This window comes from Mustela erminea, chromosome 14 (genome assembly GCF_009829155.1).
Source record: "Mustela erminea isolate mMusErm1 chromosome 14, mMusErm1.Pri, whole genome shotgun sequence".
NCBI lineage: Eukaryota > Metazoa > Chordata > Mammalia > Carnivora > Mustelidae > Mustela > Mustela erminea.
This window is the reverse complement of record NC_045627.1, coordinates 491406-563494: the sequence shown is the minus strand read 5'-3', so window position 1 is coordinate 563494 and position 72089 is coordinate 491406. Positions and strand designations below refer to the sequence as shown.

Here is a 72089-nt window from a genome sequence, read left to right as displayed (position 1 = left end):
CCCAAAAGATCTGATTGGTCTTTTGGATACTGTTCTTTTCACCCATCAGCCCACCTGGGATGACGGTCAGCAGCTCTTACAGGTTCTCTTTACCACTGAGGAAAGAGAGCGAATCCAGGTGGAAGCCCGGAAGTCCATCTTGGGTGAAGACAGACAGCCAACCCAGAACCCCAGCCTCATAAATGTAGCCTTCCCCTTGTCTCGCCCAGCCTGGGACTACAACTTGGCAGAAGGTAAGGAGAGGGTCTGGGTCTACTGCCAGACTCTAATGGCAGGTCTCAAGGCTGCAGCACGCAAGCCCACCAGTCTGGCCAAGGTATATGATGCAAGACAGGGTAAAGATGAAGAGTCCGGCAGCATTCCTAGAAAGGATCATACAGGCGTTCAGACAGTACACCCCTATGAATCCAGAGGCCCCAGAAACCAGAGATGCCATTGTTATGGCTTTTGTTAACCAAGCTGCTCTGGACATTAAAAGGAAATTTCAGAGCGTAGAAAGCCTAGGAGAAAAGAACCTCCAGGATCTGATACTGGTGGCAGAATGAGTCTACAATAACAGAGAGCCTGGAGGAACAACAGGCTAAGATAAGTGACCGTCAGACCCGGAACCTGGCTAAGATCCTACTGGCCACGACCACGGATGACCCACGTGAAAAACAGAGACGTCTCAAGAAGTTGGCTTCAGGAGCAGGTAAGGAGGACAGCCCCCATCGAGAACGCCCCAAAATGAATAAAAACCAGTGGGTGTATTGCAAGGAAGAAGACCACTGGGTAAAAGATTACCCCAAGAAAAAAAAACAGAGGTCTCCGCTACTATCCTGGAGGTTGAAGATTTAAATGAATGGGGGGTCGGGGGTCGGCACCCCTCCCCGAGCCCAGGGTAACCTTTAAAGTGGAAGGGCAACCGATTAAATTCCTAGTAGACACCGGGGCACAGCACTCTGTCTTGCTACAACCTCAAGGGGAGTTGACAAATAGGACCTCATGGGTACAGGGGGCAAAGGCACTCAACCATATTTATGGACTACCCAAAGAACAGTGGATCTCGGCGTGGGCCGGGTACCCCACTCCTTCATGGTCATCCCTGAGTGCCCCTACCCCTTGTTAGGCCGGGACCTACTCACCAAGATGGGAGCCCAAATTAGTTTCCACCCTAAAGGGGCAAAGGTTCTGGATAAAGAGGGGCACCCGATCCAGGTGCTTGTCATGAACCTTGAGGATGAATATTGTCTTCACCAGATGCCCCCAGCACCAATGACCAACATTGACCACTGGTTGCAGGAGTTTCCCTAAGCGTGGGCAGAAACTGGGGGAATGGGACTGGCCCAACATTGGCCAGCGAAATACATTGAACTAAAGCCAGGAGCAGAGCAGATCCAGTCAGGGTCCGCCAATACCCCATGCCTCTCACAGCATGGACAGGGATCACCCCACACATCTGGAGACCGCTAGACTCGGGCATACTGTGGCCTTGTCAGTCGGCATGGAACACTCCCCTGTTGCCGATGCGAAAGCCAAACTCCAATGACTGTAGACCAGCCCAGGACTTGAGGGAAGTTAACTGACGGGTGATGGACATGCACCCTACGGTCCCAAACCCCTACACTCTCCTCTACACCTTGCCCTCAGACAAGACTTGGTACACAGTGCTAGACCTAAAGAATGGCTTTTTCAGCTTGCCCTTGGCCCCAAAGAGCCAAGACCTCTTTGCTTTTGAATGGGCGGACCCGGAGAAGGGCATCAATGGCCAACTCACCTGGACTCCACTTCCGCAAGGATTCAAGAATTTGCCCACCATCTTTGACAAGGCACTACACGAGTACTTAGGTGAATTCCGTTCCAAGCACCCTAATCTGACTCTATTACAATAAGTAGATGATATCCTGTTGGCAGCAGAAGACCAGGAAACATGCCTACAAGGCACCAAGGATTTGCTCCAAACGCTAGCAATTCTGGGATACGGGGCTTCAGCTAAGAAGGCCCAGATCTGCAGAACAGAGGTGAGCTACCTGGGTACAAACTGAGAGATGGACAAAGGTGGTTAATGGATGCACTGAAGGAGACCATCATGAGGATTCTGCAGCCTCGAAACATCTGCCAGGTGCGTGAATTCTTGGGGTCAGCTGGGTTCTGCCGGTTGTGGATTCCTGGTTTCACTGACATAGCCAGGCCCCTCTATGAGGCCACAAAGCAAAGACAGGACTTTGTGTGGACTGAGGCCATGAACAAAACCTTCAATGACCTTAAGCAAACCTTGCTTTCAGCCCCGGCACTCGGGCTGCCGAAGTAATCTGACTAGGCCCTTCCACCTATACATGGATGAAAAGGAAGGGGTGGCGAAGGGAGTCCTAATTCAGTATATAGACCCCTGGAAGAGGCCGGTGGCCTACCTCTCAAAGAAATTAGAAGCATGGATGGCCTCCATGCTTAAAAATTATTGCTCCCGTGGCCACCATGGTTAAAGATGCAGATAAGCTGGCTGTGGGGCAGGAGCTATACGTCACTACCCCATATGCCATTGAAGGGGTGCTCAGACAACCCCCAGACGGATGGATCAGCAATGCCCACTTGACCCATCATCAGGGCTTGCTTTTGAACCCTACCAGAATTTTGTTCCAGGAGCCAACAGCCCTAAACCCAGCAACACTGCTCCCTAACCCTGACTGGGAACCCTCCCTACATGACTGTCAAGAAATCCTGGCTCAGGTGCACGGAGTCAGAGCCGATCTCCAGGACCGACCACTGCTGAATGCAGATGACTCCTGGTAAACAGATGGCAGCAGCTTTGTCCGGGAAGGAGTCAGGTATGCAGGAGCAGCTGTGGCCACAGAGACAGAAACTGTCTGGGTGGAACCTTTAGTGGCTGGGACATCTGCCCAATGTGCAGAACTGATTGTGCTAACCAAGGCGCTAACCATGGGAGCAGGAAAGTGGATAAACATCTATACTAATAGCAGGTACGCCTTTGCCATGGCCCACATCCACGGAGCCATTTATAGAGAAAGAAAGCTCTTAACAGCAGAAGGAAAGACTATTAAAAACAAGGCAGAAATCCTCGAGCTCCTAAGGGCCCTCTGGCTAACTAAGTCACTGGCCATTATCCATTGTCTGGGACACCAAAAACCAGACACGCCAGGGGCCAGGGGAAACAGGCTGGCGGACTTAAAGGCAAAAGAAGCAGCTTTTTCGGTGAACCATGTCTTAGTGATCACACTCCTGATCTGGGAGCACCGAACTTGCCAGACAACCCCAATGACACTGACACAGACTTACAATGGATTAGCCATCTGCCTGGGACACAATGCTTACATGGCTGTGAAGAGCTTCAGATTGCAGCATAATCCTACCAGAGGAACTGGGACGACAACTCCTATCCAAAATGCACAGGAGTACCCACATGGGAACAAAAAAAATGGAAGACTTGGTGCAACATGCAAAGATTACCATCAAAGACTCCCAATCAAAGATTGAACAAATTGTGGCAAGCTGCCATGCATGCCAATTAAGTAATGCCATCGCCCATGGATCTAACCCAGGCACCCAGCTCCGGGGGGACCGCCCAGGAGCCTATTGGGAAGTAGACTTCACTGAGGTAAAACCTGGAAAATATGGGTACAGATATTTACTAGTGTTTGTAGATACTTTTCTAAGATGGACAGACGCATTTCCCACCAAACATGAAACAGCACAGACCATGACCAAGAAACTGCTGGAAGGCATCTTACCGAGGCATGGTTTTCCTGTTAAGATTGGATCAGACAATGGACCAGGATTTGTCTCTAAGGTAACACAGCACTAGTACTTGGGGCAGATTGGAAATTACGTTGTGCATATAGGCCCCAAAGCTCAGGACAGGTAGAGAGGATGAACAGAACATTAAAGGAGACCTTAACTAAATTAGCCCTGGAGACTGGCGGGGATTGGGTGACTCTCCTCCCCTTCGCCCTATATAGGGTACGAAGCTCCCCATATAAGATGGGACCTAACCCCTACGAGATCATGCTCGGTAGTCCCCCACCTATTATTCCCAATTTAAAACCTGAGGTGCTTGCTGAGTTTGATGATCACCGACTCCTTTTCTCCCTCCAAATGTTACAACGAACCCATGAACAGGTGTGGCCTAAGCTGAAGGCCCTCTATGAGACTGGGCCACCCCCGTACCCCCCTCGATATCAACCAGGTGACTGGGTGTACATCCGGAGACACCAACACCAGACACTCCAACCGCACTGGAAGGGACCCTACATCGTGATCCTGACCACTCCCACCACTTTCAGGGTCGACGGGATTACTCCCTGGGTCCACTACACCCACGTCCGGCCAGCTGACCCACACGCTGTTCTCAAGGACTTTGTTCCAGAATGGAAATGTCAGCCCGACAAGGACAATCCCTTAAAGCTAAGACTGCACTTTTCTCACTTACCCCACTAGTGTTGCTTATACTATGTCCCCCTCATGCCAGGGCCAATCCCCACCAATCAATTAACCTAACATGGCAGGTAATAAGGGTTTCTACTACAGAGGTTGTATATTCCCTCTCAAAAATTGCCCCACAATGTGCTTGGTTCCCTGACCTTACTTTATTTATTTATTTATTTATTTAACAGACAGAGATCACAAGTAGGCAGAGAGGCAGGCAGAGAGAGAGGGGGAAGCAGGCTCCCTGCCCAGCAGAGAGCCTGACATGGGGCTCGATCCCAGGACCCTGGGATCATGACCTGAGCGGAAGGCAGAGGCTCAACACACTGAGCCATCCAGGCGCCCCCCTGACCTTACTCTTGATCTAACAAAACTACATGGGGACACCCATCTCCATGGATTAAGAAGCCAACTATACAAATGACATTTTTATGTTTGCCCAGGACACCTTATAGGAAAACGCGCAAGACAGTGTGGGGGTCCCTCCCACTTTTACTGTGCCAGCTGGAGCTGTGTCTCCACTGGCGAAATTTGGTGGACGGCCCCCTACAAAGATGATTTAATTACTCTTAAAAGAAATCACACATCACAGAGATCTGAAATCAGTAATCTGATCACCCTGAAATTCACAGAGGCCGGCAAACTAGATACACGATGGCAGGTAGGACTTACTTGGGGCTTAAGAATCTATGACATAGTTAGACTCGGCTACCAGGACCCAGGTACACTATTCACCTTGAGACTCTCGGCCCAGAATAATCAGGTTAACCTAGGCCCAAACCCTGCACTAGCACCTCCTCCGCCCAAACCTCAGACAACCCCTATTTCCCCACCCCCCTCGCCTGTACCTACCATGTTATCTGCATCCAATAACACCCCCGATGCAGACACAATCACTCCGGTCCCGGCCTCCTTCCCACAAGATCCTCCCTTCTTCAGCCCCTGCTCAGCACGAAGAAGTTACAGAAGATGAGGCCTTCCACCGCCAACTACCTTAAAGATTTAAGAGTCAAAATTGTTCAGGGGGGAATGATGAGGGAGCAGGAGGCTGGCTGAGGACAAAGCAAAAGCTGGCACCTTGCACCCCCTCTCCACCTGCCCCCCTCAGTAATATGTGTGACATTCATCCACTCCTGGCTGCCCTGAAAGGAAAACAAATAGTTAACTTGCAGAGATCACAATCCTTGCAAGACAGGAGTCTCCTTCGGTCTACAAATGTCCTAGTGATTTACAACGAAGAAGCTCTCTTATCAATAGCCCAACTTCCAGAGACAAGTTACTCAGTTCCTAATGTTGCCCTCCCCTCCAGTGCAATCTCTCTCAGGAAGGAGACTGAGGCAGAAGGAAATGTAAATAAAGTTAAATTTCTTCTAAACCTAAAACTCACGGACAAGGATGTTTGATATGTGACATTCCACCAGGAAACTCCCAATTGTCTTCATGTGTCTCATTAGAGGGAAAAACAGCCTTGGCTTGACACCTACCAGGCCTCCAATATCCTGACAGTCTTCTTTACCGTGACAGCCCTTCTGAACGTCCCCTTTGTCCTCACCTACCCAACTCAGTTACCCCTGCCTCCGGGAAGGCTGACCGAAGGTTTTGAAAACAACACGCTGTACCAAAGACCAATTGGGAATAGGATAGCTTAACATTGTAATAAATTGTGTCAGAAGAAACAGGAATATAGATAGGGCCAGCAGTCGTAGCCCAATTACCTACTGCCAAGTCCACCCCTACTCTGCCTTTAAAAACTCTGACTGTAGGGGCGCCTGGGTGGCTCAGTGGGTTAAGCTGCTGCCTTCGGCTCAGGTCATGATCTCAGGGTCCTGGGATCGAGTCCCACATGGGGCTCTCTGCTCAGCAGGGGGCCTGCTTCCCTTCCTCTCTCTGTGATCTCTTCCCTTCCTCTCTCCTACTGTGATCTCTCTCTGTCAAATAAATAAATAAAATCTTTAAAAAAAACAAAAAAAAAACAAAAAAACTCTGACTGTAATCCAGTTCGGGGTCCAAGTCCCGATTCTGCTGTGACGGGTATACTTGGGCTTGTCGAATAAACCCTTGTGTGATTGCATCGGTGTTGGCTCCTTGGTGGTCTCTCAAACACAAAAACTAGGGCACAACAAAACACACTTGAAATAAACATTCAAAGTAGAAATTATTGGGCCCCTGGGTGGCTCAGTTGGTTAAGCGTCTGCCTTCGGCTCAGGTCATGATCCTGGGGTGCTGGGATTGAGTCCCACATCAGGCTCCGTGTTCAGCAGGGAATCTGCTTCTCTTCCCCTCCCCTGGCTCAGGTGCATTCTCTCTCTCTCTCTTACCCACTCAAGTAAATAAGTAAAATGTTTAAAAAACATAGATAAGAAAGTAAAGTAGAAATTATCAGTAAAGAAATAGGTGGTAGAAGAACCAAATGGAAATATTGGAACTGAAAAGTACGTAACTAAAATTTTTAAAAGCTCATTGAATAGGCTTAGTAGATGACAAGAGAGGACAAGAGAAAGACCTAAATCAATACAAATCATCCAATTTGAACAACAAAGAAAAATTCCAGGGTCACATCCCAGGAGTCGCGGAATGAGAAGAGAAAGCATGATGCTGCAAAACGTCGCAGAAATGATGGCTGACAATCCCAGGGAAGCTGAGCCTCAACCCAAAGAAATCCAAGCCCAGATACAACATAAACTGTTGAAAACTTAAAGACATCTTGAAAGCAGCCAGAGAAAATGAAACATTCCCTAGAGGGGATAATTCAAATGGCTGTCCATTTCCTTGGCAGAAACTGTGGAGGCCAGAAAAAGTGACACGTTCCTTAAAGTGCTTGAAAACAATTGTCAGCTCAGAATTCTGTCTCCAGTGCAATCTCTCTCAGGAATGAAGGGAAAATAACGACATTCTCTCATGAAGGAAAGCCAAGCGAACTGAGAGCTGGCAGACCGGCTTTAAAGGAAGAGTCAAAAGGTATACTTCAGACCCAAGAGGGAACTTGGAACGTTGGAGGCAAAGTAAGCAACAGTGATAATACTTGGTCTTCTGTCCTTGGTCCCTGAAACAGCTCAGAGCCTTAAAGGTGAAGGGTGTGCCCTGTTCTTCTAGACAAAGCCCTTCCAGCCACACCTGACTGGGTGTTAATGAAGTGACTTTGGGAAAGGCCCCAAGGGTGGGGGTGGTGCCGAAGGACTGCTGCGATTGCAGGGTTAGGAACTTCCAGTCCCCACCCTGACCTCTGGGGAGGGGACAGTGCTAGAGATCAAGAACCAAGATCGAACCAATGGTGCCTGTATAAGGAAGCGTTCATAACTCAAAAGGACAGGGTTTGGTGCACTTCTGGGTTGGTAAACACATGGCGATGTGGGGGAAGTGCTGTCCCTAGAGAGCATGGGAACTCCCACATACCTTGCCCTATGCCTCTCTCGCATCTGGCTCTTCCTGAGTTACAGCCTCTTATAATAAACCAGTACTCTAGTAGGTAAACTGCTTTCCTGATCTCTGGGAGCCACCCAAGGAACTTATTTTACTATTTAAAACATTTTTTAAAAGATTTTATTTGTTTATTTGACAGAGAGAGACACAGTGAGAGAGAAGGAACACAAGCAGAGGAAGTGAGAGTGGGAGAAGCAGGCTCCCCGCTGAGAAGGGAGCCTGATGCAGGGCTTGATCCCAGGACTCTGGGATCATGCACTGAGCTGAAGGCAGACGCTTAACGACTGAGCCATCCAGGCTCCCCTTAAAACATTTTTTAAAAACATGTCATCTTTATTTTCCCTCTGGATAACAGTGTTTACATCCTGAAGTCTGTATGTTGCTGCAACTCTTTTGCTGATTTTGAAGTGAACTTCATTCTTACGGTGTTAGAATCAGAATGTTAGGGCTTAGAGATCACACTATCGTATCATATTGATCATAATATGATAATAATATATGGTCCTAATAGCATATCATATTAGAGATATATATTATCCAACCTCCTCATTTAAAAAGAGTACAGTGAGCTCAGAGAGGACAGTGACTTGCCTGGACACAGCCTCCATTGTAAAATGGAACCCCCTGTTCTCAAACACCAGGCCCAGCTCTGAGAGGGCACAAGTCCTCCTTTCCCTGCTCAGCTGCCACCTCTGTCTTCCATGGTCTAGATAGTGCCTGGTGCTTAGCAGACACTGTATTTGCCGTTCTTCCTTTCTTAAGCTTTTTAAAATTTTAATTCCAGTGCAGTTAACAATATTATATTAGTTTCAGGTATGTAAGGCAGTGATTCAACAATTCTGTACTATTCCGTGACTCAGTGCTCATCAAGGTAAGTATACTACAAGGTAAGTGTACTACTACCCACCTCCCCTCTGGTGACTACCAGTGTTCCTTTCTTCTCTTGCTCTCTTTTCTCGTGCTTGGTTGCTTTCTTTAGTGGTCCTTGGATTCCTTTCTCTTTATTTTTTGCATATCTATGACTGGTTTTTGTTTGGTGGTTACCTCTAGGTTTGTATGTAATATCTTCAGCATATAGAGTTTATATTAAATTGATGACGCATTCTTTACTCCTCTCATCCCTACATTTTGGGAATATGGTATCATACTTTATATCCTTTTATTTTGTGAGTTCCTTGACTGATTTTTACAGATATACTTATTTTTACTGCTTTTGTGCTTCCTACTTTCCTTACTCTTGCTTATGGTTTTTCCTTTCCACTCAAAGAGTCCCCTTTAATGTTTCTCATAGGGCTGGGTTGGTGGTCATGAATTCCTTTAACTTTTGTCTGTCTGGGAAGCTCTTTATCTCGCCTTGTATTCTGAATGATGGCCTTGATGGGTAGATTATTCTTAGCTGCACATTTTTTTCCTTTCAGCACTTTGAATATATCATGCCACTCTCTCCTGCTCTGCAAAGTTTCTGCTGAAAAATCAGCCGATAGCCTTGTGGGGTTTCCCTTGCATGTAACTGTCTTCTTTTGCTACTTTATTTTTTTATTTTTTTTTTTAAGATTTTATTTATTTAACAGACAGAGATCACAAGTAGCTGGAGAGGCAGACAGAGAGAGAGAGGAGGAAGCAGGCTCCCCGCTGAGCAAAGAGCCCAATGTGGGGCTTGATCCCAGGACCCTGGGATCATGACCTGAGCCGAAGGCAGAGGCTTTAACCCACTGAGCCACCCAGGTGCCCCTTCTTTTGCTACTTTAAAAGATTTTATTTACTTATTTATTTTAGAGGGAGAGAGAGAGAGAGAGAGAGAGAGCAAGAACAGGAGGAGGGGCAGTGGGAGAAGGGCAGAATCTCAAGCAGACTCTGTGCTGAGTGCAGAGCCCAACACAGGGCTCAGTCCCATGGCCCTGAGATCATGACCTGAGCTGAAATCAAGAGTCGGACACTTAACCAACTGAGCCACCCAGGTGCTTTTTTCTCTTGCTGCTTTTAGAATTCCATCTTTATAACCTCCTTTTGCCATCTTAATTTCTATGTCTTTGTGTGGACCTCTTTGGGTTGATTTTGTTGGAAGATCTCTGTGCCTCCTGGATCTAAGTTTCTATTTTTTCCCCCAGATTTGAGAAGTTTTCAGCTATTCTTTAAAAAAGTTTTCTGCCCACTTTTCTTTCTCTTCTCCTGGGATCCCTATAATGGGAATGTCATTATGCTTGAATTCCCTAAGTCTGTTCTCATTTTGCATAATTTTTTTCTCTCTCACCTGATCAGCTTTACTACTTTCCATTACTCTGTCTTTCAGGTCACTTCTACCATCTAGTAAACTATGTATTCCATCTAGTGTATATTTAATTTCATTTATTGTGTTGTCTCTGATTGGTTCTTTTTTTTATCTCATTGCGAAGGGTCTCACTGAGGTCCTCCACTCTTTTCTCAAGTCCAGTGAGTATCTTTATGATCATTACTTTAAATTCTTTATCAGATGGGACGCCTGGGTGGCTCAGTGGATTAAGCCACTGCCCTCGGCTCAGGTCATGATCTCAGGGTCCTGGCATCGAGCCGCACATTGGGCTCTCTGCTCAGTGGGAAGCCTGCTTCCCCCTCTCTCTCTGCCTGACTCTCTGCCTTGTGAGTCTCTCTCTTGTGAGAGAGAGATCTCTCTCTTTGTCAAATAAATAAATAATTAAAAAACAAATAAATTCTTTATCAGACATTATCTCCATTTTGCTAAAGTCTCTTGTGATGATTTTGTCCTGTTTTTGTTATTGTTGTTGTTTTTCACATTTTGGACATATTCTCTGTCTCCTCATTTTATCTAATTCCCTGTGTCTGTTTCTGTGTGTTAGGGAAGATAGCTGCATGCCCTGCACTTGAAAGTAACAGCCTTATGAAGAGGTCCTGTAGTGTCCTGCCGTGCAGTGTCCCCTACTCACCAGAACCTGTTGCTTCAGGGGTGTCTTCTATGGATGTTGAGTGCACCCTGCTGTTGTGGCTGAACCACTTTTTCCGTCAGTCCAGTAATCTGCAATGGCTCTCTTTGCCTGTTGTGGGCAGTGTTTGGTCCCTCTAGTGGTCATGGACTAGTCTGGGGACACCCTGGGCTTGAGTTGAGTCAGACCAAGCATTTGCCAGAGATGCAGTAGCACCAAACTGTGGGGCACTTCCCCTGTGTAGCTTTGGTTGGTGAGCAGAGCTTGAAGTCAGACCAGTTACCTGCTTCCAGTCCACTGCAGGAGCCAGACTAGTTTGCGTGATTATCTTTCCCTTTTTCTGGGGCAGGAATTATTGTGGAGCTGTGCTGGCCAATGTAGGGGCTGCTTGCTCTTTTCCAGGTCTGTGCACTGCCCTAATGGGCTCTAGTCAAGAGCCTACTGGAGAGGGCAGAGCCACCAGCATATAGCATGGGGGTGTTGGGGTAGGGGTGTGAGGTTAGCAAGCTTTGACTTCTTGCTGTGCCTGGATTGGGGTGGGCTCTCCAGAAGGGTGAATGAGCAGAATAGTGTGTGTTTGCTCGGGCGGGGGGGGGGGGGCTGTTTATGGGATATGGAGGAGCTAGCAAGTTAGTGAGTCCCCCGGGGTAGCTGTGTGTTTATACTGCATGGGAGGAGGGGAATGGTGCCTGCCAGGTCCTTTGTTCCTGCAGGAGTTCCCCAGTGATTTCTGTCTCTCCTGACGGGGACTGTGCTCTGAGATTAGTAAATAACTCTCCCTCCCATATGCCCCAGGCATTTTTCAAGCTGCTGCAGTATCCACGTGGGCTGTTTGTGGTGCTGTTTTTTTTTTAAGGGCGGGAACTCAGTTTCCTTTCGCCCACATGCTCTCCAGACCTGAGCCTGCTGATTTCTTTGGCCCCTCGGGTTTTCAAAGCCAAATGTCATGGGGATTCATCTTCCCTGTGCGGGCTCCGTGGTGTGAGGGTCTGTTTCTCTCCCCTCTGCGTGACCGTGGCATCCTTCCCTCCCACAAACAGCTCCTGAGTCTCTGCACTTCCTACCCTCCTTGACTGGCCTCTTCTCTACCTTTAGTTGTAGAGTTTCAGCCTTCAGACTGTTTTTCTGGGTTGTTTACACTGAGGTGAGTGTTACCGAGTTGTATCCATGCGATGAGGTGGGCCTGGAGTCCCCCTACTCTGCCATCTTCCCTGGAAGTCTCTTTTCTTCTAACCCAAAGTACAGTTGATGCACATAACATTAGTTTCAGGTGTGCAACATAGTTATTCAACAAGTCTGCACGTTATGTGGTGCTCACACGTGTAGCTACCATCTGTCACCATACACGACCATTACATATCATTGACTCTGTTCCCTGTGTTGCACCTTTAATTCCTGTGACTTACTCATCCTGCAGCTGGAAGGCTGTGTCCTCCCATCCCCTTCACCCGGGTTGCTCACCCTCCCACCCTTTCTCCTCTGACAATCACCAGCCTGTTCTCTGTATTTATGGGACTGTTCTGCTTTTTGTTTGTTTTGTTGGGTGTTAAATTATACCTATAAGTAAAATAATATGGTATTTGTCTTTCTCTGACTTATTTCACTTAGTGAAATACCCAATGGGTTCAATGGCAAGATCTCTTTTTTATGGCTGAATACTATTCCATTGTGTATATACACCACATCTTTATTTGTTCAGCTATTGAGGGAAACTTGGGTTGCTTCCACATCTTGGCTATTGTAAGGAATGCCACAATAAACATAAAGGTGCATATAGGTTTTTGAATTAGTGTTCTCATGTCTTTTGTGTAAATACCCAGAACTGGAATTACTGGATCATAAGGAACCTCCATACTGTTTGTTTTCCACAGTGGTTGCACCAATTTACATGTCCACCTACAGTGTATGAGTGTTTCTTTTTCTCCACATCCTCACCAACACTTGTTATTTCTTGTGTTTTTGATATGGCCATTCCAGCAGGTGTAAGATGATATCTCATTGTGGTTTTGAGTTATATTTCCATGATGATAGTGTTGTTGACCCTCTAGGAATCTAATAGACCCAAGGAGGGTCATGGAACCTCCAGTTTATAACTGGTCAGACAGAAGTACGGGTAATAATCTGGGCTTGTGATTGGCATCTGATGTGGGGAAGGAGGGCAGTCTTGTAGGAATGAGTTTTCAACCTGTGGGGTCTCATACTATATCCAGGTAGATACTGTCAGAATTGAATTAAGTTGTAGGATACCTGTTGGTGTCACAGAATTGCTTGATGTGTGAGAAACCCACAAATCTGGTGTCAGAAGTGGAGTAGTGCTCTAGTATTGAGAGCAGAGGAGACACAGAGGAGAAGTGAGTTTTCCCTTAGATCCTAACAACAGTGCTATAGGATATATGAGCTTCTGTCCTAATAATGCTGTCATGAACATGGTGAGTGTTCCTAAAGCTTGGTGAACTTCTAGAAGCATGGCAAGGATCATCCCTACAAAATCACAACATGCAAGAAGAGCAAGGATTCTCTGTATGCCCAGGGAATGCAGGGCTGTGACAGGAAACAGAGGAGCTCGGGTGGGCAGACTAAGTTGACCTGTCAGAAAAGGCTAAAATTGCAAAGAAAATCATGCTTAGGCAAAATATATGCAGGAAAATCTGACGATTGGAAGGAAAATTAGACAAATTTACAATTACAGTTGGAGACACTATCAGTAATAAAACTAGGAGACAGAAAATCAATGAAGATATAGAAGAGCTAAGGAATGCCACAATAAACATAAAGGTGCATATAGGTGCAATATTATTAATTGAAGAACTGGCATTTATAGAACACTTTACCCAACAACAGAAAAACATATTTGTCAAGTGCACATGGAATATCCATCAAGGTAGACCATATCCTGTTTATAAAATAAACATTAACAAATGCAAAATAATTGAAATTATACAAAGTATATTTCTGATTATAATGGAATTAAACTGGAAATCAGTAACAAGAAAGATAACAGGAAAATCTCAAATCAGTTGGAAATCAAACAATATACTCATAAGAATCTCCCAAGGAAGCCTCAAGAACAATTAAAAATATTTTAAATGGAAGAAAAATGAAATTACAACCTATTAGAATTTGTGGGCACAGCTAACAGTGCTTAGAAGGAAATTTATAGCTTTGAGTGTTAATATTAGGAAAGAAGTTCTTGATCAATAACCTAAGCTCCCATCTTAAGAAACTGGAGAAGAATGAGGAAAATAAACCCACATCTAGTAGAAGAAAAGAAAGTAAAAGGATAGGAATCAATGAATTTGAAAACAAAAATGAAACAAATAGCTCGTTCTTCAAAAAGAACAAAACCGATAAATGTGTAGCAAGACAGAAAAAAAAGAAAAAGTCATATATTACCAATATCAGGAATAAAATGTGGTTATCTCAATTTACATTTTACTTGGTAATGGAGGTTCACATCTTTTTCATGTCTGTTAATCATCTATTTCTTTGTGTGCTTTCTTCTTTGTGTGCTTTGCCAATCTTTTAAAAATATTTTGGAAAAATTAGAAAAACACATTTTTTTTAAGTACATTCCTGTCTGTCTAGCTTGTTAGGATCTCTATACATTGGTGTCAATCTTCTGTTACTGTGTTGCAAATGTGTTGTCCTAGCCGATGCCAAACTTCATGTGTTCCATTATCTTATAGAAAATATTAATATGCAGAGTCAAACCTTAAACCTTTACTCTACAGCTGGGGGATTTTGTGTCACTTTTAGAAAGATTCGCCCTTTGATCATTAAAAAAATTCTGTATGTTCTCCCAATGCCTTAAAAAAAAAAACAAACCCTTGCCTATTGTTTTCAGTTTTTTATTCCAACTGGAATTAATTTTTTGGTGAATATGAAGTAGAAATTGAACTTTTTCCCTCCCAATTAAATGAGTAGTCAATAAACTTAACACTATCCAGTGAAGAGCCCTTAGATATAAGATGTCACATCATATGTTTTCGTGAATTGCCATAGATTGAAGAGTAGGTTTCTAGAGGTCGCTCTTGTAGGTCTGTGAGGTAAAGACAGGTTGATCTAGAGAAGAGCATACTGGCCATACCAGATACTGAATTTTCTAAATTATTCTTGCCTATATAAAAAAGGGGTTAAACTAGAAGTAATGCTATTACTTTTTCCAAGAAATGAGGGAAGGAGAATGTAGGTAAAGACTGAGAAGTTAACAGTGCTCTCATTTAGTAAATATTTTGGAAAAATTTCAAAAGAACCAGAGAATTGGAAATGACCCAATTGTTTACCAGTCAGGAGCTGGTTAGAGAAAACATGGTCAGAAGCAACACTATGTAGCCTTCAGTGAGAAGATTAAGCTCTCGGTGTACTGAGATACGCAAGAGCTCCAAGATACAGTAGAGATGGAAAGTGGATAGTATGTAAGATGTTCCCTTTTGTTTAGGGGAAGAGTAATAAAAACTATCTGTGTCCAAATCAAGAAGCTGGAGGGGAGTACACAAAGGACAAGAGGTTTCGTACAGAGTTGAGGGAAGAATGGGGGGTGGGGACACTCCACAGTGTGTCTTTCATTCTGCTTTGATTTTTGACAAAGAGTGTATTAGATATTCAAGAAAAAAATCCTAGAGAAAACACAAACTAAATATCCCTCTTCAAAGGTATGTCTGCCTCCTGAAGATTCTTTTGTCTTTATTCAATTCTAGCTTTTCCATAAATACTGTAGTAGTCATGAAGAAAGTAGTTTTACTCCGCTAAGAGCAGTCTCCGGCTACTGCTATGAGGTATACGCTGAGCTTTGTGAACAGTAAGATATAAATCCCGAATTTTCACTAAAAAGACTAACCTTTTCTAGGCTAATAAAGAGAAAGTATAAAACTTATGGTTTGGAGTTAAAAAAAAATTTTTTTTTTAAAGATTTTATTTATTTGACAAAGAGAGAGAGATCACAAGTAGGCAGAGAGACAGGCATAGAGAGAGGGGTAAGCAGGCTCCCCACCAAGCAGAGAGCACGACGCAGGGCTCCATCCCAGGACCCTGAGATCATGACCTGAACTGAACCATCCTCTGATCTAGGTAAGAGTAACTACGTGTGTGCATTGGCTTTACTGTTCCTTTATCTGTCATTGTTTTTATGGCCTAGGTGTTGACTAACAGCTGTGATGACATCGGTTTTCTCTTTCCACGTTCTTACGGCTTTAGGATTTCAGAACTTTGAGTTCCTTCATCTCCATGCTGCTTTCAGCCAAATGCTTGCTTCCTGCCCAGAGCCCCCTCGAATAGCTCACCTGGCTCAGCTGGTCACCTCTGTCTCGGGCAGGGCTCTGCACCCTGGCTTAGCTCCAGGTCCTTTGTCCCGTGCTCACTTGGGGATGACCCCCAACACTCAGCCCTTCTGTTTGCTTTCTATACTTTCTACAACATCCGTTGAACTTCTACTTTGCCCCCAGCGGAGTCCCGTGCTGTATGGCGTCACCCAGTAACAGGACAGACCTGACCTGCAGGGAAAACACGACGTCAACCCTATGAACAAACACCTGACTTGGCCTAAAGTTGAGGCCACTACACAGGGCCCAAAAGGTAAACTCTATTTGGTAAAAGTCGGAAGCAACAGGTTAGCATTTTATTAGCACAAAGCCAAAATTATTGCTGGAAACGAATAGGAGAAAAGAATGCCACAGTAGAATAATCTGATAGTTAGAGATTAAGTTAAGAAAAATCCTGAGTAAATAAAGCAATTTTTCTTTTACTCTCGCTCAAGGACTAACTTAAAGAAATGGAGATGAGAAGCAGCACAGGCCAGGGCTAGCCTGGGTCAACAGGAATGTGGTCTCGGCAAATTACATGCAATGTTGCGGTGAAGGCTGCAAACCTCACCATGTAAGGGGAGGATAATCTCCCCACGAGGGGGGTGACGGCCATCAGTACAGGCTCCCCCCGGCACATTCTTACCTTTCCCTTACTATTTAACTCACCTACAACTTCAGTTCTGGACAGCTTTAAAAGCCACCGACGAGAAGATGGTGGCAAGCATTCTGAAAACCAGTAAGCGTGCCTTTTCAGCCATGCACTTTTAACTTGTAGTATTTTCAACCATCTGAAGGCAGGCACAAAAGTCAAGTTACCCAAATTGCAAGGTGTTTTTTTTTTTTTTAATTAAAAAAAATTTTTTTTTAAAAGATTTTATTTGACAGAGAGAGAGATCACAAGTAGGCAGAGAGGCAGGCAGAGAGAGAGGGGGGAAGCAGGCTTCCCGCTGAGCAGAGAGCCTGATGCGGGGCTCGATCCCAGGACTCTGGGATCATGACCTGAGCTAAAGGCAGAGGCTTAACCCACTGAGTCACCCAAGTGCCCCAATTTTTTTTTTTTAAATCAAAAGCTGATTTTACAGTGATGAAATCAACATATTCCCCCCCAATAATTTAGCACCAAAGATTATTTTTAAAGTAAATACCACTCTCACTAGTTAAACTAAGAACCGTTTATAGAGTTTTAAGAATTCCAACAAATGGATGTTTGAAATTTTCATAGTAGATTTTAAGGCAAGAAAGGATTCCAGCCACTAGAAATCCCAGTGCCTTGTCTGGCTGCCGAGCGGTGGGGTCCATAGCGGGCACCCAGTGCCTTTTGCTCACTTCCTAGGGGCGGTCTGCGGCTACGCCCCGTATTTTGGGCCCTCAGTTGTGAGATGGGGGAAGATCTGCTCCATACTACTGCGAAGGGCTGTTCTGAAAGTTGAATCAGGTGTTAAATGTAAGAATACTTTTAAGCTGTAAAATATGCAAAACCCTTGGAAAAAAGGTTTTATTATTACAGAAATTTTAACCGATAGTATTAGAAATGAGCTTGTTAAACGAAAAGTTTTTAGTACTTTCACTAATAAACTTTTTTGGTTTTTGTTTTTTAAGAAATCATTGGTTTCCCCCCACCCAACCCCACTCTCCAGCTGGCAGCTATCTCTGGTTTGAGTCACCTGTGGTCAACTCTGGTCCATAATTATTAAATGTAAGATTTCAGAAATAAATGATTTGCCAACTTTAAATTGCATGCTCTTCTCAGCTGCATCATGACATCTTACGCGAACCTGCTGTGTCCCACCCAAGAGGTGAAGCCTCCCCTTCTCTGACATATCCACGTTGTGCGAACTCCCCCCGTCCCCCCACAAGGAGTCATGGGGCCCACTTAGCTCTCAGTGTGGCTGTGGTGGTATTGCGGTAGTGTTCAGGGAACCCCGATTTTACTGTCTGAGGGTCCCAAAGCACAAAGCTGGTGATACTAACAATATGGATGTTCTCTTACTGTGCCTAATCTACAAATTAAACCTATCATAGCTATATATATATATATATATATATATATATATATATATATATACACACACACACACACACACACATATATATATATAAGAAAAGAACATGGTGTGTGTGTGTGTGTGTGTGTGTGTGTGTATATATATATATAGTGGTCAGTAGGATCTACAGTTTCAGGCATCTGCTGGGGTCTTGGAATGGGTACCCCGGGCTGTACTTGGATCAGAGACCCAGGGAGCCACCATTTGCTGAGCCACTCAGCAAATGGATTTCTCTAAGTGCTGAACTATAGTTCTCATAGCTCAGACAGGGTGAAAGTTTGAAAAATCAGGTAAAAACTGGTCTAATCAACTTAAATAGATACAAAGTTCAAGTTTCAGGTGAAATCATTTAATCTTAACATTAGAGTAGGAAAACTATTTGCCATTCCTCTCCCCCTTTGAAAAGGCAGCAGGGTCCAAGTTTTCAAGATCTGATTAGGGCTCTGGCTTCTCCAACACGGGGACTTGTCAAGTGTAACAAAGTATGTAATGAACAAAATGGAGAGATTTGACACATTCTGCCCCCAAGCATTTATGACCCGTCATACAATATTTAGCAAGCTGAGCATGCCTAGGTCTAAAACAGAGACATCAATAATCATATCCTCAACTGCTTCTCACAGCTCTCAAGCCTAAAGCTTGGTCATGAAAATGGAGAGGACAGGCTGAGTACCTGCTTTCCCACAGGCTGCACCGTGAGGTACCAGGAGGTCAACCAAGAGTACAGACAGAATTCCTAAGATATACTCATCCAAAGAAAAACCCCCGCTGCCTAAATGTCAAAGCTCTTACCCCTAGAATGTAAAGTAATTGGATAACTCTGTTACCCAAATTTCGGAAAGGGAATAGGACATATGATTTTAGACACTTTTATTATAATGTGTCCTGGAGAAGATAGTTTTGGACTGAAATTTTGGTTGACTCTTCAACTTCAATAACTTGGATGTCCAAATGACTCCCCTGATTTGGGGAGTTCTCAGCCTCTACTTAAAAAAAAATTTTTTTTAAACATTTTATTTCAGAGAGAGACACACACACAGAGCATAAGCATGAGGTGGGGGCAGAGGGAGAAGCAGGCTCCCCACTGAGCAGGGAGCTTGATCCCAGGACCCCAAGGTCACTACCTGAACCCAAACCAGCCACTTAACTGACTGAGCCACTAGGTGCCCCCGCCAAAAGTGTTTTCTCCCTTCTCTTTCAGGGACTCCAAAGCCATGGGTAGGCTTTTTTGTTGTTGTTTTTAATTTTTAAAATTAAAAAAAATTTTTTTTAAAGATTTTATTAATTTTTCAGAGAGAGAGAGCATGAGGGAGAGCACAAGCAGACGCAGAGGGAGAAGCAGACTCCCCACGGAGCAGGGAGCCAGATGAGGGACTCAATCCCCAGACCATGGAATCATGACCTGAGCCGAAGGCAGCCACTTAACTGACTGAGCCACCCAGGCGTACCAGGTGGGTTGCTTCTTAATGGTGCTCTGTAAGTCCTGTAAGGCTTTCTTCATTCCTTCATTCTTTCTTTGCTTCTCTGGGTAATTTCATACCATCTGCCCTTAAGCTCATGGATTCTTCCGTCCGGTCTGCTGTTGAAGCTCTCCACTGAATTCTGCATTTTAATAGTTGTATTCTTCAGCTCCAAAATGTGTTTGGTTCTTTTTTATGTTTTCGGTCTCTCTTTGTTGAACTCATTTTGTTCTTGTGGTTTTTCTGAGTTTGTTAAACTGTTTTGTGTTTTCTTGTAATTCTCTGAGCACCTTCCAGAACAACTATTTTGAATTCTTCATTAGGCAATTCATGTCTCTCCATTCCTTTGGGGGTCAGCTTCTGGACGTTTCTGGCACTGCTCTTGCGTTCCCCAGTTCTTTGTGATCTGTCACCTTGCGAAGGTGTATGTGCATTTGGAGAAGCAGTCATCTCCTTGACTGCATGGACTGGCTTCAGGGAGGAAAGCCTGCCGCTGCGAACGGGGGCTGCTGGGGCGTGCTGTGTCACCAGGACTTGTCACGCAGGGTGCCGAGTGCCGGAGGGTGTGGTGGCTCCAGGTCAGATGCTGCATTAGTTCAGGCCAGTGAGGTCCACGGCATCAACTGGGTGACCCTTGGCAAGCACTGGTGTGCGAGGATCTGCGGCGGCTTCAAGGGCTGTTGGGATCCTCGGTGATGTTTCCTGTCCAGTAGCTCGGGACCAGGGCAGGCAGCAGTGGTGGCCAGGCTGGTGGTGTGCGCATACTTGGCTGCGGAAGGCAGCCACAGGTGTCGGAGTAGTGGCAGAGGCCAGAGCCAGCAACAAGGATTTGGGCCAACTGCAGGCCCACAAGCAAGCAGCTGGAGGACCCTGGCTGTGGGTGTGCACTTCTCCGGCTGCAGTATTGACCAGCGGTTAGAGTCAGGCTGGTGGCCTGCGAGTACCCAGCTGTAGGGGCTGGGGTGAATGTGCACGTGGCACTGGGGGGTCAGCCCTGGCACGGCGGAGGGGAAGTCCAGGCTGGCATCTTGCACTCATGTAGCTGCAGACCCCGGGCTCTGGCGGGGGCACTGGGAGGGAGCAAGGAGGGACTCGGGCACCTGGCACAGGGGCAAAACAAACAAACAAAATGAAATCTGCAGCGGTGAAAGCTGCGGGGTCCTCTGCAGAGGTCACTGGCGATCACGGCTGCTCCTGCAGAGTGGCTGCGACCGAGAGCCCTTGGCCCTTTTCCTTGCTCTTGGCCATCTCTGTAGGTCTCAGTGTTGCAGGACGCTGGCTGGGGTAAAACTGAAGTGGGTCCTCTGTGTGGTGCCCCAAGAGGCTCGGGAGATTGGTCATTCCCTCCACTCTCCCTTGCCTGGTGGGGAGAACTCTTCCGAGGGGCTGTTCTCACGGTGCCGAGCCGTGCCGGCCTCAGGATGCGAGAACACAGGCAAAATGAAGCTTTTCTTTTTCCCCCTTTTTGAGGTTATTCTCAGGTTTTTTGTCCCACTGTGTTGAAGTTAAGTGGATTCCTGAGCTCTCCTGGAGCTGATTTCGTGGAAATGTGTCCAATGTTGTCCAGGTTGATCTTTGCGGGGGGAGAGGCTGGGCTCCTCTACTTCACTGTCTCGGTGATGTCATCTGCAAGGGGGCTCTAGGAGTTATGAAACTCCCTCCTGGACAGAAAGGGATTTAGCAGGATCATATGAGCACCTTTCGGGGATTTTGCAAAAGAGGGATCTTGCCGTGGATAGATGGGACATCCGAGTACTTTAGAAAGCCGTGGGGACAGAATTGACGATCATCTGTCCTTCCCACAAGCCCTCCTATGTGTGCCGCATGGGTCACACAAAAGGCAGCCCCATTCTGGGGAGGTCTTAGCCCAGGAGAGAAGACAAGTAAGAATAACATATAGATAAAAGCGATCAAAATCAAAAGAAAGGTTAGGATAGAAAATGACAAGAGCAGAGTGTGCTGCTGTCCGGGGCAGGAAGGGGCTTAGAGGAGGCTCCCAGCAAAGCAGTTCCACAGCATCCCCTCCAGGACAACAGGCTGAGCCCGACAGACTTGCAGAGGCGGTGGGGGTGCATTTCAAGTGAAGAAAACACACGGTCCATGCAAAGGCACAATGGGAAAGCAGGGGGCATTCAGAGAAATGTGCGTGTCCTATAAAAGCACCAGTATCCCCTGGAAACGGGCATAATATGTACTGTGGGTATGTGATGTATATTTATGGCCATGGAAACGAATACAATGACTGTTCTGGAAAAGGGAATAATGGGGGAGATTTGCTCTGAATTACTCATATTACAAAAAAGAAATTCCATATAAAATGACTTGAGGGCCGCCCCCCAAACACAGAGAAATCAGTATTTTACTGATGCTGTGCTGGCCACCCCAGTGCTCCTGCTGCAGGAACAAGGGCCCCCGGGGCCAGGGACTGCACTGCTGTGAGTTAGCCACATGCTCTGAAAACACTGTACATAAGATTTGCATCTTGCTTTTTCCATAAATGCCAGAAAACTTTATATAATTGCAAGACAAGAAAAAACAACCATTCTTGGCTTTGTATCAGTATCTTTTAAGAAGTTCTTAATGGCAGGGCGCCTGGGTGGCTCAGTGGGTTAAAGCCTCTGCCTTCAGATCAGGTAATGATCCCAGGGTCCTTGGATCAATCCCCGCATCGGGCTCTCTGCTCAGCAGGGAGCCTGCTTCCTCCTCTCTCTCTGCCTACTTGTGATCTCTATCTGTAAAATAAATAAATAAGATCTTAAAAAAAATGAGGAAAAAAACCAAAGAAGTTCTTAATGGCACGGTGATTATGTAAAATTAAAAACATTCTTTTCGGAGATGCATACTGAACTAGTGTGGGTGCAGTGGCAGATGCCTTGGATGTTTGCAACATTACAGCATGAAAAATGGGTCAGAGGTAGAGCAGGCAGAGACACACACAGAATCACACCATTGTCTTCTCATAGTACGCAGTATTTTCTAACCTGGGAGGGTGATGGCCGACACTTAGCCACGGGTCTTCCTGAATCTGCTGGGTGTTTTCAGAGAAATCCCTCTAAAAGTCTGAAACAACTCCTCCAAGAATTTAATACAATTGGCAAGTAACTAAGCCACAACTGGGATAAACTCTGATTATACGTATATGAACAGGTGGAATGATTAGGAAAGAGAGTCACTTTACAACTGGCACATTAAAAAAGATTAAAAATTCATAGGTGTTTTGAAGTCCCTCTAAATATCCCCTCAAAAAAAAAAAAAGGATAAATTTGACAGAAAATGAAGAACCACCAATGGTGTTACAGTATGATTTGCTAATGATTTAAATTTCTAATTTTTTTTTCTTTAAAGATTTTATTTATTTGACAGAGACAGAGAGAGAGAGAGAGAGCACAAGCAGGGAGAGCGACAGGCGAGGCAGACTGAGAAGCAGACTTCCGCTGAGCGGGAAGCCCGACGTGGGGCTCAGTCCCAGGACCCTGGGATCAGGACCGGAGCCAAAGGCAGACACTTAACCGACTGAGCTACCCAGGTGCCCCGAATTTCTAATTATAACATCAGATTTTTCATCACTCTGAATAATACTGATCTGCTATGAAATCCTTAAGTCACAATAAAACAGGTTTTTAATAAAACCATTAGATTTCCAAACTGTGACATTCTTATTTTCACTAAATGCCGGACTTGTAAAAGAACAAACAATTCCAAGTCTAAATGGAGTTCAGAATATTTTTCTACAAAGACTGAAAAAATACTTTTCTAGAAATGTGAATTAAGAGTATCCTGGAAAGCCGTAAGTTGTGGAAAATGTATACATAACATTTACTAGACTAGAATATAATAACATATATTTGTTTTTTTGTTTGTTTGTTTGTTTTTATTATGTTTTATATTTGTTTTTTGTTCCCGATTCCTGGCACGGCGCTCCTAAAACCCCTGACACGGCGCTCCTAAAACCCCTGACACTTCCTGTGATGGGCTGTGTTCTGTTAGTCACAAAGCGTCCTGCTGAGCATGCTGGGGCTTATGCTAATGAGGCGACTGAGGATGCGGCCCCCTGAGCCTCAGGCGGAAACTGGTGACCAGAGAAAGACCAAATCATTGGATGGGCTGGAACTTTCAGCTCCACGACCTCAACTTGGGAAGGACGGGGGGCAGGCTGGAACAGGGCTTGATGAGTTTCCAGGCTGATGAACAAGAACACATCCTTGACTAGGAGGCTGGTGCACCCCAAACTCCAGGGGCACAGGGGCTCCTGGGCTCGGGACCCTTCCAGCCCCGGCCCCATGTATCTTTCCATCTGGTGGTTCACGGGTAACCTTTGCGATGAATCAGCATTCTAGCAAGTAAATGGTTTTTCTCAGTTCTATGAGCTATTCTAGCAGATGAATCAAACCCAAGCAAGGGGTCGTGGGCACCTCAGATTTCTAGATGGTCGGAAGCACAGGTACCTGCTCACTCACGGTGCCTGAAGCGTGCGTGTGTGCGGAGGGGCAGGGCAGACCACGCCCGGACCTGTGCCGGCTGCGTTATCTCCCGTGGATACCCTGGGACCCAGGGGCTGGGATGTGTGCAGAACGGAGTACTGGCGGAGGACACTCCACGGGCCTACACTCAGTTCTCCTCCTCCTCCATTTCTCCCGAAGGCCTTTATTAAGAACCACCATGGTTTGGTTCTCCAGCAACTTTTATTGGTCAGAGGATGTGGAATTATATGCAGTACCTGTGGTTTCATGAATAGGCTCATTTATAAACCAACTTCACATTCATTTAAAAAATTCCTGCTTTTGAATAAACGATGTGTAGAACAGACATGCTCCTGTCCCAGGTAAAACGCAGCTCAGATGCGAGCGGCCACGGAACTGTCATAAATGCGACACTGCATCCAATGTTCTCCCAGCCCGGTCCATGGACTAGCTCAGTCTCAGAGTCTGCGTCATATTCTGACTTTTCAAAAGAAAATATCCATGGCATTGGAAAAAAAAAAGCAAAATGGAAGTACCTAAAACAGATACGTACTATTTTCCTCCAAATCCACCTTCCAGAGTCTGTGGCGCCGCTGTGCTCTGTTGACTCCGTCAAACAACCAAAGCGGTGGGCAGCTTCTAACTGAAAGGCAATGAAATCTCCCAGTCCGCAGCTAAAAGTCACAGTGAAAGAACACACTGAAGGTGAAGAATGCTTTTTAACCTTTTAGCCTTAAATAACACTGTATTCCAACTTTAAAGAAAAGTTCTATTATATGCTTTTTGCATTGACATTTTGAAATATCAGAACAAGTCTTTGTAATACAATATATATAATACTTCAATACACCGTAGGTGAATTAAAAACATGTCAACTTGATAACCGTAGTAAGGCATTTAAGTATTCAGCGAAAGCTATACAGAAATTTCTTAATGAGTGGTATTCCTTTAATATTGACTTGATTTAGTGGGTTTCCTTAAAACAAACACGAAACAATAAAAGACTTAAAAAAGAGGCAGTGACATCATACACTGAATCCCAGGAAAAGCACAGTTAACAAACAATGTCTTCCAGCGGGGGACCATCAAGAGCAGTAAACCAGAAACACAGGAGCAGCCCCAGATTACACCGTCCGTCACGCTTACGAACAGCCAAAAGCAGAACGGATCTCCCAGTCTGGCGCCTAAAACACAGCGGGTCCTCAGGCTATGCTTCCCGAACTAGTCTGGATGAAGATACTTTAAAGTCGGCAGAGTACTGGACAGTGTAAAGTTCATGGAAACACTCCATGTTTCATTTTACCTCCGTGTGGGGGTAACTACTGGTCCAGCATTTCAAGGGCAGATGATGGAAACACTTGGCGGACGGTGGCAGGCGGAGTGACGTCAGCGCTGCGCTGGCCACCGAGGCCAGAGTCTGTGAGTGTCAGGTCGTAAATGTAACCAGCTGTGCGCGACACCCGACGTGATGACCCAAGGACACCTCACCACTAACATATGATTAAGAACAACAACATCTTAGACTGCACTTAGGGCAACATTCTACCATGCCCGACGTCAGATACCATGCTGTGGAGACGTGATTCGCTGGAGCATATATACGGCACACAGGATTGCAACCAAAAGTGAAAGGGAAATATGGAGCAGAAAATCTTTACATACATGTATACACCTCACAGGACCGTCCGTTTAATGAGATTTATTACTATCTGATTTGCTGTGCCACATCTATAAGCTTGCGTAACACCCCGGATCATTTTTCTTCGCACAAACATCTACTTCTGTATAAAGTAGAAAAAGATGGTGGTAAAAAAACTTCTTCAAGGTCCAACAACTGTGTCCCAAGTACCACTGTATGAACACATAAAAAATATTAAGAACAATTTAGAAATATGCATAACTATAAATGTACAGACAAACATAGCTTTTAGTCCCATTGGGACTCAGTGAATGTATCTTCCAACTTCACTTAAACCTACCTACCTACCTGTTAGATAATGTGGTAGGTACGTTAAAAAAGTCCACTGCAGTAAATGGGAAAAAGAAAGCTTTAGAAAGGTAAAATCTCCATTTGCAAATTTTAATAAATAAGCCTTCTATTTTAGCAACAGACACATTTAGACTTCAACTTACCCAAAAGTCTCCTTATGGATACAAAGGCAGAAAAATCTCTATCCCAATTACTCCCTCCACTTACCACTCATCCTTTCGTTCTGACCAAGAACCTAAAGATTTCCTATAAAGCTTAAATTCTTTCAAGCAGAACATCTTTTCTAACTGGTAGAGCTTCTATCGACCATTTCCTGTTTGATCTGTTCTTTACTCATTTTCTTCTTCTGCCTTCTTTTTGATTAGTTAGCTTAATTTTGTGTTTACTCCATGTAAATTCCTATGTTCGCTCATTAGCCAAAACTTTTTTTGTCCTGTTATTTTAGTGGTTGCTTTAGGATTTTTTTCTTATGATTTTGTGTTTTTCTTATAAAGATTTTTTATTTTTATATTTTCCCATACGCCTCTGCCCACACACGTGCAGAGCCTCCCCCGTTATCGACATCCCAGACCAGGGAGGTCCGTCTGTTAGGACTGATGGAGCTCCACTAACACACAATCGTCATCGTCACCCGAAGTCCATTATTTACACCGTGGTTTCCTCCAGATGCTGGACAAATATACAGTGACAAGTGTCTATCATCGCGGTATTATGCAGGGTATTTTCACTGCCCCAAATATCGTCCATGCTCTGCCTATTCACTCCTCCCATCCTCAACCTGACAACCACTGACCTAGTTGTTACTGCCACAGTTTCATCTTTTCCAGAATGTCAGTGTGGGGACCACGCAGGACGGAGCCTTTTCTCCAGATGGCATCATTCACTTAGTAACGTGCTCTCACAGTCCTCCACTCTCTCATGGCTTGATAGCTCATTTCTTCTTAGCACCGAATAACTGCACTGCTTGGATGTACACAGGTTAGTCTATCCATTTGCTGAAGATCATCTGAGATGTTTTTAAGTTTTGGTAATTACGAATAAAGCTGCTATAAACATCCACGTGCAGATTTTTGTTTTGTTTTCTTTTCTCTTTTTAAGCAGGCTCCATCCTCAACATGGGGCTTGAACTCATGACCTTGAGAGTTAGAGTCACTAGCTCTACCAGCTGAGCCAGCCAGGCACCCCAGATTTTGGTGTTTGCACCTCCTTTCAGTAAATACGGAAGCAGTGAGCCTGCTGGGTCATGTTTACAGAGTGTGTTTACTTTGTGAGAAGCTGATCCATGGTATTCCAAGGTGGCCGCACCATTCCGCCCTCCCGCCAGCAACGAGTGACCATTCCGACCACTCCACATGCTTGCCAGCATCCGGTGGTGTCCGTGTCTAGTATTTTGGCCATTTCAGTGTATTGTAGCGGTATCTCACTGTTGCTTTCATCTGCATGTCCCCGACGACGATGCCTGCAGTATCTTCATATACTCGCCGCTATCTACAGTGTATGCCTCCTTTGGTGAGGCGTCCGCTATAGTGTTTGGTCATTTTTCTTATTAAGTTGGAAGGGTTCTTTGTCTATTTGGATAATAACCCTTTACTAGATGTCTCTTGGGAATATTTTTTCCCAGTCCGTGGCCTGTCTTCTCTATCTCTCCTCGTCTTTCTTCAAGCAGAAATCTTGTATCAGCTTATCAATTACGTCTCGCATGGATCGTGCCTTTGGTGTTGGTTCGAAAAAGTCACTGTCATACTCAAGGTCCTCTAGGTTTCTTTCCTATGTTATCTTATAGGAGTTGAAGAGTTTTATGTTTTACATTTGGGTCTATGATCCATGTTGAGTTAATTTGTGTGAAGGGTGTAAGGTAGGTGTCTAGATTTTTTTTTTTTTTTTTTTTTAATGCAGATGGCCAGTTGTTCCAGCGCCTTTTATGGAAAAGACTATCTTCACTCCATTGCCTTATCTGTGTTCCTTCATCAAGTGACTATACTTATGTGGATGTATTTCTGGGCTCTCTATTCTGTTCCACTGATCTGCTTGTTTTTATTTTCATCGATACCAAACGGTCTGGACGACCACAGCCGGACAGTGTCTTGAAGTCCAGTAGCCGCAGTCCTCCGACTTCCTTGTTCTTCCGTCCTGTCTTGGCTCTTCTGGGTCTCTTGCTACTCCATAAACTATAGAATCAGTTCGGTCTTCCTCATATAGATCTTGTACATATTTTGTAGGAATCATACCTAAGTATTCGCTTTTTTGAATGCTAATATAAACAGTATTGACTTCAAACTGCACTTGTCTATCAGTGGTACACAGGAAAGTGACTGGCTTTGTACACTAACTTTGCATCCTGCAATCTGACCTTGCTGTGTAACTGCTTAGGCAGGAGTCTGTGGATTCTTTCAGATTTTCTACATTATAGATAACCAAGTCACCTGTGAACAAAGACAGTTTCTTCCTTCCCTATCTGTATTCCTTTCATTTCCTCTTCTCATCTTCTGCGTTAGCTAGAACTTCCAGTACAATGTTGAAAAGGACTGGTGAGGGGACATCCTTGCCTTGTTCCTTTCAATAATGGGAAAGGTTCAGGTTTAATGATGTTAGTGGTAGTTTTCTGTCGATATCCTTTACCAAGCTGAGGAAATTCCCCTCTATTCCTAGTTTACTGAGAATTTTCATCATGAATGTGTACTGGATTTTGTCAAATGATGTTTCTCTTCACAGGATCATATGATTTTTCTTCTTTAACCCATTCATGTGATGGGTTAAAGAAGGGTGAGCCAGCCTTGCATACCCAAAATAAATCCCACTTGGAAGTGGTTTATAATTTTTTTTGTACATTGCTGATTTAATTTATTAATATCTTATTGAGGATTTTTGCATTTATATTCATGAGAGATATTGGTCTGTAGTTTTCTTCTAATGTCTTTGGTTTCAAAATTAGGGTAATACTGGCCTCATAGAATGAGGTAGGCAGCATTCCATCTGTTCCTCTCTTGTGAAAGAGACTATAGAGAAATGGTATAATTTCTTCCTTAAATGTTTGGTAGGATTCACCAGTGAACCCATCTGGGTCTGGTATTTTCTGTTTTGGAAAATTATTAATCACAGGTTCAACTTCTTTAATAGATGTAGACCTATCCAAGTGGTCTATTTTTTCTTGAATTTTGGCAAATTATGTCTTTTAATTAATTGGTTTAGGTCATCTACGTTATCCAGTTTGTGGGTATAGAATTATTCATAGTGTTCCTTTATTGTCCTTTTAATGTCCGTAAAACCTGCAGTGATGTCCCCTCTCCCATTTTTGATATTAGTAATTTATGAACCCCCTTTTCTTAATTAGTCTGGTTATAGGCTTATTGATTTTACTGATCTTTTCAAAGAATTAGCTTTGATTTTATTGATTTTTCTCTATTGACTTTCTGGTATTAATTTCATTAATTTCTGCTGTAATTCTTATTTCTTCTGCCTACTTTGGATTTAATTTGCTCTTGTTTTTCTAGTTTCCTATGGCAGACACTTAGATGACTGATTTTAGATCTTTCTTCTTTTCTAAGTATGCATTCAATGCTTTATATTTCTCTCTAGGCACTGCTTACACAGCCTCCCCCCACATTTTCATAAGTTGAATTTCATTTAGTTCAAAATGTTTTTAATTTCTTCTTGAGACTTCTCCTTCGACCCAAGAGTTACTTAAAAGTGTGTTGTTTAACCTCCACATATTTTGGGTTTTCCAGTTATCTTTCTGTTACTGACTTCTACTTTCATGCCACTGTAGTCCAAGAGAAGACATTGTACAATTTCTGTTCTTTTAAATTTGTTAAACTGTGGTTTTATAGCTCAGAATGTGGTTTATCTTGCTGCACATTCCACATGAGCTTGAGAAGCATGTGTATTTCACTGTTGCTGAAATATCTAACTTTTAATTACCCACTCACCTCTCAGGTTCATAATGTCGCTGCAAAGAGGAATGAGAAGCTTCACAGTTAAGCATGCGCAGGACTCCAGAGCGGTGGACAGAGTCTACGGTAAGAGGGCCAGCAGAGGTGATGTGACAAGAGCACCTACCTGGATACTCTGTGCTTCTCTAACAACCACATTCCTGAGCGCTTGGGGCCTGTGCACGACGCGGTGACCGCAGCTGTCTCAAGGCGGCATCCCCGTACTGAATACCAGAGCCCATTCTTTCCGGGTCCAGCTCACCTGAGGACCAAACAAGTTTTCTTTAAAAAAATCTTTCGTGTTTGCGTGATCCCCAAGAATATGTTAAGTGAAAAAAAAAAAGTGCAGAATGCTGTGTATAAACAGTTGTTCTGAATAATGAGCAAAAAATATACACATATGTTTTCTTATATGGGCACAAAAATATCTTTGGAAGGAATGAGAATGGGGGGTGCCTGGGTGGTTCAGCTGGTTAAACGTCAGCCTTTGGCTCATGTTGTGATCCCAGCGGTTGGGGAATGGAGCCCTCTGTTAGGCTCCCTGCTCTCTCTTGCTATTTCTCTCAAATAAATAAATAAATACATAAAATCTTAAAAAAAAAAAGTGAGAATAACAGTTGACTTCAAGAAGGGGTTTTAGATGGCTCGGGGACAAGAGAGGGGCTATAATGGAGGGAGACTTCCACTGTATCCACTTTTGTATTTTTTGAATTTGGAAATATATGAATATATTATGTATACAAAGATAAATTACTTAAAAAGTAAACCACAAAGAGACCATTTCCTACTTATCAGACTGGTAAGAACCCAAGTATGTTAATGCACTACCCTGTGGGCATGGCTTCGGTGAAAGAAGCACTTTCATTCGTTGTAGTGGGATCATAAATTGCTACAACCCATGCTAGGAGGAATCTGACAGTCTCTACCCAAGTTCCAGATGCGTGTTCTTTGACCTGGCAATTCCACTTCAGGAACTCATCCTCTACATACCCTTCACACAGGGGAAATGATATGTAAAAGATTATTTACTGCAGTATTTGTGACAGCAAAATGTGGGCAATACTCCAACGTCCAAAGTAAACTGGTTAAATGATGGCAATACAGACAACCAACATTACACACACTCGTGTGTATATGTGCGTCAGCATACGCATGTACATGTACGGAAGTCTCTATGTGTTCATTTGTAATGATCCGTAGGTCCAGTAAGCAGAAGCAGCAAGGCATAGAATTTATAGTACACTAACTTTTGTGTAAAAAAAAAAAAGAGGAGGAGGAGGGGTGCCTGGGTAGCTCCTTTGGTTAAGTGATTTCGGCTCACGTCCTAACTCCAGGGTGGTGAGACTGAGCCCCACGTCGGGCTCCACCCTCAGCAGGGCGCCCTCTTTTCTCCTCCCCCACCCCTCCTGCGGCTCCTGTGCATGTGTGCTCTCTCTAACCAATAAATAAGTCTTGAAAAAAAGAGGAAACAGTGGTTTTTGAACCATGTGAATGTACTGCCTATTCAGAAAATTTAAAGTACTGCTGAAAAATTTTAACTTACATCTGTATATTTTCTCACCTAGATGTAATTGTGATTTTGATGATCTTTTTACCTTGATGATTGCATATGCAGTATTAAGGAAGCAAAGTAATTACATCAAACAAGGTGCTAAGCTTAATAATACTCAACGCCAAGCTAATTTTAATAACAATGTTACGGAGTCTTTAAAAGTAACAGTTTTTCTGCCAAATTTAGTAAAAAAAAAATCCTTTCTTTTCAGACCAAGAAAATCCAGAAGGATGAAGGGTCCCTCTTTTCCATCTGGGCCCTTGACGCTCTCTCCCTGCAGCTCGCCCGCACCCTCCCAGCAGCTCACCCCGCATCCTGCTGTCATCTCCTCTCCTTTCCTTCCACCTGTTTGTTTTTCTTTCTCTCTCTCTCTCTCTCTCTCTCTGCATTCACACACGCTAACATTCTTCCATTACCAAAACCTCTTTAAGTTAACCCTTTGTACCCTAAGCTACCACTACTTTCCTTCCAGAGAAGAGTCAACACTTACTCTGCCTTCTCACCTCCTCTTTGTTCCTCAATTGTTGTCTTCTATTTTCTTAATTCTACTGGCATTGATCTTGATAAAGAAGCCCAACGACTTCCTATTGCCCACCCCAGCGGGTATTTTTCTAGCTTAGTTCTTGGCTTAGGAGACTGTTCTCTACTGCATTTGATAGTGAACAAGTATTTGACTCATTGTTTTGGCTGAAATGACAGACACTTTCCCCTGGTTCTTTCCAAACATCTCTCTGATCACTTCCTACTCCTCTTTTGTAGGTTCCTCCTCTTCTCCATCTCTCGGTCTCCAAGGTTTTGCTTTTGATCAGTGCTTTTCTCACTCTCAACTGCTCTCAGATGATCCTGTTCCTTCCATACTTTCAACTACTCTATGTACTGATGGTTGACAAATGCATACTGCTGGCCCAGACTTCTCCCCAGAGCTTATGAGATCATTCCATGGGCTTGTGCCAGTGGAACTGCAAAGGGAAGACGTCCAGAACAGAATCATCTACATGCCCTTGACCCTGCTTACCCTCTGGTTTAATGACATCTCTTTACCGAGTCACTCACGTATGACATTTAGTTACCCCCGGCTCCTTATGCCTTCCTAACCCACCTCCTCACCACTCCCCACCTCCAAATGGACCGCCCTGTCCTACTACTCAGCACGAGTCATATGATGCTACTACCAAAATAATTCTGATTCATCTATATTTCTTTGTCTCTACTTCCACATCCTCCTCAAAGCTTTAATCAGTCACCTTTTACATGGATTACTCAAAAATGCCTTAATTGTGCTGTCCTTTCAATCCTTCCTCAACATGGCCACCTACATACGTGATTTACCTCAAGTCTCAGCCTGACCACACTGCTCGCTGCTTAACATCCTTGAATAGCTTCCCGGCCTCTACAGCAGCGGTTCCTAATCCTGGATGAACATTAGAATCAATCATATAAGAGGGCTTTTAGAAATGCTGATGCCTAGACCACACTTCAGCCCAATTATTCAGGATCTTGAGAGATGGCGCCTGGGATCTGAATTTTCAAGCATCCCAGGAGACTCTAGTGTACAGCCAGGGTACGACTCAGTAACCCACAAGATGAAGTTCCAGATCCTTGATGAGAATCACTAGTGTGGCTGCCGCCTCTCTCCAACCTTCTCACCTGCCATTCCCATGGGAGTCTCTCTGGTCCAGTGACTTTTCTTTCCGGTTACTTTCAAATCATGCAGTACCCTCGGCGGGAGTACCCCACCCCGTTAGCCAGCTCACCCTTCCTCACATTGTGAAAGGCTCAGCTCAGCTGTCCCTCCTCCTGGAGCCCTCCCAGACACTACCTCCCTGACCTAGCTAGGCAGGTCCCCCTTCTCTGTGTGATCCCAGGATCCTACGCACCCCTCAGCTATTGTATCCACCACACTGTATTGTAATTATTTTTTGATGTCTCCCATGAAAGACAGTTTCCTGAGGACAAGGATTATGATTAAATCATTTTTGTATCCCAGCACCTGACAAAGAACAGACATTCAGATATTTGATGGAATCAATTAAAAAGTAAATGTCCACATATAATTTCAGTAATATTTAAATAAAATTCAACTTTAATAAATGACAATTATATAGTAATTGTCTAAATTTGGGTTATTTTAAATTTATTTTTACCGAAGCAACAATTACAACAATAATGAGACAGGTTACAACCGAGGCACACACTCAGTTAGCTTGAGAAATAAATTCATGATGCCCAAGCTGGAAGTATGCACATCATGCGTGTACCTAGAACTCGCTCAATGTGACCCAGGTGGTCCCCCATCACACCATGGGACCACTGCCCAGCAGGACCAGCAAGCTGTTGACAGAGAGTGGACCACAACCCCACCTTCCTCCTCTAAGCAATGGACCCACAAAAGGCCGTGGTTCTGAAAGCAAACACATGCGGAAACCCTGTCCATTCTCTTTCACCAATGGTGCAAGGAAGCCCCTGGGGAAAAGGGGTGGGCCTTTGCCTCAGCCACGTGGACGAGACCTTCAAGACCGTAAGTGGCAATTTTAGGTTGGCAGGTGTAGAGAGGGTGCTCTTTGACCAAATCACTCCTGGAAAATTAAAAAGTGGTACTGTTGAGCTAAAGAGGAAAATACGCTGAAGAAAAGTTTATCAATGGAAAGCCTTTTACCTGATTCAATTTTGTTAAGTATTTTTCTCGCACATTGTACAAAGGCCTCTTCCACATTCTCCCCCGTTAGTGCACTGGTTTCCAAGAACATCAGCTCTAGAAGTGACAGCAAACAAAATGTGAAGCTACGTTTAGAAGGTGACCACAGCTCAAGTCCCGACGGCCTGCTGGGCATTCTCTTCCCACAGCAGGCAAATGGACTCTGTTACTTCAAAACCATGTAATTCTGTAAATACAGCATCAGTAAATGTCAATACGTTTTTTTAAATGTTAGCAGAATTCTAAGCCCCTCTCAGCAGTGACAGGTGTCTCGTGCTGGCGCTCGTCGGTGAAGGATGCCGGGCCGGCCGGGGGCCCGCTGAGGAAGCAGGCTGCCTGGAGACACCCAGTTGTTGACAGGAGACCAGAGTCTCCAAAAACTCTTCATGCCACCACAGATACAACTGACACGGGAGGGGGTGGAGGGGGGCTACGCTGCAGCTTGTCCTCCTGACGGTGAAGAGGTCCTCTCTGGATTCATACTTCTTTTACCCACCAGAGCGGTCACCAGCCCAGTGTCAAGGCAGGCTCTCCTGGCTTCTGGACGTCTAAATGGCTTCTTTACAAACTCACGATAGCTCATGTTCGTCTCACATGCTTATTTTCTTAGCGTAAAACCGGTCAGTTTGTAAGAATAGAATTTGGTAGTCCTAGAGGCCAACTGAAAGCCAATACTAGGGTATTTTAATTCTTGACTGGTTCTAAAAATTAAAGTTCTTTAAAATGTCTGAACTCTGATCATTCTGTTACCTATAAGCAACCATTAATTTTATGTGTCATTCTCTGGTTTTCTACATGGAAATTCAGAGAATTTTTGAAGGCATATAACCAAATGACTTATATTTAATCGAAGTAAAATAAAACCCAAAAGCCCAGTATTTCTGTCACTGCTTTCCCCTTCTATTTAGAGCTAATATTCCACCAACTTAGCTCTAAATTATATTAGAAAACAGGTCAGGACATCATGCGATTAGGGCCTTTAAAAATCATTACAAACTTCACTTCTGCCCAAGGCCTGTGCTCAGACCAAAAAGTCATTACAGAGTATTAGCACACTGGTCTTTATCAACATCATGACTTCTGTAGGCAGAATGCAATACAGTGAAAATAGGCTAAAGACACCTAACTTCACTAAAAACACCAGGAAATTTCACTTTTCTTGAGTGCCATTTAATCTTAAAATTCCAATAATGTAAATTCAAAGCAATGTTATTACCCCCAAATTTGCCCATTTGAAAAGCAGTCGTATAGGTAAAGGGTCACTTGCCATTTTCTTGAGCGAATCTGGAAGCTTCTAAGAAAGTAACTTCACGGTCGGCATCCAGGTCCTTCTTGTTCCCACACAGGATGATCACAATGTTCTGACTCGCTAGCATTCTGGCATCTGTTAACCAATTAGTAAGCGCATTGTAGGTTTCTCGGCTGCGTAATATAAGATTGTGAAAACAGTACATGTATTTTATAAGACCAGCAACTCTTTCCAGTCATTCACACTACTCACACGCCACTTTTGCACATGTCAGGGTATCGCCGACAAGCTTGAATTTAACGCAGGAAGCCTGAAGGCCCAACCACACACCATACCTAGTGGGGCTGGACTGTTCTGTTTCCAGAAAAATGAAACCGCAAGTCAGAGGTTTTGCTGTTTGTTTTTGCCCAGTCAAGGTGCAAAAGGAAACAGATATTCATTTACTCATTGTACAAATATTTACTGAGCTCTTAACTCTAAGCGCCATTATGTGCAACATGGGTAAGCAAGATGTGAGAGCCAACCGCTGCTGGTCACCAGCTCTGTGCAGTGCGGTGGTACTTTGTTTTGTAGGATTTATCACATTCTTTCTAAGGGCTCTGTGACATACACCGTAACTCGCTTTTCCAGGAGAAACCTGAACCCAGAGAGTTTAGTTAAGTTGCCCAAAGGCACAACGGCAGCCAGCGGCAGAGGCAGGGCTTGCCCAGGTCTGTCGAGCTCCAGGAGATCTGTTTTCAGCTTAGACACACCCAGGGATACGTGCGCCCTGCTGGCACCCTAGACAGCCTCATGACCTCACTGGTGAGCAGGCTGAGCCTTTCACCACTGAGCAAGTGCAGGGGGACTGGGCCAGCAGCTGCCCACCTCCCGGCCAGCGTGCCTCATCCTGAACATGCAGACGGGGGGTGTGTCACAGCACAAGGATGACCCTCTTAGCTGTGCAAGTTCCCACCCAGACAGCCACCAGACGATAGGGCAGAGATGCTGTTTTTCAGGTGGTGTCAGCAAACACTGAGACTGGCGCTGTCTGCTGGGACTTCTGCAAGGACGAGAATGTTCTATGACCCGTACCATCCAATACAGCCACCACCAGCCACATGTGGGCACTGAGCACCTGAGATGGGGCAAGTGAGACCAAGGAACTGAATTTTTAATTTAATTCGTGATATGTGAGTAGCAGCTACACATAGGACAGCGCACTCAGATTCTTAGCATGTGCCGAGAGCTTCACATTAACCAATTTAACAACCAGAAAATCTCGTGAGTGTAACACAATCAGCATGACTGCATATAACAGGAAAACTGAAGTCCGGACAGCAAGAGAACTTTGCCCGAGGACATCACACAGCTACTGACCTGGAACTGAGACTTGAACCCAGGCAGCCGCAGGGCAGAGCCTGTGTCCTCAACGCTCATCAGTGTCCATTACTTCTACTAACTGACCACGTGTAAGCTTCCCCCTGCAAGCCTGGAGGAGTATGTCAAAGCACCGTGCTAAAATACACACACCCCAGGAAGGCTTTATGTATCTCGAACCTCACCCGCAGATTTCCTGACGGGGGAAATCTGAGCAGGGGGAGGGCTTGCCTCCATCGCCTCTAAGACCCCAAACGAAAGGGCTGAGGGGATTCCAGATTCCCAGCCACACAGCACACATACGACACGCAGGTGCGCCTCGGGAAGACGAGACTCGGGGAGCAGAGTCCCCAGCTGTGTCTCCCGCGGGGGAGTGCGCATTACCTGGTGATGTCATAGACGAGGAGAGCTCCTGCGGCGCCTCTGTAGTAACTTCTCGTCACAGACCTGAAAGAATCACACTGCTTTGACTTCCGGCCAATCGAGACCCTTCGTACTGAGCACCACCACCCATGTTTCTGGGTAAACCTCGACATAGGGATGGATGTTGCTTCAAACAGAAACGGTTCAGACATCTGAGTGTAAGGGGGCTCTTCTGTCTGAAATCATGTCACAGAAATGCTGGGGAGGTGGGGACGTTAGACTGAGACAAATAGGACATTTTCGAACAGGGAGATGAAGCTCTCCCACAGAACTTGAGGTTATCTTTGAACTTAGCGGGCGAGGAGAAGCACTCTGGAGAGCTAGGTGGCCACTAAGCGCTCAGCCATCCTACTCTGCTCCCTCTGGGCTTCCAGTCTCCCCCAGGCCCCTGCACAGCTGCTCCCTACTCTTTCCCAGGGGAAGTCCTCCGATGGGAATACGCTCATCTTCCAACCAGGAACCCACAGCCACCCCCGCCCCTCAGTACTTCCCTCCAGCCCCTCCCTGCTTACTACCAAGGAAACAGGGCTTTACCTAGCTTACCTATCCCCACCGAGTGCCTCCGAGCATCTTAGCTGTTCTCCGGTCCTGCGGGTTAGTGTCACTAACACTTTCTCTGCATTATAAGTCTCTCCCTCTTCATTAGATATTTCCCCCATTAGCAACATAAAATGTGCTCTGGTATACCTCCCATCGTAAAATACAAGAAGATATGCTGCCCTGTCCTTCCAGAGCTCTTCTCTGGATCCAAAGTCCTCAAAGAGTCATCTTTGCCCACTGTTTCCCTGTCTTCCCCTCCTCTCTGGTGTCTGCCTCCCTTACTCCGCAGCTCTGAGCCCAGCGGCATTTCTTGGTCCTCACCCTTCCCTGAACGCCCTCCTCGCTCCACCTCTGCAGCCACAACGGCCTCCTCTCTCACCGGCCAGCTCTCCTCCTCAAGCTCTGGGTCACTCTTCCAGGCCTGCCTTGTTTGTACCGGAGCTCCTCAGTGCTGGGGCTCAGTCCTGCGTTCTCTTTCGTCCTCACACCTTGACTCCAATGTCCTCTTCAGCCCAGACTACTTCTGAAAGATCTGGCCATTGCCCCACTGTCTCCATGACTGCCTCCTGAACATGTCCCATGTCACATTTGTAAGACAGAACACTTTGGTTCCCAGGCTGCAGGTCCATCCTGGTTTGGGGCGGAGGAGGGCACCACCAACCCTCTGTTTATACCGCCAGAATGCTCCACCTTTATCCTCGCCTCCTCTTTTTGCCCATCTCCATGCTGGAACCACGAGTCGGTTCTGTCGCACGAACATCTTCATCTTCACTGGTGCCATCATAATCCAAATCACCGAGTCTCTGGCTGGACTCCTGCAGTCACCTGTGCCTGGTGGCCCCACTACCATGCATGTCCCCACTGCCACTTGTGTCCCTCGGTCCACTCTCCTGAGCAAGCCAATTCCTCAAGACCTACAATGCTCCCGGTGCTCAGGGGCTGGAGACTGAGTTCAGTCTCCAAGGGGCAATGATTTAATCAGTCCTGTTTACCTCCTGAAGCCTCCATAAGAAACCCTAAATGATTGAGGTCAGAGAGCTTCTGCTTCGTGAACACTTGGAGGGAAGGTAGTGCGCCCACAGAGAGCCTGGGAGCTCAGCACTCAGCTCCCACAGCAGCACCCAGTGCAGCTCTTCCATTTGGCTGCTCCTGGGTTCTGCCCTTTATGATGATCCGGCAGCAGTAAATACGGCGCTTTCCTAAGTTCTGTGAGTCACTCTAACAAACTGCTGGGCCTGGGAGATGGGTCACGGGGCCTGTGACTGGTGTATGAAGTGGGAGCGGGTCTGAGGGATGGCGCCCTTAGCCTCTGCGGCCTGCTGCTAACTCCAGAGAGTCGGAACTAGCTGAATTGTTGGCCACAGACTTGACGCTGGAGAACTGAACAACTGGTAGGGGAAACCCCGCCCCCCTCATCTGGTGTCAGAAAATGGGCACCACAGAGTGATGCTTCCCTTCAGGGTAAAAAGAGAACTGGGGACCTTATCAAAAATAAACAGAAGGACTCATTACGGCTTTGACACTTTGAAAACGGCAGCTATTTTTAAATGTATTTTTAGCTCCTAAACTCCAAAGGCTACCTATCTGGTAGCCTGAAGCTTCCCCTTTCCACCTCTAGACCGCTCTGCAGACGGGCATATGCTTTACGAAATGGCAGACAGGCGCCGCATGAGGAGGACCGGATTGCGAGTTCTTCCTGGGGTTTCCTCTCCAAGTTGGAGGGAGGCTTCTTTTCCACATACGTGAAGAGGCAACTTTTTTTCTATCTTAGTTTCTAGAAACTAGCAGGTTTCTAGAGAAAGAGGTATGTAAGAGTTCTCCTCAAGAGAAACTAAGTTACACCCATGCTGAGTCATTGACTTCACCATCATTTATCTCACCTTGACACGTGCCATCTGACAAATTATTCAGGTATACAAGCTAAATGCTTAAGAAAAGTACTTTTCTGAGGTATTTAATTTTCTCAAAGTAGTTTAAACCAGAAGTAATACCGCCACCAAGTTTGAAAAGCAAAGACTGCTAACGGGCCCAACGTTGCAGTCTACGGTCTCCTGCCGCACTCTTCCCGGGAGCCCCACTCCCCAAGGCCGTCTTCAGATCTGACTGATTTCCTAAATGCAGTCATTAATGGAATACATGGTGAACGTCCATGTGCTACATTCTACCCTGGGCTTTGGAGAAGCAACAACAAAATACAAATGTCCCTACTTTCATGGATCTTAGTTTTGTCTTCCTGGTATTTGCTTCCATCTTTCTATAAGACGCTTGTGAAAACATGTGACTTATGAGTTTCAGGACTTACTGCCTTCCTGCTTTGACAAGACTCTAGCTTACCCGTATGCTCCCAGCCCATTCCCTGCATCTCCTCCTCCTCCTGTCGGCAGCACCCTTGCCCGACGGCTGCGCTGGCCCCGTCCCCGCTCGCCTCCCCAGCCGGGTCCCCGGCTGGCTGGACTTCACCTTCCTCTTTCAGCGTTTACTTCCTTGTGTTGACAAAGTATCTCCTCCTGTAGTTTCTAAGGATACGTGAAAAGATGGCCTTTGTTTCCCCTATTCTTGAGTATCTACAGCTCTTCTGCCCTAATTCTCACACTTAATGGACAGTCTGGCCAAGCTTGGTGTTTCTGCTGGAGAGGAGTTTTCCACGCGGAATTAGGAGGGCAAGGCTTCCGTGCCTTCGAGCTTAGGCAAGTTGCTGTGGAACAGTGTAACGCCATTCCTCTTGCTAGTCCTTCGGTGGGACTGTTTCTTTTTCTCTTGGGATCTGTTTGCATCTTCAGTTCGTCTGAGTCCTCCACAATTTCACATGATACATACTGGCTGGGACTGTCCCTCCACTCAGGTATTTGGTGTGAGGTGGGCCCGGTACATCGGGGATCTCGTTTCTTTGGTGGAGAATTACAGCGAGCAGCCTGTTTTATTGGGGGGGGGGGGGCAACACGTTTGTATATTTGGCCTTTCCTCTGGAGCTATTCACTTCTCTGGAGAGAAAAACCGTTTACCTTGCCTGAGAACACATACACATCTGGATGCCAGCAACGGGGAAGAAGTGGGGAGAGGCTTGGGGGTCGCAAACTTGCACAAATTTCCTTTTTCTCGTCCTTCCCTCAACCCTGCCCTCTGCTGGCATTAGAAATTCCTGACCCTATTTCAACTCACACTGAACTTCTCCTCCTGTGGGTGCGTACACAGGCAGATGTAAGCACTTTAACCCTCCCTCCTGCAGAGCCCCAGGCTTCCACATTCTGACCTTTTCTGGGACTCAGCAGGAGGACGTGGCCCCCGCTTGCCGCCCTTCCCCCACGACAGGCCCTGAAGACGCAGCTCCCTCTGCTTTCAGGCACTTAGCATCCATTCGGGATCACTGACATTTGGGTTCTTTTTTGGGGAAATCGCTTCATCATCATTATGTACTCTCCCTTTCTAGGTCTTTGTAAGTAAATGCCATTTCAATTGTTTTATAGTCATTTTAGTAAGGGTTTGGGGGGAAAACACATTAAGTCTGGCTTGAATCCACACTGTTTAATCAGTGGTTCCAGAAGAATAACTGTGATTAAATTTTTTTGAAGCAATTATTGACCATTTCAAATACAATATACACCTGACTTTAATGCTACCAGTAAGAGTGAGTTTTACTTAACTAAGTTTTAAAACTGCTTATCTGTTCTGTTTTGACTTTGAGTATCTGTTCAAAAACCACAACTAAAATACTAACCCACTTCCCTGCTATAGTAGTTACAGAATATTAAACATGTAATCTCATCTGCAGCGATCTGGGTTATGACTGTAGTGTAACAAAAATGTGCAAGACAGAATATTTGGTGGGATGCATATCAACCAACAGAACATGCTCTACTTAATATAAAACAAAACAAAAATGCCAAAAGAGGTTTTTAAAAATTTTCCTGTAAAAGTGAAGAGAAAAACTGCTGTGCTATTACTTTGCCTTCATTTCAATCTAAAGTATACTGTAGAGTACACAATACCACACCCTCTAATGTACTCACTAGTCCCAAAGAATAAATCAGCCTCTACGGGAGAGTGCATTCACTTGAGACACTCTAATGCATTCTTTAGTAAATCAATGCTGCATGGAGAAGACTTGACTTTTGGCTTGTCTTAAAGCTTCTGGAGGTGAAGTTTCTGAAATCTGTGCAGGGAAGGAGGAGACTATATAGATGTATACATAAAGAGACTATAATTGGTTATTTCAAATCCAATTTTCAAATATTTTTATTACATTAGAGAGAAAGCTACCTGAATCGTTCTTGGCCTGCAGTATCCCATATCTGTAACTTTACATATTTACCACCAACATTTATTATCTTTGAACCAAATTCCACTCCTATTGTATGATTTGAGTCATCTTTGACTGAAAAAGAAAAAGAACAAGATATTTAATTTGAGAACATTAAAGAAACAGGCTAACAGATTTAAACAAGCAAAATCAAGGGCTAAAGTCAATGGAAATGTAATTTACTGTAGCCTTTCATTTTTCCAGTGGTCAGCTGATAAGAAGCACACAGAATACACATACAGTTCCTACTCTGGAGGAGATGATAAGGCTCTTTCACAAAACCCCTAGAGCGAACCATCCATCGTAAAGCCTAGGCCTGGAGGTGGCCATGCCACAGACAGTCACAGTCACCTGTCCGCTGCGAGGGCACTCACACGTGGAGACAGCATAAAGTACCCGGGGGCCAGTCTGAAGGGCTGACAGCCCAGTGACACGTCTGTCACTGAGGTGTGACTCTGTCAGTACTGAGGTGGTGACTGTCTCCACTACCTAAATGGATAACTATTCCAAAGAAATAAAAGGGAAGGAAAAGGACTATAGCCCCCAAAAGGAACTTGACGGACACCAAAGATTAAAGGAAAAGGAGGAAAAGATAGACAAAATAAAACAAAGCCGAATAACAAAAATTTGGGATGAATTTGTTGGAGAAGCCGATACTGTCTCTACTGAGAGGCAGGCAAACAGAGCAGCTCACTAAACCTGCCCAGGATGAACTGTCTGTGAAAAAAGTCCTTGTGGGGGATGAAGCGCCAAGTTATCACTAATAACACAGCTAGACAGCCCATGACTGACCTACACTTCTCAACCGCAGGGCAGAATCTAAGTGTGTTAGAAATCACCAATGCCACTTGAGGCGCGCTGAGTGTTTCCTGGGGCTGGGGTGGGGGACTGACCAGTTAATACCGACCACACCAGCCTGTCCCAGAGGATGGGGAACTAGTGTGGACATTCTAGAATTCAAGCTATTGAGAAACCTCAGAGTAAAAGCATCAGAAGGTGATGGCTGAAGTCCAAGGGCGTCCTGATTACAGTACGGCCACAGGACCAATCAAGTGGAGGCCTTCCCATCATGCATAGACCACGCAGACTAACCCAACACACATGTCGCCATGGTGAGGAGTTGGGGAGGACTGTCAAGGGAGAGCTCACCACAGGGAGGGGACACAAAGATAGGCAGGTGGGTTCTGCGCCCAACATCCTTGCTGAGATGCTACAGTGCAGTTTTGGCACCTCGTGAAGAGACCTGGACCACCCAATGAGGAAATACTTGTTACATTCACTGAGGATTGGCTCTGTGACTAGCCCGTGCGGGCTCCGTGTCACGAGACAGAAGTCCCAACAAGCTCTTGGACAATGAACACCGAAGTAGCAGAATATGTTCCTATAGTATTTTTCAAAGCTCCCTCTGCTATTTCCCCATGTGACCCACCACCACTTAGGTGCACATGCAGTCTGTGAAATTAATTATTTTTTGTGTCTTCACCCGACTGCTGTGAAATAGGTCATCCTCCACAATTCTTCCCATGATTGTAAAAGCACTGTTCATTTTAAGGGTCTTTCAACTTACAAGTCTTTGATACTACCTTGGAATAAAATATTCAACTTCCCTTACCAAAACAGTGTAAGTCAATGGCAAAAAGATGGGTCTGTGGTCAAAAGACCTAGACTTGAGTCTAACCAACTCTAGCGTCCATTCCCAAGGGCACACACCCAACTGCTCTAAACCTGTTTCCTAAACCTACAAAACAGAACTGATGACAATAACCACCTCCACTATAGTACAAGGCCATCGAGGACCCAAGAGGACTCTTATCTACAATGTACTACTCGGGCTTCCTGGGCGGCTCCCTGTCAGGGCAGGAAAGTCCTCTGTGGCCTTCCGCCTCACCGTGTTGTATTTTGATATCTGGAATGTATTAGAGTATCTGGAAAGTGTACAGTATGATAATATATTGAACAATGAACCACCATAAAACAGAAATAACTTAATAAAAAACTTAGTCATACTGTTAGAAGCTTAATATAAGCTTTTAATATGATTTTAATATACTTTTAAACTATAACTTTTTTCTTGAAATAATGTTCAGAAGTTTGGCTATAAACAAATTTGAGCAAGAGAGCACTCTCAGGGGAAGACATGCATGAAACACGGACCATCTGTTGTCACTTACATTTTTTTTCTATAAACTGATGAAGCAAGCAAGACTTGCCAGTTCCTGCATTTCCAATAACCAAGAACTTAAACAAAAAATCTGAAAAACAAAAAGAGATCATGAAAAATAACTTTAAAACATGTGCTACAAATGTATCCTTAGACTATGATTAAAAAAAGTTAGCAAAATCTTACTTGTTAATATAACAGAAAAAAGGCAACTATTCTGTGAACATAACAAAAAACATGTCAACTCATCTTTTCACCTTTTTGGTATTGGGCACATATGCCAGCTCTCAGTGGTTTTCTGAACTCCGCTCTTGGGAAAATTTCCTTTGATATCGGAAGTTTGAAGACTATTCTTGTAGTGAATAAAATCTGTCCCTTTGCTAGTCACTATTCAAAGAAATATGTATAAGCAGTGATAAAAATAGTCTAGAAATTTCAAGAGTTTTCTGTATAAAAGAAAAACCCTGGGAAACTTCTAGGCTTTGAGAAATCCACTCCCTTCTTCTTTTTAAAAACAGGTATGTTTCCCCCACCCCTGAAGATTTTTTGTGGTCTTGCTTCTATTCCCTTATCTGTAACTTGTGGGAAGGACAGCTTAAGCCAAGTTTGGGTTAGTATTTGAAGTGGGAAATTTGTCTCATTCAGTGAGGAAAGAATTCTTCCTTTCTTCTTTACACAGAGTAATATATAAAATTTGGAATATTATTTTCCATATAATGGAAACGAAGACTCTCCAGTAAAATTTTAATTAAATTAGCATGATGTAGCATCAGTAGCCCCACGTGGCCTAAATGATTAATTTTGCTTCTTCTGTTAGCAAAGAACTTTAGTTCTGCTGAGACCAGGAGCTGCAGAGGACCCACGCCCTCCCCCACCCCTCACACCTTGATCAGAATCCTATCATCACGAGCCCCCCATCCGCCCCACACCCCGCTGCTGGACTCATTCTGTGGCCCTGAAGGCCCTGGTCTGTCCCGGTTCCCTGGTTTGCACCTGTGAAAGTGTTACCTCCACACACCTTTTCCAAACCCAGACCAAGCTCTCCTGGCCCTGGCTCCTCTCTCCCTGACGTAAGTTCAAATGACCTATTTCTTTGCTGACATTCAGTCTAGCCCTGTTTCTTCAGAACTATATTCAGCATCACTCAGAGACAGAGCCTATTTAGCCTCTCATGATTTTCCCATGGTTACAGGCAATAAACCTACAGGACAATGATATCAGAATTGTCAGCATTTAACCATATCAGGTTTTACGCTTCTTACCGCATGATTTTAAAGCATGCCACATTCATGATCACAGGAGCCAAAAAGAAGCAACCCATTTATACATAAATGGATAAACAAAATATGGCATAAACATACACTAGAATGTTACTCAGCCTTGAAAATGAGGAAATTCTGACACATGTCACAACAAGGTTGACCCTCAAAGACATTAGCTAAGGGAAACATTCCAGTCACAAAAGGGGAAACACTGTATGATTCCATTTATATAATGTACCTAGATTAGTCAGATTCAGGGACAGAAAGTAGAATCGCGGCCGCCAGTGCCGGGGGAAGGCGGGGAATGAAGAGGTATTGTTTAATGGACATGAGTGTCAGTGTTGAAAGATGGAAAAGTTCTGGAGATAGATTTTGGCAATGGTTGTCAACAATGTGCATGTCCTTAATACAAATTAACTGTAGACTTAAAAATGGGGCAAGTGGCAAATCATGTAATTTTACCACACAGGCACATGAAACAAAACATGGCAAATCAATCATGTTCACTGAACAGCTTTTATAACCTAAGAAATCAAAGGTTAAGATTGCCAGGTTAAAATGGAAGTCCTGGAATTTCTCAGTCTTTTTCAACATCTTCTTCTATTTAAAACATAAAGCCCAATACATCGTAAAGTTGCCCTCGAATGACTACGTGGTTCCATATACATAAGAATTTTTTACAGGACAGAACTGCACCTGTATTTTCTCTTCCTTGTAATTTTCTTTCTTTTTTAAAAAAGATTTATTTATTTATTTGTGTGTGAGAGAGAGAGAGAGCGCGTGCTCACAGGAAGGGGCAGAGGGAGAGCGAAAGACAGAATTTCAAGCAGAATCTGTGCTGAGTGTGGAGCTCAATGGGGGGCTCTATCTCATGACCCTGAGCTCACACCTGAGCCAAAACCAAGAGTTGTACACTTTACCGACTGAGCCTCCCACATGCCCCTGCCTTGTGACTATCTTTAAGGATTTTATTTATTTATTTGAGAGAGAGAGAGAGCAAGCAAAAGCAGGGAGGAACAGACGGGGAGGGAGAAAGAAGGTGAAGCAGACTCCACATTGGGGATAGAGCCCTACTCAGGGCTCAGTGCCACAGCCATAAGATCATGTCCTGAGCTGCTAACCAAGAGTGGGACGCTTAACCAACTGAGCCACCCAGGCGCCTACCTCCTTGTGATTTTCTTAATAGCATTTTCTTTTCTCTAGCATGTTTTATTGTAAAAATATGTTACATAATACATCGGAAATATGTGTTAAGTGATTGTTTTTGTTATCAGTAAGGCTCCAGACAACAGTAGAATATTAAGAGTTAAGTTTTTGGGGAGTCAGAATTTATAAGCAGATTTTCAACTATGCAGAGGTTTGGTGCCCTTAACCCCTTTGTTGCTCAAGAGTCAACAGAAAAAGGTGAGAGCCAAATAGAGATGCTGCCAATATGTAGTGAACAGCAAATACTAAGAATGAAAAGAATTTCTATATGCAAATGGAAATATTTCTTATGTTTTGTATGTATACAGAAAGATGAGTGTCACAAATCTATGTGATCTTGGAACAAAACTCACATATCTAGACATGGACTTTGGCTTGGTTCTTGTTCCACTGTTATTTTCTGCTTTGGAAGTTTGGCTTAAATGAACTTTATTATGGTAACTGTTATCTAGATTGTACCAAAGCTCTATCAGACAAAAGAGTAACATATCCACTGAACTACACCTTGCTGGGCAAAAGACAAGGAAGACGTGTAGTTTCCATATGTTAAAAATTCCTCCAACAATATTTAAAAGATTTATTTATTTATCTGAGAGAGCAGGGGGAGGGGCAGAGAGGGGAGAATCTCAAGCAGACTCAGCTGCTTAGTGTAGAGCCTGATGTGGGGGTTGATCTCATAACCATGAGATCATGACCTGAGCTGAAGCCAAGAGTCAGATGCTTAACCAACTGAGCTACCCAGGGGCCCCTCCAACAAATTCTTCATACTCTACATCTTGTAGCTCAAACAGGTAAGTATTCGTACTTTAGTAGAAAATCTTTTTGTTTCAAAACCCTTTTGGGTCAAACATCTAGAAATGCTGGATAAAATACACATAAAAAAAAAAGCTTTTAGGAAAGAAAGGAAAATTCTAGATATTTGGGAAAGAGAAGAAACAGAAAAAAAGCAATAGCGGCCCAGATGTGTCAGTATTGAGTGTAAAATGTGTATGGGACAGAGCATAAGAGCTTGTGCCCATGCAAAGGAGGGAGTAGAGAGCTAACTCTGAGTTCTTCTCAAGACTAGGTCTGAAGTGAAAGGGTAGGCTGGAGGAAAAACATCTATTCACTAGCTCAGGGAGATGAGGAGATTTCTTTCACTCTGCCTGGCCTCTTTAATGAATGGGAAAAACATTTCCCTTTGAAAACTAATCATGGGCGCTGGTAAGACAGGTGGGTTTGAAATTCAAATTTACATAAACATGTGCACAATGAACCTCCAAATCAAGAACTGAGCAACAGTAAGAATGAAAGTGACATGACTAGGATGCCTGGAAGAATTACTTTGGAAGGACATGTGCTCCACCCAAGAATTAGAATTCTCACATTTACAGCTCCTTGAAGATGAGCTCACAATATAAAATTACAAGACACTCAAGGAAACAATCCATCACAAGTCCACCACCTGCAGACGAATTACACTTCCAAGAGTTTGATTTAAAAAAAAAAAAAAAAAAAAAGAACCCAAAAAAGTACAGGTGATCCTTGAACAACATAGGGGTTAGGGGCACTGACACTACTCCCCTCCCCCTATCCTATGTTGTGCAGCTGAAAAACCCACATACAACTTTTGACTCCCCAAGTACTTCACTACTAACAGTCCACTCTTGACTACTAGTCCACTCTAGACTGATAACGTAAGTAGAGTAATACTTATTTGCTATGTTATATATTATATACTGTATTCTCACAATAAAGCAAGCTAAAAAACAGTGTTACTAAGAAAATCATAATGAAGAGAAAACACATTTACATTGCTATATTGTAAAAAAAAATTCATGTGAAGTGGACATGTACAGTTCAAGCCTATGTCATTCATGGGTCAAATGTCTACCCAAGATTACATATACCATAAAAAAGGAACCGAATTTATAAGAATAAAGTAATATGAAAAAATAGGTAGATTTCTAGAATGTGTCCAGAGATAAAAATTGCAGTCTTTAAAATTAAATAGTGAATGGATGGGTTTAAAAAAAAAGAAATCAGCAAAAATGAGAAATTTAACTGGAATAGGGACTGAAGAAAATTACTAGAAGGCGAACAAAGAGTTGAGAGGAGAGGAAACTGTGTGGGTTTAAGCAACACGGAGGATTAAAGGAAAAGGTCCAATACAGTTCTAATTGGTATTTGGGAACAGGAAAATAGGGAATGCGGTATAGAGCCAACATTAAAAGAAATCATGCCTCAGAATTTCAACAGAATTAAAATTAAAGGGATTATCAGATCCAAAATAACTGTGACCCATGAGAAGGATAAATAAGAATAACTCCACATCTAAACACATTATCATCATAGTGAAATGGAAGAACTAAGACTATAAAGGCAATCAGGAAGAACGGAAAAATTCCCTGTTAAGGAAATTAGGTTCCTTATCCCAAAGGAAATTAGGTTCCTTATCCTAATAAGGCAGTGAGATAATCACAGTGTTGAGAGGAGGAGCACAAAACCAAAAACTCTCTAATGTAGAATGCAATGTACAAAAATTATACTCAAGGCCAAGGTACACCTCTGCTTCCAGAAGCTGAGACAGAAATACTTCTTCCCGCTCAGTATAACCTAAGACACTAGACAGTATATATAAAGGCAACATAAGGAGACTTTGAAAGTGTAGCAAAGAAGGCAGACTGGCCAGGGACCTTGGGGCCTGAGAAAGGACACGGGTGAGTTCTTCAGGTTTTCCTTTCGCCTCACATACCCTAGACCTGGAGCTGAACAAGCTGGCAATCTGCAAATGGCAATGGGTGAAGATCTTAAAAAGCCCCACCCCACCCACCTCCCTCCCCAAAGCTGCTCTGTGTAGCCGTAGAGCCAGGTGAGGGCAGCCTAGGAAGGAAAAAACTTTTACACATCAACGCTCTACTGCAGCCAAGCAGCACAGGAAAATCTGGGACCCCACCCTGACCCACACCAGCAAAGGCTGAGTGGGGAGCCTAGACGTCCCCCAGGGAAGCCGGAGGACCTCATTACGGCAGGGTGGTGTAGCAGCACAGAGCCAAGACTTTCATTTCCGGTAGCTGGTCATGAGCCGCCCCCAGCCCTCCCCACAGTGTCAGCAGAGACCCCAAGCCCCTGTGGTGGTGGTGGTGGTGGTGTGGGAGACGTGGAACATGGGCACTCTCGGCCCCACCGAGCAGTAACAAGGAGCACTCCCTCCACCCACAGGTCAACAGAAGCCCAGCCCGGACTATGCACTTCTACCTTCACCTGGCAGTAACGAGGTTGTGCCCAAGAATGGAAACCAGTTAAATAAAAAATTTAAATAAAGATCTCAAGTCTCGTAACATAATATAAAAAATGTCCAGGCTTCAAGGAAAAATCACTCAACATACTGAGAACCAGCAAGGTCTCAAACTGAAAGAAAAAAAGATAATAGATTCCAATGCCCAAATGACAGAAATATCAAAAATGCATGACAAGGGACACTTGGGTGGCACAGTCGGTTAAGTGTCTGCCTTCACCTCAGGTCATGATCCCAGAGTCCTGGGATTGAGTCCCACATCTAGCTTTAAAATCTTTAAAATCTTAAAGAAAAAAGAAATGGATGACAAAAATTTTAAAGCAACTTAAAATCTTTTAAAAGAGTTTTAAATATAAAAATATTTCATCAATACAAACATGCTTGAAACAAATGAAAAACAAACCTTTGGCAAAGAGAAAATCTTATCAAAGAAATAGCAGATATAAAGAACCAAATGGTGCTTTTAGAATTGAAAAATATAGCAAAATGGAAGGGACAGTGGAAACAATCTGTGAACTGGATGACAAAATGATAGGAAATATCCAATCTAAACAACTAAGAGAAAACAGACTGAATATGTATGCATAGAGCCTCAGGAACCCTTGATCCTATTAAAAAAAAAAAAAAGCTCTAATATTTGTATCACTGGAGTCAGGAAAGAAGAGGAAAAAGAGAATAAGGTTGCAAAAGTACTCAAAGAAACAATGGCTGAAAACTTTCCAAATCTGGCAACAGACAGGAATCCAGATTCAAAAAGCTGAGGACAAATCCAAATAAATCTATGCCAACATACATCATAACTCAGCTTCTGAAAATTAAAGACAAAGAAAAGTTCTTGAAAGCAGCCAGAGAAAATGACAGGCCAGAGAAAATGATGGCTTGCCTACAGAGAAAAAAAAAATAATTCAAGTGACAGCAGATTTTTCATCAAAAAACCACAGAGGCCAGAAGAAAGCGGCACATTTTTCAAGGGCTGACAGAGAACTCTCTGTCCAGAATCTTGTATCTAGTGAAAATGACCGTCTGGAATGGAGGGAGAATCAAGACATTCTTGGCGGCAGGGTGGGGTGGGGGGACTCTAACAGAATTTGTCCGTAACAGACCAATCCTAAAAGCATGTTTAAAAGAGGTAAAGAAGTTCTCTGAACAGAAAGTGAATGATAAAAGGAACCTAGAATGTCAGGAAGGAAGGAAGAACACGGCAAACAAAAACACATCTAAGTAAGGGCGCCTAACTGGCTCCGTCAGAAGAGCAGGCAACTCTTGATCTCTGGGTCATGAGTTTGAGTCCCATGTTGGGTGTAGGGATTACTTAAATAAAAACTTAAAAAAAAAAAAAGCATAAATACAATAGACTTTTCTTCTTCCCCTATTGTGCTTTCTAAATTAGATCTGGCTGTTTAAACAAAAAGAATTAACAGTTATGTGATTCTAAATATGAGGAGAGGAAACATTTAAGACAATTATATCAAAGGTGGGACACAGTAAAGAGATGTAAAAGAAGGCAAGGTTTTTATATGTCCCTCAAATGGAGAAAATGATGACAGCAATAGACTGTGAAATGTATTTATAATGTAACACACAGAACAACCCTTAAAAAACCTATACAAAGAGATATTCTCAAAAATATAAATAAAGTGAACAGAATTCTTAAAAATGTTCACATAAACTGCAGGAACACTGGAAAAAGAAATGAAAAACAGGGCAGGTTAAAAACTGGTAAAAATAAGTCCTAATATACCAATAATTACAATAAATGGAAACTATAAATATCCCAATTAAAAGACGAAAACTGGCAGATTAGATGAAAAATCATGACATGACTATATGCTGTCAACAAGAAACTCACTTCGATTAGAATGACACAGGCAGGCTGAAAGTGAAAGGATGGAAAAAGCTGTATCATGCAAACATTAGTCAAAGGAAAGCATTATTATTATCAGATAAAACAGACTTCACAGCAAGGAAGACTGCCTGAGACCAAAAGGATTATTACATAATGATAAAGGAATAAATCCACCAGCAAGACAGGAATCCACACCTGAAGTTAATAAAATAGAGCTATAAAGTGTATGTCAAGCAAAATCTTGGCAGAACTAAAAGGAGAAACAGGCAAATCCACAATTACGGTTGGAGACCTCAACACCCTTCTCTCTACAACTGAGAGAACTAGAGAAAAAATCAGCAGGATACAGAAGGAAAAAATCATAGCAAACCAAAGCGATCTAGCTGACTTTTACAGAATACTTCACCAACAAGAGCAGAACACACTCTTTCCCAGGACCCATGAGACACATTATCAAGTTAGACAATATCTTGGGCCACAAAACAAACTCCAACAAATTTAAAAGAATGGAAATCTCACAAGAATGTGTTCTCTTAACTACAATGTAATCAAAGTAGAAATCAGTAATATGAAGACAACAGGAAAATCTCCAAATACTTGGCTACTAACCAACATATTTCTAAATAATCTATGATTTCTCTCTCTCTCTTTTTTTTTTTTAAAGATTTTATTTATTTGAGAGCAAGGGAGAGCAGAGCAAGATAGAGAGCATGAGTTGGTGGGGGGCTGTGGGGGAGGGAGAAGCAGACTCCTCGCTGAGCAGGGAGACCAATGTGGGGCTCGATCCAGGGATTTCGACCAGAGCCAAAGGCAGAGGTTTAATTGACAGAGCCACCCAGGAGCCCCTAAATAATCTACGATTTAAGGAAGTCTCCTGGGAAAGCAAACAAATATATTGTGCTGAATGGAAAATAAATTACAACCCATCAAAATTTGTGGGATACAACTAAAGCACAGCTGAGCAGAAACTTTTTAGAACACTAAATGCATACATTAGGAAAAAAGTGTCAGTCAATTATCTACATTCCTACCTCAAGAACCTAGAAAAAGAAGAGTACGATAAACTTAAAGCAAGCAGAAGGAAGGAAATAAAAAGGGGCAGAAATCAATGAAACTGAAAATAGAAGAACAAGAGAGAAAATCCATGAGACAGAAGCTGGCTCCTTGAGAAGATCAATAAAACTGATAAACTTCTGGCAAAACTGTTACCAGTTCAAGGAATTAGGGGCCGAGCCAGGAAAAAGACATGGCTGGGAGACGGCACACACCACTTCCTTCGGGCAGCACTCTGACAGGCTGCACTGGAGGGGACATCCCTCACGGCAGGAGAGCTTCCAGAAGGGGACAACAGCAGGGGACTTCTGAGGGAGAAAGGTCTGGAGAGAGGCTTTAGTCACCCAGCAGCCTGAGGGGCAGCCAGCGGCTTGAGGTCTTTAATAGCCCCTGAGTTTGTTTATCAAAGATTAGCAGATGGTGAGTGTTAATTTCACAGGGTATGCAAAGCAGGAAGTCTCTAAATGGCTAAAAATATTACTTATTTGGGCTGTATTTTAAGCAACCTAGGGTGTAAGAATTTTAGTGTAGTGCTGGTAGACTTTGAACTAATGTCCTAGCTTGCTGTGAAGAAGAAAACAAAATAGAGGCTAATATAGAGGGCTACCTTTAATCCATTTATACAACTAAGACTGACAAAGTAAAGAAGACACAAACAGTTGATTTCAGGAAGTAAACAGCAATCATTGCAGACCCTGCAGACATCAAAAAAATAACCAAGGGGTTAACATGAACAATTCCACATACATTAGTTTAACAACTTAGATGGGACAGGTCAATTCTTTGAAAACACAAAGTACCACAGCTCATTCAACATAAAACAGACAAAATTTAAAGAGCCCTACAGTGATTAATAAAATTGAATTGTTAGTTTTAAAACTCGCAAAAAATACTCAGGCTGAGATGGTTTCACTAGAGAATTATATCAAATATTTTAAAAAGAACACAATTCTATACAACCTCTTTGAGAAAACAGAAGGGGGAACCCTTCCCAAGTCATTTTAGGAAGCTGGTATTTATTATTACCTAATTTACTATATGTTTTTGTTTATTTAAAAATTTTAACATTATATATTTGACATATTAAAGATGTTTCACATGCTATATACAAGTAATATGTTAATATAAGTATGTGTTAAGTAGATATTAAGTTATGTAACATATTACATATATGCATATTACATAGCATAAAAATATTGAAAATTTTATTTATATATATTTATATTTATTATTACACTGACACCCAAAACCAGATGACAGTATTGAAACAAAATAGACTATAGTACAATATCTCTGAGTACTTAATAAAACACTAACAAATAGAATTCACTATTATTTATATTTATAAATACAATTATACACTATGACCAAGTGGGCTTTATTTCAGAGGTGAAAGGCCAGTTCAATATTTCAAAATCAATATTAATAGGCTAAAAAAGGGAAGTCAGATTGGTGCAGAAAAAGCATTTCACAAGACTCAACACGTGCTTGTGATAAAACTCCCTGGGGGGGGAAAAAAGAACAGAGGGCAACTTCTTCAAGTTGATAAAGAGCATTTAAAAATTCCTACAGCTAACCTTATCCTTAATGATGAGACTACTTCCCCCTAAGATAGGAACACAGTAAGAATGTCAGCTCTTACCACTATTTTTCAATACCACACAGTAAGTTCCAGCTAGTGCAATAAGACATGAAAAGGAAACAAAAGCACACAGGTCAAAAAGGAAGAAATAAAACTGTTTATATTGGTAGGTAATATGATTGTATACAAGAAAATTCAAGGAATCTCAAAAAACAAAACCAAACCAAAAATTTCCTACAACCCATAAATGAATTCAAGGTCAAGATTACAGAATATAAAAATCAACTGTATTTCTAATACTAACAACAAACATGTGGGCATCAAAATTAAAAATATAATGCCACTCACAATCACTCAGAAAATACACTTAGGTGGCAGCTAAGTGAAGCCTCTGCCTTAGGCTTGGATCATGGTCCTGGGATCCGGGGATCTAGTCCTGTGTGGAGCTCTCTGCTCAGCTGGGAGCCTGCTTCTCCCTCTCCTTTTGCTCCCGCCCCCTGCTTGTGGGAGCATGCCTGCTCTCTCTCTCTTAAATAAAATCTTAAAAAAACATTTACTTAGGTGTCAGTCTAACAAAACACATGAAGGACTTCAATGTTAGTAAGTATACAATGCTGAGCGGAAAAAACAACAAAAACAGTCTAAATAGAGGAGAGATATACTGTGTTCCAGGATTAGAAGACTAGACACAGTAAAGATGTCAATTCTCCCCAAACTGACATGTTTATGAAGTTTTTATCACCATTATGGTAAGGCTGTGGCATAGACAAGCTTATCCTACAGTTTATATGGAAAGACAAAAGAACTCGAATAGCTAAGGAATCACTTCACCTGATCTGAACCTCATTATGCAGCTGCAATAATGATGTCTGTATGGTATCAACACTTGGAGACACACAGACCGATGGAGCAGAATAGAGAATAGAGAACCCAGAAGCAGACCTACACTAAGTCATCAACAGAATTTAAAACTGCAAAACCTGGGTGGTTCAGTTGGTTAAGCATCTGCCTTTGGCTCAGGTCATGATCCCAGGGTCCTTGGATCAAGGCCTGTGCTGGGTGCCCTGCGTTTTACTCTACTCTTCCCCGCTGTATGTGATCTCTCTCAAATAAATAAATGAAATCTTAAAAAAACAAAACAAAACAAAACAAAAACAAACAAACAAAAAAACTGCAAAAACTATTCCATGCCAGAAACTTAGCCTTCTCAACAAATGAAGAGGAAGCAACCAGATATCCATAAAGGGAAAAAAATGACACTATGACTTGAGTCTCATACCTTATGCAAAATTAAATCAATATAGGTCACAGACTTAAAGGCAAAACATTATACTATAAAATTTGGGGGGAAATCTTTAGTATCTATGGAAAAGCAAAGAGTTCTTAGGCTTGACTCCAAAAGACAAGCCAGAGAAAGAAAAACGTATAAATTGGACTTCGTCAAAATTGAAAACTTTTGCTTTGTAGAAAATTTTGGGGGTATCTGGTGGCACAGTCAACTCAGCATCTGACTCTTAGTTTTGGCTCAGGCCATGATCTTGGGGTCACTGGATCAAGCCCCATGTCAGGCTCTGTGCTGGGCGCAAGGTCTGTCTGAGATTCTCTCTCCCTCTCCCTCTGTACCTCCTGCTTGTGTACACACACACACACACACACACACACTCTCAAATAAATCCTTCTTTTTTTTTTTTAAGAAAATTTTGTTAGGAGAATGAAAAGATAAGCTACAGAGAGGAAGGAAAGACCAAAAAATATATATCCAGAGTCCATAGTCTGAAAAACAATCTGAGGGGTTTGAAGTGGCGGGGGGGGGGAGGTTGGGGTACCACGTGGTGGGTATTATAGAGTGCACGGATTGCATGGAGCACTGGGTGGTGGTGCAAAAATAATGAATACTGTTATGCTGAAAATAAATAAAAAATAAATTAAAAAAATATATATCCCACAAAGGACTAGCATTTAGATTGTATACTTAAAACAAAAACAGAAACAAATAAACAAAAAAAAAAACCTCTCAAAACTCCACAGGATAAACTCAAACAATCCAACTGGAAAATGGTTTCTACATGGAAAGAGATTCGCTGAAAAACATAGGCAAATGGCAAGTAAGCATGTGAAAGTATTTCTAACACCATTAACCAATAATCAGGCAAATGCAGATCAAAACCATAATGAGGCATCACTATACAATTCCCAGAATGGCTCGGCTCAAATCAAAAACATGGCAACAGCAAATGAGGGCGAGGATGCTCAGAAATCCTACCACCCACACACGGCCGGTGGAACACACTTTTGGAAATTAGTTCAGTTTCTTAAAAAACTTAACACGCAACTACCATATGACTCAGCAATTGTCCTCCTAGGCATTTAGCCCACAAAAAGTAAGATTTATGTTCACACAGAACCCTGTACACCAACATTTATAGTAGTGTTAGTCACAAGAGCCCCAAACTGGAATCAACCCAGATGCTCTTCAACAGGTGAACAAAGTCTCGTTCGATCCAACCAAGGAATCCTGCTGAGCAGGAAAAAGGCATGAACTGACGGTACATGCTGTAACCTGGAGGGATCCCCAGAGAAACGGTCAGTCCCAAAAGATGATGCGACGCATGACTCCATTTATGGACACTGCTGAAATGACGAGATCACAGACATAGAGAACACAGTAGTGGTTGCCAGGAAGGACGAGTGTGTGCCTACCCAGGGGCTACAGGAGAGCTCTCTGTGGAGACGGAAATGTGTGTTTCTGCAGCTGCGGCCACACCAATATGGTGTTATCTTCGGAGGCGGTGGTATCCCCCTCTGGATACCCAGTGGTGGTCTCTTAGGAGAGTTTTGTGTGATGTTACCACTGGGGGAATCAGGGAACAGGCACAGGAGAGCTCTGTATTTTTTCTTAAACCTGTATGTGGGTCTATAATTATCTCAAAATCAATAGCTTTATAAGAAATAAAAGAAGAGGAGACAGTCTCCAACACTGACTATAAGTCTACTACGGACAGTCCTGACCTGGAGGAAGCACCACAGGGCGGGCTCCAGGCAGGAAATGGAGCAGAAGGAAGAAGGACGCGTTAGCAGCCAAGCTGTCCGGTGTGCTATTTTTTGTGCGGAGAGATCTGTGTTTGGCTAACGCAGATAAAACCAAGCACCACGATGGGTAATGAATTCCTCCTTGTAGTGAGAAGAAGCCAACTGTATGAGACTTGCAGCTGATACCCCTCCTCTTTCCGAGGGGGTCTGGAATTCACAGACCTCCTTGTAGCTGAGCACCAGGAGATGGGGGCCCCATGCACTCGCCTTCAAGCTGGAGGTCAGGGGTACAGCCTGATGCTCTCTCTTCAGAGAGCAGGTATTTGAGGTCTGCTGGCCTCATGCCCCCGTCTCTGTGGGTACAGTAGAATGTGCATTGATTTTACTGATTTATTTTGTTTTGATAATCTGTTTAGTTTGACTTTCTTTTTCTCTTTCCTTGCTTGAAGTTGAATGACACATACATCAAATATAGAGTATGTGTTTCATATGTTAAGTGTGCAGGGCTTCACAGCTACAAAAGGGTTTAACAGGAGCAGGTGAACAGCCATATTACAGAAAGATTATACAAGAAGATAACCTAATGTGAACTAGTTAAATACTTATGTCTACTTACATCAAATTTGATGTGGTTTTATTATAACGGGTATTAACTTTAAGGCTCTAAATCACAAAGAGGTTATTTGACTCCAATCTGTGATAATTGCAGTCACCTGATGAGGGTTTCCTCAGCATGAATTAAGCTAGAAGGTGGGGGAATGACCATATTCCAAAATAGAAAAAATGAAATGAATATATGCTATTAATGTGCTTTTAATTTTCCATGAGAAATTTAAATGTGATAATAGGGAAAGCTATCAAATACATAGAAATGGGTTTCTATTTAAGTCAACCATTCAGGCAAAGATGGACACTGACCATGGAGTAGAGATCCCAGAAACAAGCCTACTTATTTATGACTGATCAGGTATCACAAATGCCTGGGAGAAGAGAACAGAGAATTTGGTAAGTAACAGCTGGACATTTGGGTATCCATGTGGGGCATAAATATGAAGTTGAACCCCTACGTGAAAACATGCACAAATATTGTTTTCAGGTAAATTAATGCAAGTGTAAAAGGCAAAATTTTGAAAGTTCATTCATCATCTGAAGGGGAAGGGAAGGATTTCTTAAATAAGGTACAATAAATGGAAGCAAAAGGGGAAAAAAAAAGGTCAGACCATTCAGGAACACAGACAAAATACAGATCAGGAATAAACGGCCTCCAAGCCAACCGAAACAGCTAAACACAAAGCCAAAGGCTTCAGTCTTTGGGAGAAAACTCATTCATTACTGACTTGTCTTTATATTCATTTCAAGGAAGCGCTAACTTCCCAGACTGCAGCCAATTAGAAGCATATACCAAGGAGGACAGTGAGCCACAGGCACAATGACAACCAGGTCCTGAGAGCAAAGGCAACCACTGACCAGGAAACGAGCCAGGAAGTGACTCTAACAGCACAGCACACTTGTTCAGCAATTGATTGCCAATGACGACCTTGAATCTTCCAGAAAATGACGTCATAGTGAGTAGACAAGATGGCCTTTGCCTTCCTAGTTTCTCCCACAAACAACAGTTTGGCTTTTCAGATTTCCAAAGGTCGGAAAGGAGGCAGAGGTGGGTGGCCTTGACCACAGGATTCGGTCCATGTTCCATTTCCTGGCAGAAGAAATGTGTCACGCGGGGACAGTGGGGTCATCTGAGAGGACTCTGTGGTTTCCAGCCGGTGTGTGACACCAGCAAGGGAGATAACACTGAAGGAGGAATCCATTTTACGGCAAAATAATGACTGCAGATTCAGAGAGACTGAACTTAAAATGCCCGTGAGCCAACACGGTAGGGATGTGGGGAAGCAGTCCTAAGGCGGAGGTGCCAAGTGTCCGCTAGGTCCGAGTCCCAGGACCCCACTCGAGCTCAGCCTCACCTAAGGCGGAGGCAAAATCAGTCAGCTGCGACTGAAGATGGTGCTGCAGATGAGAAGCACGACAGCCCTTCCCAGAAGCTTGGCTGTGATGGGATGAAGAGACGGGTGTTCAGGGGGCTTGCAGAGCGTGAGGCAAGCAAACTGGAAGTTACCAGGAGCAAAAGAAAGGATGGTTGGCGGTATAAGTCTGAAAACTTGAGGGATGAGGGCCAAAGCAGGAGGCAGGGACTGGTCCCAGACACAAAGAGAGACGTCCTTGCCTCTGCGACTACAAGAGAAGGGTCAAGGGAGAGCATGAGGTTAAGTCACTTTCCGGGTTGAAGCAGGGAAGGCGAGGAGATGTGGTTCCCCAGCAGGGCCTGTTCCCCCTCCCTCTCATCTACCAGACATGAGAAAAGGGGCTTGAACAGATTAGTGAAGGTTTAAAACAGCAGGTGGAGAGAAAGGGCAGGACGGCCAGGGAAGGAAGAGGATCGCTAAGTACTACTGAGAGTCCCTCGGAAGAAGACGGTTAATCCACAGAACTGAATCGAAAGAGAGCTCTGTCCATACAGCAGCAGGCAAGGCAGGCTGGGAAGCAGCATGTACAGCTGAAGGATGGAGAAGGAAGGGGTGGGAGGAAAGGTCGATGGTGTCCTATTTGGAGAGGGGACAGCTCATCACCTGGCAGAGGGGATAGGGGTGCCCAGGAGGCCAGACCTCCAGGAAAGACTGGGTGGGAATGAGCGGAATGGGACATGTGAGCTGCCAGGGAAGTAACTCCAGCGCGGGCAGCAGGGAGGAAGTTAGGAACCGGGCACTGAGCCGCGCTCTGACTGCTCTGCAGGGACACGGCAGTCACCCAGGAGCAGTGAGGAGTGGGAGTGGAGAGTGAGGCCCTACGCCAGGTGACCCTGCAGAATACGGAATGACCCCAAGGTCATCAAGCAACAGCAAAGAGAAGGAGCCAGTAGAGCAACAGAAGATGGCCCTTCAGAGAAAAAAATGTTCTGGCACACTGGTCAGAGAGGAGCTGCACTGTGAAACTTGGTCAAGTGCTGGCTTGGGAAAGGGAGAAGGGTTGGGCAGCAGCGGAACATGTGACCTGTGGAGGGTGTCAGGCAAAATAAGGAAAGGTAGGCAGGAGTAACAGCAAAGCCTAACTCTGGCCCTCTGCTGGTCTGCTTGAGCCTGAATTAAATGCCAGAGGAGAGGAATGGTGACATCCGTGGATTTCACATTTGCCGCAAAGACTCTGATCGTTGCTCAAGGTCAGGGACACCATCTGCAATTTTGCTGAAGGCCTCATCAGGATCAAACCTGCTGTGGGCCAGGTGTGTGCATGCAGGTGAGGTAGCAGGTGACTGAGCCTGGTGAGCCACCCAGCACGGCAACTGCAAGTTTGGAGTTGTTTTCCACATGACATAACAACATATAAAAAAAGAAATAATGCTCCCGAAGTGGAAAACTGTCCCAAAAAGGAAGTCAGTAGCCAGGTCAGTACAGAGAAACAAAGAAACCTAATAAAAACAATTACCCTTCATCAAGAAATAAGTTTAGATACTTTAAAGAGTACAATGTTTCATTTGATTCTGATACATGAGGATAAAACTGTATTAAGAAGGGTAAGTGGTGGGGTGCCTGGGTAGCCCAGTTGTTAAGGGTCCGCCTTCCGCTCAGCCATGATCAAGATCATGATCCCTCTCCCCTGGCTTGGGTTCCCTCTCTCGCTGTCTCTCTCTCTGTCAAATAAATAAATAAAATCTTAAAAAAAAAAAAAAGGGAAAAGTGGTTTGTGAAATGTTTCAGAGAACACTCCAACTAGTGTAATTAAAAGAGACAAGTTGAACAGTTTTTTATTTGAGGATACATACACAGAATGCTGTCTTTCTGAACTGTGACTATGAAGCAAGCCTCAAGTTCTACAACAATATCTGCAATTACACAGAGATCACACGGATCTGGGAAAGTGTCCCTCATCGACGGTGAAGTTCTTCCGTTGGTCTGGAGGGCCACACTTCAGTCCCTGCTATTCCCTGTGTCCCAGTTTCATGCTGAATTCAGAGAAGTCTGACTCATATTAAATGTTCAACGCTTGTCCAGAGCATGCACTAAAGCAATGACATCCAATGGGAATGTTTATTCTGGGTCACCACTGACCCTAGATTCTATGGAGATTTCTATACAAGACAGAGAAGCCGAGTAACAGCCCGACTGCCCTCAGGCACACGAGGCAGGGCAGATCTGAGTCCAGATTCTGGTTCCACCTCTCCCAGCTCCAGGACTGGACCTCTCAGGTTCCTCACCCATCAGTGGGCCTGTGTCCACCTCACGCAGTTGCAAGGATCGGAGACACCGCCACAGAGCACTCTGTGTACACACTGCTCTAATGTCGCCCTTCATCTAGAGGTAAGAGAATTCAGCCTCTGTACACCAACAGCTTTTCAATGAGGAACAACTTCTGGTATAACCAGGGAAACAGAGCCAGAGGTTAACACCAGAAGACTCTTCAACAAGCCCACACTCTGAAAGCTTGTTTAGTCATGCAACAGCCAGAAATAATGCTGTTCTTGGGACAATGTAATAGGGAAAATTCACTTTATTATTGTATGCTACATGCCAGAAAAAATACTCTAACTCACCAAACTTTTATAGGTGTAAACATTGAAAGGAACTTGTGTGCATAATAACAAAAGACAATTTAATATCAATTTTACTAATAAAGCCTTAGCAATGTCTCAACTTACGAATGTCTCTACAGAACTGAATATAAAGAATATGGACTTCATTCTCAAAAAGGTAGAGTATCCTACATTACATACGTATTTATGACGAGTTACTTAAGGTGCTAATATATGAAAAGCGGAAAAATGACAGTCGCCAAATAGCCAACTTCTGTTTGCCCCCAAAGTATTATCATGGTCACAGTGACTCTGAAGAGGGTTGTCAGTCTTCAAAACACCACGTGTTTTTAGTCCATTCACAAAGACAATAAGAAATAAGAACACCTGTAGGTATATCGTGTCTATAAAATGACAAGAGAAATTTCAGTTTTTCTAAGACAAGGGACTCTGATGTGTGTGCACGTAGCCAAGGCGGATGGAGGCCCACGCTCTCTCAACTGCTGGGCTGCTTTCTCTGCCTACTTCCTCACTGGAGGAAGAGGGGCGTGAAGGAACACTTAGGTCCATCATTTTCAGGAAGATCACTACCCAGAACAAACAGCTGAAACTGTGCATTTTTTGGAGACTGTGGTAGATGCTGCTGTAGTATAGGTTATCTGCCTAATGGCTACTCCCGCAAGGAGCCAAAGTAACAGGGGAACGTGACCCCAAAACTGGAGACAGGCTTTGGTTATTTTAAGCCAATTACGGTCATTTGGAGCCAGAGACTTGGTTAGAAATACATACAGGCTTAGGCTAAACAGTGCGACTTGTTACCCTGGCCACATAATTGGCCTAGGGGTAGGCACCTGACTCCATGAGGCCCAACCAGATGAACAGGAAGGACTATGACTACATAAATGCAGCAAAGAACTCCTTTTGTCCATGGCTACGGGAAGGCACACACAGATTACAAGGAACAGCTATTTTGTCACCAAGGGGAATGACACCAATAGAGCTAGCTAGAGGACAGACATGGGAAGCACTTAGGTCCTTGCTGACACAGCTGAGCTTCTGAATCAGCCAATCCTGAAACCTCCTCATCTATAGTTATTCGAAAAACAAAACAAAACAAAACTTTTTCATATTACCTACGGCATACTGAGTTGGGTTCTCTACCCCCTGCAGTGGAAAGCATTCCACTTGATAAAATGATCAAGAAAGCTAATCACCTATTATCTAGTAAACAGAAATCTTGTTAAGCATAATTTTATAAAAATTCTTCTATTTTTTGGTCACAGAGAATCAATTTACAATCAGAAGGTTGTTAGGTAAGCAAGGATTTAGAGCGAGGGGAGTTCATCCCCCGCTAGTTACTCGGGTACCACCAAATACCGGCCATTTGAGTGTTCAGTGGCCACGGATTCAGATCCTGAATCATCTACCACCACAGGAGGGGTCTGTCTGCCCCTAAGAGCCCCCTGACTACTGAGCAGGAAGCCAGTCTCCCCACAATGTGCCTGATGGACACACCAAATCCTGCCTCCCCGGCTCGTTCACCTCCACCGTTGACCAACTCCCCCCACTGATCAACATGTTCCCTCCTTGGGTTCGCTCAACGGGGCAGCAGCACGCAAGCCCTGTGACTCCAGAAAGCCCGGGAAGGACCTCCAGCTCTCTGCTCCCACACCCTGGGAACTGCTTCCAGAGTTCAAGCCTCAGAAGGGAAATCTGTTTCTTAAAGGATGCATTGTGTGACCTCTTCAATTCAAGCAAAGGTGGTCTATGGAAAAAGGCTTTTTTTTTCTTTTTAAATTTTATTTATTTGTTTGAGACAGAAAGAGAGAAAGAGCGAGCCAGGTGAGAGGCAGAGAGGCCAGAAGGAGAAGGAGAAGCAGACACTTGCTGGGCTCTACCTCAGCACCCCAAGAACATGACCTAAGCCAAAGGCAGTGGAAGGGGTTTTAATTAGTTGCATTTATATTACACACAATGTAAAAACTGTTTGACTTCTACCATAATAAAAGGAAGACTATGTCTTAAAGTTGGGTTTTCTATTAACCTGGTCTTTGTTTCATATTCTGTACCATAGAGGAAAAAGGCTGCTCTCGAATGGAATCCAGTCAAAGGTGCTTTCAGCAGTCTCTGAAGGCTGTGTCTGGGAGCCATTCACCACACCAGGGACAGAAAGTCACCTCAGCAGTCCCCTGCCTTTAAATAACTTATGGTCTCATCTTGAGAGAAAAATTTTCTTTGTCACAATTGAGATTTAACCAAATTATAAAACAGATATTCAAAGTCCCCGGGATGCCTGACTGATTCAGTCAGTACAGCGTGTGACTCTTGATCTTGGGGTTGTGGGTTCAAGGCCCATACTGAGTGTAGAGATTAGTTAAAAATAAATAAATAAATAAAAAGATACGCAAAGTTCCCACAGGCAGTGCCAAAATGTAGTATTTATTTTCTGAGGACTCCTTTAATAACAGGCATAAGCAAATGAACAAGAGAAACAGGACAGTAACTAAGGGAGCACATTACATATAATAATATTTTAAATTATAACACGGGAGAGAGAGGCCTTGCTTTAAAGTTCCCAATGTTTTTCTACATGATTAAAAATTCATATTTGAAACATTACAAACCTCCTTCTTAAAACACATCTTCTCGTTCATAATGTATTAGGACTTCATGAATACTCTACCCTCCCCCCATAGCTAAGTATCATTCGCTGCTTTTTAAGACTTAAATGCCAAAGATGCAGCACACAAGAGAAATAGAAAGAATCCAAAGACAGACAAAACTGAGTACTGTCACACAAGGGTTGACCATTCTGAGTGGCGGAGTTGCTCTTGGCTATGGCTGCGCCACAAAACATTCTTTCTCCGGGTGTCAAAGTCCTCGCTATCAGGGATGTATTGCTATCGGTCAAATCTCTCCACGTAAATTTATTTTAGTTTGGGAAGTTTATGGGGGGATTACAAAGGAAGAAATTTGCAGTTACACAGCGTTTATTTGATTTATGTGTTATAGTGCCACCGTAGGTTATTCTCTACTTTTGCCTTACTCTATCCTTTAAATAACAGTACCTTGCATGTCATTTTAGCTTTTAAATTATATTCACAGCTACAGAGAAGCAAAAAAGTATTCTTCAAATATACAGAACATATCCATTATCAAGATCATACTGATGGAGAAAGCAGTGACAGAGAAAAGCACTGCAAAACACAGATGATTCAAAGGTTTTCCCCAAACTGTTTCCACTGGCATGTATCCTAATGGAGTTCTCAGGAATGGGGGAAAAAAAAATCCATTCCAATAGCCTAACCAATCTTTAGAGGATGGGTTATAAGAAATAATTCAAGAAACATCAGCTTTCTTCTCATTCCAAAGAAATATTCAGAGCACAGACCATCAACACACCAGCCTGGTTACATATGATAAAAGCAACCAGTACAGTACTGAACCTTGCATGAGAATCCCATTATGGCTAATCCCATACAAAGGGCCTAAAGCACAAGATACTTTCCCAAAAATGTGGGTGACATGGTCCCTCACAGTAAAGATGTTACCATTATTATTTTTAGAAGTAAAGTTCACTTTGATGCTCACACAGAACCATTTTCCAAGGAGCACAAAAAGCTTTGGAAATACCATTTACTTAAATCACTATGTTATTCCTATGAAGCTATGGCATATGTTAGCAGTCTGGGTCCCCAAATAAATTTTACCTAGCTCCTTCCAACATGCCCCTGCCAGAACCCACTGAACTCATCCCTGCCCAAGGAGTCTGTCTCTGTACCCACCCACAGGCAGGAGATGCTGTTTATCAACAGTTACGTGGCCTCCAGCCGCAAGAGGCAAACATCTAGGACAACTGCTCTAGTCCCCGTGGTGAAGAAACTTGGGATGATGGGTCTTCTTGCCTTATAATCCACTAAGCTGGTCCCAACTTCACCTTCCCTTGCCTCTTCTATGTTAAGGGGTCAGTTTAAAAGAGAGAAACCAAGTGGACTCAGGACACAGGATGCTGAAGAATTCTCTTAGGCAAATGGGTACATGGGACAGACAGCAGGGAATAGGGGTGGGTAATTAATTGGGTTTGGGACACATTGTGTTAGGATACCACAGGCCATACAAATGGAATAGTTAGGTAGGAAGCTGAATATAAGATAGTAAGCTTGAGTAAATGATATGACTGGAAATAAAGATTTAGGAATAAGACATTCACAGGCAAGGACTGATAGGCTTTATAGTTCAAATGACCATGAAAAATATCAGCAACTTCTGCTTTTCTAAAGAACAATATTTTCAAACGTCTATGGCATTGGAGCCATTATATAGCACAGGGTCTTGATACTCAATCCGGCACCTGCCTGGCTTGGGAGCTGATCAGGTGCAGGACCTCATCCACCCCACACCTACTGAATCAGAACCTGTGTCTTCACATACCAGAGGACTCAGGGGCCCATCAGTTTGAAACCACTGCTGTAGTGTTCCCCAAACTCTGGTTCTTAAAATGTTCATCCATTTTCAGCAAATGAGACAAAGAAAAATACAAACATTAAACATAATAAATGCATTCAATTTAGAGAAATGTTCTTTATCCTGATGTTATACGCTTTCTTTGTTGATCTTGTTTACACGCCCTGTCTTTTCTGAAATTAAGGTAACGGCCATCTTGGCGATTTCTCTAACAGTAAGTTACTTAATACTTTATTGGTTCCTCGTAACTTTATAGATGTTACTTCCTTTGCCCAAAATATCTTCCTTCCTCTGCCTCACCTATTAAGCCCCAAATTCTCCATGAGTCATATTCTAACTACCAAAGCCCATGTACTAGCTTCTTAGGGCCATTATAGCAAAATACCACAGACCGGAAGGCTTAAAATGAGAGAAACCTATTGTCTAACAGTTCTAGAGGCTGGAAGTCTGAAATCAGATGTCAGGAGGTCCATGCTTCCCCAGATCCTTTCTCCAGGAAAGGATCCCTCCTTGCCTCTTCTTAGCTTCTGGTGGTGGCGAGCCATCCTTGGTGATCTCTGGCTTATAGCATTTACTCCGATCTCAGCCTGCATCTCTGTATCACATTCTCTCTGCATGTGTCTATGCCCAAATTTCTCTCATTTTACAAGAATACCAGTCTTTGGATTAGGGCCTACCCTAACCCAACAGGACCTCATCTCAACATGATTACATTATACCTATTTCCAAATAACATCACATTCACAGGTACCTGGCGTTCGGACCTGAACATATTTTTGGGGGGATACAATTCAACCCACAACCATCAACAATGATGTATTCCTAAAAGAAAATCTCTTGCTATTTCTCCAAATTACGTGGTAAGTACTGTAATATAGTGCTTTCAAAGTAAAGCACAAAATAAAAATATTAAGACTATATTGTAATAAAAATCAGCCCAAGACTCACCATTTGTGTTCCTGTTTCACAAATTGTATTCACTATAGGAAGCATAAACTCCAAAGTGCAGAGATTTTTCCTAATGGTAGACCGCTTTAGCCCTTACTTTCTTCTTCCCTAGCATTTTTGGCACCACTTATATTTTTTTAGCACCTTTCTGACCATCTTTGCTTGGTACTACCTATTCAACTTGTTAATTCTGTCTCAAAGTCTTGGTGTCAGGAATTATTTAGGGCCAATTTCTGACCTCCCAAGTCTTAGATGGCTGGAGCTCCTCAGGAAGTTCTAAGCCACACTAACTGTCAAGGCTTTAAGAGTGCAGTGAATCTAACAATATTTGGGAAACAGTTTCAGTTTAGAGATATTCAGATCCAGGGTTTCAATCTGAAACCTATCTAAGATTTCAATTTTGTATTACAATATTATATACAATATTCAATATTATATGGTTATATAGTTTCAAGGCAACAAAATGTTGACTGCTACTCAGTCTATGGAAGGTGAAATATTGCCTTAACATGCTAAAAAACAGGTAGATATAGCTCATAAATGGTACTCTGTAAGCACTGGCTCTTTAATTTTCATCCTATCCCTGTTGAGCTACACAGAGCCTCCTTTTCTGGAAGAAAAAAATAACCCTAGAGCACAAAGGAGTTTAAAGGTTAGGCACACATTCGTTTGCCAGCTATCTAAGAGTCAAATGATTGTTTTACTTTTGGGGGAACAATGCTGTGCAAATATGGTCAGTGATAAGTGAAGGTGACACCTTAGGACTTTTGGTTGGTTCTTAAATTTTTATTTTAGGTCCGCAATTTCAACTACCACATTTGCTGTTTCTAAAACTAATTCTCTATTCCATTAGTTTCCTCTAAATTACCTCTATTAGAGGAGAAGATAAAATTGTAAGTAAAAAAGTAAAAATGTACTTGGGAGGTATCATGACATAAGAATACTGTTGATTAAAGCCTTTGGATCAGGGCACATGGGTGGCTCAGTGGGTTAAAGCCTCCACCTTCAGCTCAGGTTATGATCTCAGGGTCCTGGGATCCAGCCCCACATCAGGCTCTCTGCTCAGTGGGGAGTCTGTTTCCCCCTCTCTCTCTGCCTGCCTCTCTGCTTACTTGTGATCTTTGTCAAATAAATAAATAAAAATCTTTAAAAAAAAAAAAGCCTTTGGATCATCATTTAATCAGTCAATCCGTGATGTTCAAGAGTTCAGTTAACTGTGTCTAAAGTCAAGTAGAGATGCGTGATATTTTATCAAGGTTATTTCATATAAGATAAATGAAAAATCTTTATCTCCCAAAGTCTTCCAGTCCTTTCTTACTAATTTATAATCCCCACTTGGTTTTCTTATTTAGACTTTCCACCCACCCACCCCCCCCCCACCCCCCCCCCACCCCCCCCCACCCCCCCCACCCCCCCCCACCCCCCCCCCCCCCACCCCCCCCCCCCCCCCCCCCACCCCCCCCCCGCCAAGGCTCCAGGTTAAAGAAAAAAAAATGTGGGGTAAGGAGCACTTGAAAATAAAGAAAAGCAAAAGTACAGCTGAAAATTGCTAGAGAAATGTATTTTCTTTACAAATTCTCTGACTGTGGTTCTCTATAGGGAGAACCAGACAACATAGATGTACAGGTCCATGTATAGCAATGACAACATGAAAAACTGCCATCGACTTCCTGGAGGGTTTCCTAAGCCTTCTAGGAACAGATGTAATGCCCAATGGCACCAAGAACAGGGCAAGCACAAGTCACAGGAGGGGCTGAAGGTGAAGCAAATGAGACCTCACCCCTCTTAGAAGAAAAATGGAAATGTTCCAAAGGCCCTCTCTGCCGCACCCTCACCTTTGTCCCACTGTTTCGGCTCCCCTTATTGGAACTCCATTTCTCTCCGTGGCTGTCTGGGCCTGGGTATCTGCTGTTCAGCCATGAGAATTGCTTCCTACCTCCCCAGTCTGGGTCAGATTTCCTTCTAACATTCTTTCCCAAATCACGCTCCTTCAGAACTCTTTCCTGCCTGAAGTTTTAACTACTCATTCTTAGGTTCATGATGCCCTTAACTCTGTATCCCCCACTAGACTGCATGCTCCAAGAGGAGAACCACGCCTGTTGTGCGGCCCGCAGTGTGCACAGCGCCTCCCAGCACCTGCCGGCTCCATCACGCCATTCCTCGCCTATTTGTGAAAGGAGCACAGCAAGGCCAGCACAAGTGATCCGTGATCAGGTACACGCTTTTGAACTCGAACCTCTCCCTGGGATTGTAAAACTCCCAATCAAAGACTTAATCTGAGAATGCACACATCTGAACAAGTGATTAGAGGCCGGTAAACACCTCCTCAAGCCTGACGCAAACGAGACGTGTAGGGTAGTATTTGTTCTTACCACGCAGGGCTAAACCACCACAAAACAAAAACACAGTGTATGAACTGGGAAGGCTTTCGACTACTCAAAAATTATTTGTGGAGACCCCTCCAGGGGTGGCTGTTTTAGGGGAAGCAAAGATTAAACAGATAGGGCTCTGCTTCCAGGATGTTTATGGTTTCAAAAAGGCACATTTATAAATAGCCGTAATGCAACCCAGAAAGGACTAAAAAGCTGGAGCGACTGAGAAACAGCAGTGAATGAGGCGAGAGGTCTCCGAAGGAAGGCGTGGATTGGTCAGTCTATCGATCACTTCTCCTTGTAATCCCAGGGCAAAGAAAGGAATTCCAAACCAGGAAAAGTCACGCTGGAAGACTGGGGGAACACACTGAAATGCAGGCGTCGCCCTAAGTCCTTTCCATCCTCGCCGGGCACAACCTCGCCGAGGAAAGTCTGGAGCTGGCTTCCCAAACCCCGAGCCACGGAAACAGGGCGAGGAAAGGGGAAACCCCACCGGTGCAAGCGCGGAGGGAAGGCGGGAGGAAACTTGAAAAAGCAGGTCGCGTCAGTGCCACACACAGCCCGGCCCGCGTCCCCAGCCCCCGCGCCCCCAGCCCCCGCGCCCCCGGCCCCCGGCCCCCCGAGCCCGCGCGCCCCCGCGCGCCCCAGCCCGCCGCGCCCTGCCGGCCTCCTACCGTAGGTCTCGGACATGGCCGTCTGCGACATCTTGGGAGCGGCACCGCCTCTCGCCCAGTCGCCGGCGGCAGCTCGGGCCGGCGGGAGAGGAGGGTCCGGGTCGTCCTCCGCGTCTCGGTGGAGGCGGCGCGGGGCAGGGGACCGGAGAAGGGACGGGCCCGCGGTCCCCACGGCAACGGCCGGCCACCCCGCGGCTGCGGCCCTGCCGGACTGCCGGCTCCGCGCAGGCGCACGGCCTCCACCCCCCCGCCGAGCCGGGACAGGGAGGGGGGAGGAGGGGGGATGATGGGGGAGGCGGAGGAGGAGGAGAGGGGGCGCGAGGCCCGGCCCCCGCCGTGGTCGCGCGTGCGCACGCGGCCCCAAGCGGTGCGAGGCGCGGGGAGGCGGGACCCGGGGCGGGGGGCGCCCGGCGCGGGGAGGCGGGGGCTGGACTCGGGGCGCGGACGGAGGGGCGTGGCTGGCCAGGGTCGGGTGGCCGGGGTGGGGAGGGGCCCGCGATGTGCAGGCTTGCGGGTGACCGAGCGTTGGACTGCGGGGTCTAGCTCTCGGGCGGAGGTGGCAGAGTGCGGGCAGTGGGAACGGAGTCCTGCGGGAGCGGCCCTCTTCGGCAAAGACTTGGTCGGCGTCCTTGGCGGCTCCCGGGCAGGAAAAGACTTCCTCCCACGGACTACTTTGTGATCAGTCAGAGAGCGTGTTAACGTGTAACTAGGACGCAGTAGCCCCAGGTGCCCAGCTGGAGAGGCTGGCGGACCTGCGGGGAAACTGAGCTTTCAGCCCAACCTGCCAGGCCCTCTCCTGTAGGGCCGGGCTGGTGTCTGGAGAAAACTGTCGGAAGCTTACGGTGCGCAGGTGCTGGGAGTACCCCAAAGCCCATAGATATTGGCCCTCCGCGGCCCAGTGTAGGGGAATCTGGCTTATAAGCAGGAAGCATCCCTTGGTCCTCAGCTAAGGTTAGGAGTCGTTGGCTAGGGATTCTGATTTAAGGCGCACAACTGTCTTCAGAATCCTCTTCTGCTGGAAATGCAGCGAGAAACATTAGGAAGAGAATTTTGGTTGGGAGTTTGCTTGGCCTGAGCCTGGTCAGGGCCACATCGTATCACCTAAGACCCGACTTTATTCAAAAGATATAGTAGAATACTAAAAATAGGCCTTGGCTAAGCTCCTAAGTAACTTGGACTGTGGTGAAGTGCTAGTAAATACATTTTTTTCCTGTCCATTTGGCTCCGTCCTCCACGTAAATTGACATCACACTTCACTGAGGTCTTCCCTTCTTCCCCAATGGCCATTTGGCTCTATATTTTATTCTTTCTGATCCAAATAGCAAATAAATATATCCTTGCTTCTAAACAACAGATAAGGCCCCATGTTGAAATATTGTGAGAACTGTAATTTCCCGGAATTATTTTGTATGTTTCTTGCTCAACGGGCTCAGATACTTTGTTGCTTTTTTATTTGGGTTTCTGCCCGTTAGTTTTAATTGACACTACTGAGTGCAGCAGGCTAATCTGATTGAAACTATTTCCAAAGAAAGACAGGGATCCCATTCTTTAGATCTAAGTTTTCTTCCTTCCCGAAGCTTCCGTGGGTAAGAAA

General features: G+C 44.1%; 1 protein-coding gene across 2 annotated transcripts; it reads right to left on the bottom strand.

The window, feature by feature from the left end:
* Window positions 1-24225: 24225 nt before the first annotated feature.
* Window positions 24226-70874, bottom strand: RAB4A (RAB4A, member RAS oncogene family). 2 transcript variants are annotated; one of them, XM_032311969.1, is made up of 8 exons: window positions 70496-70863; window positions 44228-44308; window positions 42017-42131; window positions 37181-37243; window positions 35456-35610; window positions 34150-34245; window positions 30069-30203; window positions 24226-25885 (listed from the first exon to the last, which is right to left on the bottom strand). In XM_032311969.1, exons 1-7 carry the CDS (start codon window positions 70524-70526, stop codon window positions 30088-30090), a joined length of 657 nt encoding a protein of 218 aa, XP_032167860.1. In that variant the 5' UTR covers window positions 70527-70863; the 3' UTR covers window positions 24226-25885; window positions 30069-30087. The 2 variants fall into 2 exon arrangements, with proteins under 2 accessions (XP_032167860.1, XP_032167859.1); XM_032311968.1 differs by lacking the exons at window positions 24226-25885; window positions 30069-30203 and adding an exon at window positions 30216-34069 and having other exon boundaries at window positions 70496-70874.
* Window positions 70875-72089: the final 1215 nt, after the last annotated feature.

Bases quoted from the DNA above. Each gene is read 5' to 3' on its own strand.
- RAB4A (XM_032311968.1), bottom strand. From the start codon at position 70,526: ATGTCGCAGACGGCCATGTCCGAGACCTACG. The intron at 34,246-35,455 runs GCAAGTGACCCT...TGTCACTTCTAG, and splicing joins CAGATTCGCTCAAGAAAATG to AGCTGATGTTCTTGGAAACC. The intron at 34,070-34,149 runs GTAAAAGGCTTT...TTAATTTTCCAG, and splicing joins ACTTAACAAAATTGAATCAG to GAGTGATTTGGTCAAAGAGC.